The following is a 72,089-nucleotide window of genomic DNA, read 5'->3' as shown; positions in this document are numbered from 1 at the left end:
CGTAACATTCCGTGTTCCTAAAAAACGGTTCATGCACCAAGGATTCAACAAATATTCACTGCTGAGTTGTTAGCATGTGAATTACCAATCTTTAATAAACCATTGAAGACATATTGTCACCTTAAAGCATTTACTCTGATTTCACAGCGTTTTCATAACACCAGTTTCGAAACTGAGGCAGATTTTTCAGTAAAACTCTCCTGGAGAGGGTTCTAACCAATAGATATGTAATTTGCATAGCTTCCCTCACCGAGAAAGACCGTGTTCCGAACAGGCTACATACATCAAGGATTTGAGAAACATTTTTAATGAGTTATGTACATGTGTATTACAGATCTTTCATCCACCATACAAGGCATATTGACACATAGAAACATTAACTCTGAGCTCACAGCTTTTTCCTAATAGCAGTTTCGAAAATCAGGCAGTTTTCAAAGGAAAAAACTGTTGGAGCGTGTTCTACCCAATAGGTACGTAAATTACATAGATTCCCCCACTGTGAAATTACATGTTTCGAACACATTACATGCAGAAAAGATTCGACAAAAATAAACTATAGAGTTGTTTGCATGAGGATGACAGGACTTTCATCACAATACAAGGCATATTGATGCTTAGAAGCATTTTCTCTGATTTCACAGAGCTTTCCAAACGCCAGTTTCGAAAATGAGGCAGATTTCACGGCAAAAACCTCTTGGAGCAGGTTCTAACCTATAGACATGTAATTAACATGGATTCGCTCTCCGTGAAATTCCGTGTTCTGAACACGATACATGCATCTCGGACTCGACAAATATTCACTACATTGTGGTTAGCATGTGGATTACAGCACTTTCATCCACCATACAAAGCTTACTGACACTTTGAAGAATTTTCTCAGATTTCACAGGTTAGTTTTAATGCCAGATAAGAAAATGAGGCAGATTTGGCAAAAAAATGCTCTTGGAGCGAGTTATACACAAAAGATATGTAATTTACCTAGTTTTACTCACCGTGACATTCCGTGTTCTGAACACGTTACATGCATCACGGATTCGACAAACATTCACTACAGAGTTGGTAGCATAAGGATTACCGAACATTCACCCACCATAAATGCCATATTGACATTTTGAAGCACTTTCCCATATTTCAAAATGTTTTCCTAATGCCAGGTTTGAAAATGAGGCAGATTAACAAAAAATTCTCTTGGAGCAAGTACTTCCCATAGAAATGTAATTTACATAGCTTCCCTCACAGTGACATTCCAATTTCCGAACACTCTACATACTTCACGGATTTGACAAACATTTTTAATGAGTTATGTACATGTGTATTACAGAACTTTCATCCACCATACAAGGCATATTTAAACCTAGAAACGTTAACTCTGAATTTGCAGCCTTTTCCTAACGCCAGTTTCGAAAATCAGGCCGTTTTCTCCAGAAAAAATTTTTGGAGCGATTTCTTCCCAATAGACATGAAAGTTACATAGTTTCCATCTCTGGAAATTTCCGTCATACGATCACGCTACATGCATAGGCTTTCTACAATTATTCACATCAGGTTTGTTTGCATGTGGCTTTATGAACTTCCATCACAATACAATGCATATTGACACTTTGAAGCATTTTCTCTGATTTTGAAGGAATTTCCAAATGCCAGTTTCAAAAATGAGGCAGATTTCGCAGAAAAAACTCTTGGAGTGAGTTCTACCCAAGAGACATGTATTTTACCAACATACGCTCACCGTGATATTCTACGTTCTGAACACTCTCCATGTATCTCGGATTCGACAAATATTCTCTACAGAGTTGTTAGTATGCGGATTGCCGAACTTTCATCCACCATACAAGGCATATTTACACCTACAATTGATTAATCTGAGTTCGCAGCTTATTCCTAACTCCAGTTTCAAAAATCAGGCTGTTATCTCAGGAAAAAACTCTTGGAGCAATTTCTAACCTAGGGAAATGTAATTTACATAAATTTCCTCGCCGTGACATTCCGTGTTCCAAACGTTCTACATGCATAACGGATTCGAAAAATATTCATTACAGATTTGTTAGCATGTGGATTACCGAACTTACATCACAAAACATTGAATATTGATACTTAGAAGTATTTTCTCAGATTTTGCAGCGTTTTCCAAGCGCCAGTTTCAAAAATGAAGCAGTTATTACAGAAAAATTCTATTGAAGTGAGTTCTACCAAATAGACAAGTAGTTTACATTGTTTCAATCACCGTGAAATTGCACGTTCCAAACATGGTACATGCATCATGGATTAGGAAAAAGATTCTTTATTATGTTGTGAAAAAGTGGATTATCAAACTTTCTTCCTACATAAAGGCATCTTTATACCTACAAATATTTTCTAACATTTTGCAGCTTTATCCAAATATCACATTTGAGTATCAAGCAATTTTCACCGAAATATTTTATTCTAGCTAGTTCTACCCAATAGAATTCTAATTTACATAGTTTCTTTACCGTGAATTTCTGTCTTCGGAACGCGCTACAAGAATCACAGTTTGAAAAATATTACTACACACTTGTTAACATATGGATTACCGGACTTTCATCCACCAATCAAGTCATATTGGCACTTAGAAGCATTTTCTCATATTTCGAAGATTTTTCCTAACACCAGATTTGAAAATGAGGCAGATTTTGCAGAAAAATTCTCTTGGAGCGAGTTCTACCCAATAGACATTTAATTTACATAGATGTGCTCATCATAACATTTTGTGATCTGAACACGTTTCATGTATCTCGGTTTCGACAAATATTCACTACAGAGATGTTAGCATTTGGATTACCAATCTTACATCCACCATACAAGGCATATTTACACCTACAAGTATTTACTCTCAATTCAAAGTTTTGTCCAAACGTCAAATTCGAAAATCATGCAATTTGTTCAGAAAAATTCTATTCAAGCTAGTTCTACCCAATAGAATTTTAATTTACGTAGTTTCATTACCGTAAATTTCCATGTTCCAAACACGCTAAATAAGTCACGGATTCGAAAAGTATTCCCTTCATAGTTGGTTACGTGGATTACCAGACTTAAATTCCCCGTTCGAGGCATATTCACACTTAGAAGCATTTTCTCAGATTTCTCAGGTTTTTCCTAAAGCCAGTTTGGAAAATGAGGCTGATTTCACAGAAAATGTTCTTGGAGCCAGTTCTACCCAAAAGATATGTAATTTAGCTAGTTCACTCACCGTAACATTCCGTGTTCTGAACATGTTACATGCATCAAGGCTTCGACAATCATCCTTTAATGAGTGTGAGCATGTGGATTATCAAATTTTCATCCACCTTACAAGACATGTTTTCACCTAGAAACATTTACTCACATTTCGCAGAATTTTCCTAACGTCAGTTTCGAAAATCAGGCAGTTTTCGCAGAAAAATCCTCTTGTTGCATGTTCCATCCAATAGACATCTCATTTTCATAGATACCATCACCGTAACATTCCGTGTTCCTAAAAAACGGTTCATGCACCAAGGATTCAACAAATATTCACTGCTGAGTTGTTAGCATGTGAATTACCAATCTTTAATAAACCATTGAAGACATATTGTGACCTTAAAGCATTTACTCTGATTTCACAGCGTTTTCATAACACCAGTTTCGAAACTGAGGCAGATTTTTCAGTAAAACTCTCCTGGAGAGGGTTCTAACCAATAGATATGTAATTTGCATAGCTTCCCTCACCGAGAAAGACCGTGTTCCGAACAGGCTACATACATCAAGGATTTGAGAAACATTTTTAATGAGTTATGTACATGTGTATTACAGATCTTTCATCCACCATACAAGGCATATTGACACGTAGAAACATTAACTCTGAGTTCGCAGCATTTTCCTAATAGCAGTTTCGAAAATCAGGCAGTTTTCAAAGGAGAAACTGTTGGAGCGTGTTCTACCCAATAGGTACGTAAATTACATAGATTCCCCCACTGTGAAATTACATGTTTCGAACACATTACATGCAGAAAAGATTCGACAAAAATAAACTATAGAGTTGTTTGCATGAGGATGACAGGACTTTCATCACAATACAAGGCATATTGATGCTTAGAAGCATTTTCTCTGATTTCACAGAGCTTTCCAAACGCCAGTTTCGAAAATGAGGCAGATTTCACGGCAAAAACCTCTTGGAGCAGGTTCTAACCTATAGACATGTAATTAACATGGATTCGCTCTCCGTGAAATTCCGTGTTCTGAACACGATACATGCATCTCGGACTCGACAAATATTCACTACATTGTGGTTAGCATGTGGATTACAGCACTTTCATCCACCATACAAAGCTTACTGACACTTTGAAGAATTTTCTCAGATTTCACAGGTTAGTTTTAATGCCAGATAAGAAAATGAGGCAGATTTGGCAAAAAAATGCTCTTGGAGCGAGTTATACACAAAAGATATGTAATTTACCTAGTTTTACTCACCGTGACATTCCGTGTTCTGAACACGTTACATGCATCACGGATTCGACAAACATTCACTACAGAGTTGGTAGCATAAGGATTACCGAACATTCACCCACCATAAATGCCATATTGACATTTTGAAGCACTTTCCCATATTTCAAAATGTTTTCCTAATGCCAGGTTTGAAAATGAGGCAGATTAAAAAAAATTCTCTTGGAGCAAGTACTTCCCATAGAAATGTAATTTACATAGCTTCCCTCACAGTGACATTCCAATTTCTGAACACTCTACATAATTCACGGATTTGACAAACATTTTTAATGAGTTATGTACATGTGTATTACAGAACTTTCATCCACCATACAAGGCATATTTAAACCTAGAAACGTTAACTCTGAATTTGCAGCCTTTTCCTAATGCCAGTTTTGAAAATCAGGCCGTTTTCTCCAGAAAAAAATTTTTGGAGCGATTTCTTCCCAATAGACATGAAATTTACATAGATTCCATCTCCGGAAATTTCCGTCATACGATCACGCTACATGCATAGGCTTTCTACAATTATTCACATCAGGTTTGTTTGCATGTGGCTTTATGAACTTCCATCACAATACAATGCATATTGACACTTTGAAGCATTTTCTCTGATTTTGAAGGAATTTCCAAATGCCAGTTTCGAAAATGAGGCAGATTTCGCAGAAAAAACTCTTGGAGTGAGTTCTACCCAAGAGACATGTATTTTACCAACATACGCTCACCGTGATATTCTACGTTCTGAACACTCTCCATGTATCTCGGATTCGACAAATATTCTCTACAGAGTTGTTAGTATGCGGATTGCCGAACTTTCATCCACCATACAAGGCATATTTACACCTACAATTGATTAATCTGAGTTCGCAGCTTATTCCTAACGCCAGTTTCAAAAATCAGGCTGTTATCTCAGGAAAAAACTCTTGGAGCGATTTCTAACCTAGGGAAATGTAATTTACATAAATTTCCTCGCCGTGACATTCCGTGTTCCAAACGTTCTACATGCATAACGGATTCGAAAAATATTCATTACAGATTTGTTAGCATGTGGATTACCGAACTTACATCACAGAACATTGAATATTGATACTTAGAAGTATTTTCTCAGATTTTGCAGCGTTTTCCAAGCGCCAGTTTCAAAAATGAAGCAGTTATTACAGAAAAATTCTATTGAAGTGAGTTCTACAAAATAGACAAGAAGTTACATTGTTTCAATCACCGTGAAATTGCACGTTCCAAACATGGTACATGCATCACGGATTAGGAAAAAGATTCTTTAATATGTTGTGAAAAAGTGGATTACCAAACTTTCTTCCTACATAAAGGCATCTTTGCATCTACAAATATTTTCTCACATTTTGCAGCTTTATCCAAATATCACATTTGAGTATCAAGCAATTTTCGCCGAAATATTCTATTCTAGCTAGTTCTACCCAATAGAATTCTAATTTACATAGTTTCTTTACCGTGAATTTCTGTCTTCCGAACGCGCTACAAGAATCACAGTTTGAAAAATATTACTACACACTTGTTAACATATGGATTACCGGACTTTCATCCACCAATCAAGTCATATTGGCACTTAGAAGCATTTTCTCATATTTCGAAGATTTTTCCTAACACCAGATTTGAAAATGAGGCAGATTTTGCAGAAAAATTCTCTTGGAGCGAGTTCTACCCAATAGACATTTAATTTACATAGATGTGCTCATCATGACATTTTGTGATCTGAACACATTTCATGTATCTCGGTTTCGACAAATATTCACTACAGAGATGTTAGCATTTGGATTACCAATCTTACATCCACCATACAAGGCATATTTACACCTACAAGTATTTACTCTCAATTCAAAGTTTTGTCCAAACGTCAAATTCGAAAATCATGCAATTTGTTCAGAAAAATTCTATTCAAGCTAGTTCTACCCAATAGAATTTTAATTTACATACTTTCATTACCGTAAATTTCCATGTTCCAAACACGCTAAATAAGTCACGGATTCGAAAAGTATTCCCGTCATAGTTGGTTACGTGGATTACCAGACTTAAATTCCCCGTTCAAGGCATATTCACACTTAGAAGCATTTTCTCAGATTTCTCAGGTTTTTCCTAAAGCCAGTTTGGAAAATGAGGCTGATTTCACAGAAAATGTTCTTGGAGCCAGTTCTACCCAAAAGATATGTAATTTAACTAGTTCACTCACCGTGACATTCCGTGTTCTGAACATGTTACATGCATCAAGGATTCGACAATCATCCTTTAATGAGTGTGAGCATGTGGATTATCAAATTTTCATCCACCTTACAAGACATGTTTTCACCTAGAAACATTTACTCACATTTCGCAGAATTTTCCTAACGTCAGTTTCGAAAATCAGGCATTTTTCGCAGAAAAATCCTCTTGTTGCATGTTCCATCCAATAGACATCTCATTTTCATAGATACCATCACCGTAACATTCCGTGTTCCTAAAAAACGGTTCATGCACCAAGGATTCAACAAATATTCACTGCTGAGTTGTTAGCATGTGAATTACCAATCTTTAATAAACCATTGAAGACATATTGTCACCTTAAAGCATTTACTCTGATTTCACAGCGTTTTCATAACACCAGTTTCGAAACTGAGGCAGATTTTTCAGTAAAACTCTCCTGGAGAGGGTTCTAACCAATAGATATGTAATTTGCATAGCTTCCCTCACCGAGAAAGACCGTGTTCCGAACAGGCTACATACATCAAGGATTTGAGAAACATTTTTAATGAGTTATGTACATGTGTATTACAGATCTTTCATCCACCATACAAGGCATATTGACACATAGAAACATTAAATCTGAGCTCACAGCTTTTTCCTAATAGCAGTTTCGAAAATCAGGCAGTTTTCAAAGGAAAAAACTGTTGGAGCGTGTTCTACCCAATAGGTACGTAAATTACATAGATTCCCCCACTGTGATATTACATGTTTCAAACACATTACATGCAGAAAAGATTCGACAAAAATAAACTATAGAGTTGTTTGCATGAGGATGACAGGACTTTCATCACAATACAAGGCATATTGATGCTTAGAAGCATTTTCTCTGATTTCACAGAGCTTTCCAAACGCCAGTTTCGAAAATGAGGCAGATTTCACGGCAAAAACCTCTTGGAGCAGGTTCTAACCTATAGACATGTAATTAACATGGATTCGCTCTCCGTGAAATTCCGTGTTCTGAACACGATACATGCATCTCGGACTCGACAAATATTCACTACATTGTGGTTAGCATGTGGATTACAGCACTTTCATCCACCATACAAAGCTTACTGACACTTTGAAGAATTTTCTCAGATTTCACAGGTTAGTTTTAATGCCAGATAAGAAAATGAGGCAGATTTGGCAAAAAAATGCTCTTGGAGCGAGTTATACACAAAAGATATGTAATTTACCTAGTTTTACTCACCGTGACATTCCGTGTTCTGAACACGTTACATGCATCACGGATTCGACAAACATTCACTACAGAGTTGGTAGCATAAGGATTACCGAACATTCACCCACCATAAATGCCATATTGACATTTTGAAGCACTTTCCCATATTTCAAAAGGTTTTCCTAATGCCAGGTTTGAAAATGAGGCAGATTAACAAAAAATTCTCTTGTAGCAAGTACTTCCCATAGAAATGTAATTTACATAGCTACCCTCACAGTGACATTCCAATTTCCGAACACTCTACATACTTCACGGATTTGACAAACATTTTTAATGAGTTATGTACATGTGTATTACAGAACTTTCATCCACCATACAAGGCATATTTAAACCTAGAAACGTTAACTCTGAATTTGCAGCTTTTTCCTAACGCCAGTTTCGAAAATCAGGCCGTTTTCTCCAGAAAAAATTTTTGGAGCGATTTCTTCCCAATAGACATGAAATTTACATAGATTCCATCTCCGGAAATTTCCGTCATACGATCACGCTACATGCATAGGCTTTCTGCAATTATTCACATCAGGTTTGTTTGCATGTGGCTTTATGAACTTCCATCACAATACAATGCATATTGACACTTTGAAGCATTTTCTCTGATTTTGAAGGAATTTCCAAATGCCTGTTTCGAAAATGAGGCAGATTTCGCAGAAAAAACTCTTGGAGTGAGTTCTACCCAAGAGACATGTATTTTACCAACATACGCTCACCGTGATATTCTACGTTCTGAACACTCTCCATGTATCTCGGATTCGACAAATATTCTCTACAGAGTCGTTAGTATGCGGATTGCCGAACTTTCATCCACCATACAAGGCATATTTACACCTACAATTGATTAATCTGAGTTCGCAGCTTATTCCTAACGCCAGTTTCAAAAATCAGGCTGTTATCTCAGGAAAAAACTCTTGGAGCGATTTCTAACCTAGGGAAATGTAATTTACATAAATTTCCTCGCCGTGACATTCCGTGTTCCAAACGTTCTACATGCATAACGGATTCGAAAAATATTCATTACAGATTTGTTAGCATGTGGATTACCGAACTTACATCACAGAACATTGAATATTGATACTTAGAAGTATTTTCTCAGATTTTGCAGCGTTTTCCAAGCGCCAGTTTCAAAAATGAAGCAGTTATTACAGAAAAATTCTATTGAAGTGAGTTCTACAAAATAGACAAGAAGTTACATTGTTTCAATCACCGTGAAATTGCACGTTCCAAACATGGTACATGCATCACGGATTAGGAAAAAGATTCTTTAATATGTTGTGAAAAAGTGGATTACCAAACTTTCTTCCTACATAAAGGCATCTTTGCATCTACAAATATTTTCTCACATTTTGCAGCTTTATCCAAATATCACATTTGAGTATCAAGCAATTTTCGCCGAAATATTCTATTCTAGCTAGTTCTACCCAATAGAATTCTAATTTACATAGTTTCTTTACCGTGAATTTCTGTCTTCCGAACGCGCTACAAGAATCACAGTTTGAAAAATATTACTACACACTTGTTAACATATGGATTACCGGACTTTCATCCACCAATCAAGTCATATTGGCACTTAGAAGCATTTTCTCATATTTCGAAGATTTTTCCTAACACCAGATTTGAAAATGAGGCAGATTTTGCAGAAAAATTCTCTTGGAGCGAGTTCTACCCAATAGACATTTAATTTACATAGATGTGCTCATCATGACATTTTGTGATCTGAACACATTTCATGTATCTCGGTTTCGACAAATATTCACTACAGAGATGTTAGCATTTGGATTACCAATCTTACATCCACCATACAAGGCATATTTACACCTACAAGTATTTACTCTCAATTCAAAGTTTTGTCCAAACGTCAAATTCGAAAATCATGCAATTTGTTCAGAAAAATTCTATTCAAGCTAGTTCTACCCAATAGAATTTTAATTTACATACTTTCATTACCGTAAATTTCCATGTTCCAAACACGCTAAATAAGTCACGGATTCGAAAAGTATTCCCGTCATAGTTGGTTACGTGGATTACCAGACTTAAATTCCCCGTTCAAGGCATATTCACACTTAGAAGCATTTTCTCAGATTTCTCAGGTTTTTCCTAAAGCCAGTTTGGAAAATGAGGCTGATTTCACAGAAAATGTTCTTGGAGCCAGTTCTACCCAAAAGATATGTAATTTAACTAGTTCACTCACCGTGACATTCCGTGTTCTGAACATGTTACATGCATCAAGGATTCGACAATCATCCTTTAATGAGTGTGAGCATGTGGATTATCAAATTTTCATCCACCTTACAAGACATGTTTTCACCTAGAAACATTTACTCACATTTCGCAGAATTTTCCTAACGTCAGTTTCGAAAATCAGGCATTTTTCGCAGAAAAATCCTCTTGTTGCATGTTCCATCCAATAGACATCTCATTTTCATAGATACCATCACCGTAACATTCCGTGTTCCTAAAAAACGGTTCATGCACCAAGGATTCAACAAATATTCACTGCTGAGTTGTTAGCATGTGAATTACCAATCTTTAATAAACCATTGAAGACATATTGTGACCTTAAAGCATTTACTCTGATTTCACAGCGTTTTCATAACACCAGTTTCGAAACTGAGGCAGATTTTTCAGTAAAACTCTCCTGGAGAGGGTTCTAACCAATAGATATGTAATTTGCATAGCTTCCCTCACCGAGAAAGACCGTGTTCCGAACAGGCTACATACATCAAGGATTTGAGAAACATTTTTAATGAGTTATGTACATGTGTATTACAGATCTTTCATCCACCATACAAGGCATATTGACACATAGAAACATTAAATCTGAGCTCACAGCTTTTTCCTAATAGCAGTTTCGAAAATCAGGCAGTTTTCAAAGGAAAAAACTGTTGGAGCGTGTTCTACCCAATAGGTACGTAAATTACATAGATTCCCCCACTGTGAAATTACATGTTTCAAACACATTACATGCAGAAAAGATTCGACAAAAATAAACTATAGAGTTGTTTGCATGAGGATGACAGGACTTTCATCACAATACAAGGCATATTGATGCTTAGAAGCATTTTCTCTGATTTCACAGAGCTTTCCAAACGCCAGTTTCGAAAATGAGGCAGATTTCACGGCAAAAACCTCTTGGAGCAGGTTCTAACCTATAGACATGTAATTAACATGGATTCGCTCTCCGTGAAATTCCGTGTTCTGAACACGATACATGCATCTCGGACTCGACAAATATTCACTACATTGTGGTTAGCATGTGGATTACAGCACTTTCATCCACCATACAAAGCTTACTGACACTTTGAAGAATTTTCTCAGATTTCACAGGTTAGTTTTAATGCCAGATAAGAAAATGAGGCAGATTTGGCAAAAAAATGCTCTTGGAGCGAGTTATACACAAAAGATATGTAATTTACCTAGTTTTACTCACCGTGACATTCCGTGTTCTGAACACGTTACATGCATCACGGATTCGACAAACATTCACTACAGAGTTGGTAGCATAAGGATTACCGAACATTCACCCACCATAAATGCCATATTGACATTTTGAAGCACTTTCCCATATTTCAAAAGGTTTTCCTAATGCCAGGTTTGAAAATGAGGCAGATTAACAAAAAATTCTCTTGGAGCAAGTACTTCCCATAGAAATGTAATTTACATAGCTTCCCTCACAGTGACATTCCAATTTCCGAACACTCTACATACTTCACGGATTTGACAAACATTTTTAATGAGTTATGTACATGTGTATTACAGAACTTTCATCCACCATACAAGGCATATTTAAACCTAGAAACGTTAACTCTGAATTTGCAGCTTTTTCCTAACGCCAGTTTCGAAAATCAGGCCGTTTTCTCCAGAAAAAATTTTTGGAGCGATTTCTTCCCAATAGACATGAAATTTACATAGATTCCATCTCCGGAAATTTCCGTCATACGATCACGCTACATGCATAGGCTTTCTGCAATTATTCACATCAGGTTTGTTTGCATGTGGCTTTATGAACTTCCATCACAATACAATGCATATTGACACTTTGAAGCATTTTCTCTGATTTTGAAGGAATTTCCAAATGCCAGTTTCGAAAATGAGGCAGATTTCGCAGAAAAAACTCTTGGAGTGAGTTCTACCCAAGAGACATGTATTTTACCAACATACGCTCACCGTGATATTCTACGTTCTGAACACTCTCCATGTATCTCGGATTCGACAAATATTCTCTACAGAGTTGTTAGTATGCGGATTGCCGAACTTTCATCCACCATACAAGGCATATTTACACCTACAATTGATTAATCTGAGTTCGCAGCTTATTCCTAACGCCAGATTCAAAAATCAGGCTGTTATCTCAGGAAAAAACTCTTGGAGCGATTTCTAACCTAGGGAAATGTAATTTAAATAAATTTCCTCGCCGTGACATTCCGTGTTCCAAACGTTCTACATGCATAACGGATTCGAAAAATATTCACTACAGATTTGTTAGCATGTGGATTACCGAACTTACATCACAAAACTTTGAATATTGATACTTAGAAGTATTTTCTCAGATTTTGCAGCGTTTTCCAAGCGCCAGTTTCAAAAATGAAGCAGTTATTACAGAAAAATTCTATTGAAGTGAGTTCTACCAAATAGACAAGTAGTTTACATTTTTTCAATCACCGTGAAATTGCACGTTCCAAACATGGTACATGCATCACGGATTAGGAAAAAGATTCTTTATTATGTTGTGAAAAAGTGGATTATCAAACTTTCTTCCTACATAAAGGCATCTTTATACCTACAAATATTTTCTCACATTTTGCAGCTTTATCCAAATATCACATTTGAGTATCAAGCAATTTTTGCCGAAATATTCTATTCTAGCTAGTTCTACCCAATAGAATTCTAATTTACATAGTTTCTTTACCGTGAATTTCTGTCTTCCGAACGCGCTACAAGAATCACAGTTTGAAAAATATTACTACACACTTGTTAACATATGGATTACCGGACTTTCATCCACCAATCAAGTCATATTGGCACTTAGAAGCATTTTCTCATATTTCGAAGATTTTTCCTAACACCAGATTTGAAAATGAGGCAGATTTTGCAGAAAAATTCTCTTGGAGCGAGTTCTACCCAATAGACATTTAATTTACATAGATGTGCTCATCATGACATTTTGTGATCTGAACACATTTCATGTATCTCGGTTTCGACAAATATTCACTACAGAGATGTTAGCATTTGGATTACCAATCTTACATCCACCATACAAGGCATATTTACACCTACAAGTATTTACTCTCAATTCAAAGTTTTGTCCAAACGTCAAATTCGAAAATCATGCAATTTGTTCAGAAAAATTCTATTCAAGCTAGTTCTACCCAATAGAATTTTAATTTACGTAGTTTCATTACCGTAAATTTCCATGTTCCAAACACGCTAAATAAGTCACGGATTCGAAAAATATTCCCGTCATAGTTGGTTACGTGGATTACCAGACTTAAATTCCCCGTTCAAGGCACATTCACACTTAGAAGCATTTTCTCAGATTTCTCAGGTTTTTCCTAAAGCCAGTTTGGAAAATGAGGCTGATTTCACAGAAAATGTTCTTGGGGCCAGTTCTACCCAAAAGATATGTAATTTAACTAGTTCACTCACCGTGACATTCCGTGTTCTGAACATGTTACATGCATCAAGGATTCGACAATCATCCTTTAATGAGTGTGAGCATGTGGATTATCAAATTTTCATCCACCTTACAAGACATGTTTTCACCTAGAAACATTTACTCACATTTCGCAGAATTTTCCTAACGTCAGTTTCGAAAATCAGGCAGTTTTCGCAGAAAAATCCTCTTGTTGCATGTTCCATCCAATAGACATCTCATTTTCATAGATACCATCACCGTAACATTCCGTGTTCCTAAAAAACGGTCCATGCACCAAGGATTCAACAAATATTCACTGCTGAGTTGTTAGCATGTGAATTACCAATCTTTAATAAACCATTGAAGACATATTGTCACCTTAAAGCATTTACTCTGATTTCACAGCGTTTTCATAACACCAGTTTCGAAACTGAGGCAGATTTTTCAGTAAAACTCTCCTGGAGAGGGTTCTAACCAATAGATATGTAATTTGCATAGCTTCCCTCACCGAGAAAGACCGTGTTCCGAACAGGCTACATACATCAAGGATTTGAGAAACATTTTTAATGAGTTATGTACATGTGTATTACAGATCTTTCATCCACCATACAAGGCATATTGACACATAGAAACATTAACTCTGAGCTCACAGCTTTTTCCTAATAGCAGTTTCGAAAATCAGGCAGTTTTCAAAGGAAAAAACTGTTGGAGCGTGTTCTACCCAATAGGTACGTAAATTACATAGATTCCCCCACTGTGAAATTACATGTTTCGAACACATTACATGCAGAAAAGATTCGACAAAAATAAACTATAGAGTTGTTTGCATGAGGATGACAGGACTTTCATCACAATACAAGGCATATTGATGCTTAGAAGCATTTTCTCTGATTTCACAGAGCTTTCCAAACGCCAGTTTCGAAAATGAGGCAGATTTCACGGCAAAAACCTCTTGGAGCAGGTTCTAACCTATAGACATGTAATTAACATGGATTCGCTCTCCGTGAAATTCCGTGTTCTGAACACGATACATGCATCTCGGACTCGACAAATATTCACTACATTGTGGTTAGCATGTGGATTACAGCACTTTCATCCACCATACAAAGCTTACTGACACTTTGAAGAATTTTCTCAGATTTCACAGGTTAGTTTTAATGCCAGATAAGAAAATGAGGCAGATTTGGCAAAAAAATGCTCTTGGAGCGAGTTATACACAAAAGATATGTAATTTACCTAGTTTTACTCACCGTGACATTCCGTGTTCTGAACACGTTACATGCATCACGGATTCGACAAACATTCACTACAGAGTTGGTAGCATAAGGATTACCGAACATTCACCCACCATAAATGCCATATTGACATTTTGAAGCACTTTCCCATATTTCAAAAGGTTTTCCTAATGCCAGGTTTGAAAATGAGGCAGATTAACAAAAAATTCTCTTGGAGCAAGTACTTCCCATAGAAATGTAATTTACATAGCTTCCCTCACAGTGACATTCCAATTTCCGAACACTCTACATACTTCACGGATTTGACAAACATTTTTAATGAGTTATGTACATGTGTATTACAGAACTTTCATCCACCATACAAGGCATATTTAAACCTAGAAACGTTAACTCTGAATTTGCAGCTTTTTCCTAACGCCAGTTTCGAAAATCAGGCCGTTTTCTCCAGAAAAAATTTTTGGAGCGATTTCTTCCCAATAGACATGAAATTTACATAGATTCCATCTCCGGAAATTTCCGTCATACGATCACGCTACATGCATAGGCTTTCTGCAATTATTCACATCAGGTTTGTTTGCATGTGGCTTTATGAACTTCCATCACAATACAATGCATATTGACACTTTGAAGCATTTTCTCTGATTTTGAAGGAATTTCCAAATGCCAGTTTCGAAAATGAGGCAGATTTCGCAGAAAAAACTCTTGGAGTGAGTTCTACCCAAGAGACATGTATTTTACCAACATACGCTCACCGTGATATTCTACGTTCTGAACACTCTCCATGTATCTCGGATTCGACAAATATTCTCTACAGAGTTGTTAGTATGCGGATTGCCGAACTTTCATCCACCATACAAGGCATATTTACACCTACAATTGATTAATCTGAGTTCGCAGCTTATTCCTAACGCCAGATTCAAAAATCAGGCTGTTATCTCAGGAAAAAACTCTTGGAGCGATTTCTAACCTAGGGAAATGTAATTTAAATAAATTTCCTCGCCGTGACATTCCGTGTTCCAAACGTTCTACATGCATAACGGATTCGAAAAATATTCACTACAGATTTGTTAGCATGTGGATTACCGAACTTACATCACAAAACTTTGAATATTGATACTTAGAAGTATTTTCTCAGATTTTGCAGCGTTTTCCAAGCGCCAGTTTCAAAAATGAAGCAGTTATTACAGAAAAATTCTATTGAAGTGAGTTCTACCAAATAGACAAGTAGTTTACATTTTTTCAATCACCGTGAAATTGCACGTTCCAAACATGGTACATGCATCACGGATTAGGAAAAAGATTCTTTATTATGTTGTGAAAAAGTGGATTATCAAACTTTCTTCCTACATAAAGGCATCTTTATACCTACAAATATTTTCTCACATTTTGCAGCTTTATCCAAATATCACATTTGAGTATCAAGCAATTTTTGCCGAAATATTCTATTCTAGCTAGTTCTACCCAATAGAATTCTAATTTACATAGTTTCTTTACCGTGAATTTCTGTCTTCCGAACGCGCTACAAGAATCACAGTTTGAAAAATATTACTACACACTTGTTAACATATGGATTACCGGACTTTCATCCACCAATCAAGTCATATTGGCACTTAGAAGCATTTTCTCATATTTCGAAGATTTTTCCTAACACCAGATTTGAAAATGAGGCAGATTTTGCAGAAAAATTCTCTTGGAGCGAGTTCTACCCAATAGACATTTAATTTACATAGATGTGCTCATCATGACATTTTGTGATCTGAACACATTTCATGTATCTCGGTTTCGACAAATATTCACTACAGAGATGTTAGCATTTGGATTACCAATCTTACATCCACCATACAAGGCATATTTACACCTACAAGTATTTACTCTCAATTCAAAGTTTTGTCCAAACGTCAAATTCGAAAATCATGCAATTTGTTCAGAAAAATTCTATTCAAGCTAGTTCTACCCAATAGAATTTTAATTTACGTAGTTTCATTACCGTAAATTTCCATGTTCCAAACACGCTAAATAAGTCACGGATTCGAAAAATATTCCCGTCATAGTTGGTTACGTGGATTACCAGACTTAAATTCCCCGTTCAAGGCACATTCACACTTAGAAGCATTTTCTCAGATTTCTCAGGTTTTTCCTAAAGCCAGTTTGGAAAATGAGGCTGATTTCACAGAAAATGTTCTTGGGGCCAGTTCTACCCAAAAGATATGTAATTTAACTAGTTCACTCACCGTGACATTCCGTGTTCTGAACATGTTACATGCATCAAGGATTCGACAATCATCCTTTAATGAGTGTGAGCATGTGGATTATCAAATTTTCATCCACCTTACAAGACATGTTTTCACCTAGAAACATTTACTCACATTTCGCAGAATTTTCCTAACGTCAGTTTCGAAAATCAGGCAGTTTTCGCAGAAAAATCCTCTTGTTGCATGTTCCATCCAATAGACATCTCATTTTCATAGATACCATCACCGTAACATTCCGTGTTCCTAAAAAACGGTCCATGCACCAAGGATTCAACAAATATTCACTGCTGAGTTGTTAGCATGTGAATTACCAATCTTTAATAAACCATTGAAGACATATTGTCACCTTAAAGCATTTACTCTGATTTCACAGCGTTTTCATAACACCAGTTTCGAAACTGAGGCAGATTTTTCAGTAAAACTCTCCTGGAGAGGGTTCTAACCAATAGATATGTAATTTGCATAGCTTCCCTCACCGAGAAAGACCGTGTTCCGAACAGGCTACATACATCAAGGATTTGAGAAACATTTTTAATGAGTTATGTACATGTGTATTACAGATCTTTCATCCACCATACAAGGCATATTGACACATAGAAACATTAACTCTGAGCTCACAGCTTTTTCCTAATAGCAGTTTCGAAAATCAGGCAGTTTTCAAAGGAAAAAACTGTTGGAGCGTGTTCTACCCAATAGGTACGTAAATTACATAGATTCCCCCACTGTGAAATTACATGTTTCGAACACATTACATGCAGAAAAGATTCGACAAAAATAAACTATAGAGTTGTTTGCATGAGGATGACAGGACTTTCATCACAATACAAGGCATATTGATGCTTAGAAGCATTTTCTCTGATTTCACAGAGCTTTCCAAACGCCAGTTTCGAAAATGAGGCAGATTTCACGGCAAAAACCTCTTGGAGCAGGTTCTAACCTATAGACATGTAATTAACATGGATTCGCTCTCCGTGAAATTCCGTGTTCTGAACACGATACATGCATCTCGGACTCGACAAATATTCACTACATTGTGGTTAGCATGTGGATTACAGCACTTTCATCCACCATACAAAGCTTACTGACACTTTGAAGAATTTTCTCAGATTTCACAGGTTAGTTTTAATGCCAGATAAGAAAATGAGGCAGATTTGGCAAAAAAATGCTCTTGGAGCGAGTTATACACAAAAGATATGTAATTTACCTAGTTTTACTCACCGTGACATTCCGTGTTCTGAACACGTTACATGCATCACGGATTCGACAAACATTCACTACAGAGTTGGTAGCATAAGGATTACCGAACATTCACCCACCATAAATGCCATATTGACATTTTGAAGCACTTTCCCATATTTCAAAATGTTTTCCTAATGCCAGGTTTGAAAATGAGGCAGATTAACAAAAAATTCTCTTGGAGCAAGTACTTCCCATAGAAATGTAATTTACATAGCTTCCCTCACAGTGACATTCCAATTTCCGAACACTCTACATACTTCACGGATTTGACAAACATTTTTAATGAGTTATGTACATGTGTATTACAGAACTTTCATCCACCATACAAGGCATATTTAAACCTAGAAACGTTAACTCTGAATTTGCAGCCTTTTCCTAATGCCAGTTTCGAAAATCAGGCCGTTTTCTCCAGAAAAAATTTTTGGAGCGATTTCTTCCCAATAGACATGAAATTTACATAGATTCCATCTCCGGAAATTTCCGTCATACGATCACGCTACATGCATAGGCTTTCTACAATTATTCACATCAGGTTTGTTTGCATGTGGCTTTATGATCTTCCATCACAATACAATGCATATTGACACTTTGAAGCATTTTCTCTGATTTTGAAGGAATTTCCAAATGCCAGTTTCGAAAATGAGGCAGATTTCGCAGAAAAAACTCTTGGAGTGAGTTCTACCCAAGAGACATGTATTTTACCAACATACGCTCACCGTGATATTCTACGTTCTGAACACTCTCCATGTATCTCGGATTCGACAAATATTCTCTACAGAGTTGTTAGTATGCGGATTGCCGAACTTTCATCCACCATACAAGGCATATTTACACCTACAATTGATTAATCTGAGTTCGCAGCTTATTCCTAACGCCAGTTTCAAAAATCAGGCTGTTATCTCAGGAAAAAACTCTTGGAGCGATTTCTAACCTAGGGAAATGTAATTTACATAAATTTCCTCGCCGTGACATTCCGTGTTCCAAACGTTCTACATGCATAACGGATTCGAAAAATATTCATTACAGATTTGTTAGCATGTGGATTACCGAACTTACATCACAAAACATTGAATATTGATACTTAGAAGTATTTTCTCAGATTTTGCAGCGTTTTCCAAGCGCCAGTTTCAAAAATGAAGCAGTTATTACAGAAAAATTCTATTGAAGTGAGTTCTACAAAATAGACAAGTAGTTACATTGTTTCAATCACCGTGAAATTGCACGTTCCAAACATGGTACATGCATCACGGATTAGGAAAAAGATTCTTTAATATGTTGTGAAAAAGTGGATTACCAAACTTTCTTCCTACATAAAGGCATCTTTGCATCTACAAATATTTTCTCACATTTTGCAGCTTTATCCAAATATCACATTTGAGTATCAAGCAATTTTCACCGAAATATTCTATTCTAGCTAGTTCTACCCAATAGAATTCTAATTTACATAGTTTCTTTACCGTGAATTTCTTTCTTCCAAACGCGCTACAAGAATCACAGTTTGAAAAATATTACTACACACTTGTTAACATATGGATTACCGGACTTTCATCCACCAATCAAGTCATATTGGCACTTAGAAGCATTTTCTCATATTTCGAAGATTTTTCCTAACACCAGATTTGAAAATGAGGCAGATTTTGCAGAAAAATTCTCTTGGAGCGAGTTCTACCCAATAGACATTTAATTTACATAGATGTGCTCATCATGACATTTTGTGATCTGAACACATTTCATGTATCTCGGTTTCGACAAATATTCACTACAGAGATGTTAGCATTTGGATTACCAATCTTACATCCACCATACAAGGCATATTTACACCTACAAGTATTTACTCTCAATTCAAAGTTTTGTCCAAACGTCAAATTCGAAAATCATGCAATTTGTTCAGAAAAATTCTATTCAAGCTAGTTCTACCCAATAGAATTTTAATTTACGTAGTTTCATTACCGTAAATTTCCATGTTCCAAACACGCTAAATAAGTCACGGATTCGAAAAGTATTCCCTTCATAGTTGGTTACGTGGATTACCAGACTTAAATTCCCCGTTCAAGGCATATTCACACTTAGAAGCATTTTCTCAGATTTCTCAGGTTTTTCCTAAAGCCAGTTTGGAAAATGAGGCTGATTTCACAGAAAATGTTCTTGGAGCCAGTTCTACCCAAAAGATATGTAATTTAACTAGTTCACTCACCGTGACATTCCGTGTTCTGAACATGTTACATGCATCAAGGATTCGACAATCATCCTTTAATGAGTGTGAGCATGTGGATTATCAAATTTTCATCCACCTTACAAGACATGTTTTCACCTAGAAACATTTACTCACATTTCGCAGAATTTTCCTAACGTCAGTTTCGAAAATCAGGCAGTTTTCGCAGAAAAATCCTCTTGTTGCATGTTCCATCCAATAGACATCTCATTTTCATAGATACCATCACCGTAACATTCCGTGTTCCTAAAAAACGGTTCATGCACCAAGGATTCAACAAATATTCACTGCTGAGTTGTTAGCATGTGAATTACCAATCTTTAATAAACCATTGAAGACATATTGTCACCTTAAAGCATTTACTCTGATTTCACAGCGTTTTCATAACACCAGTTTCGAAACTGAGGCAGATTTTTCAGTAAAACTCTCCTGGAGAGGGTTCTAACCAATAGATATGTAATTTGCATAGCTTCCCTCACCGAGAAAGACCGTGTTCCGAACAGGCTACATACATCAAGGATTTGAGAAACATTTTTAATGAGTTATGTACATGTGTATTACAGATCTTTCATCCACCATACAAGGCATATTGACACATAGAAACATTAACTCTGAGCTCACAGCTTTTTCCTAATAGCAGTTTCGAAAATCAGGCAGTTTTCAAAGGAAAAAACTTTTGGAGCGTGTTCTACCCAATAGGTACGTAAATTACATAGATTCCCCCACTGTGAAATTACATGTTTCAAACACATTACATGCAGAAAAGATTCGACAAAAATAATCTATAGAGTTGTTTGCATGAGGATGACAGGACTTTCATCACAATACAAGGCATATTGATGCTTAGAAGCATTTTCTCTGATTTCACAGAGCTTTCCAAACGCCAGTTTCGAAAATGAGGCAGATTTCACGGCAAAAACCTCTTGGAGCAGGTTCTAACCTATAGACATGTAATTAACATGGATTCGCTCTCCGTGAAATTCCGTGTTCTGAACACGATACATGCATCTCGGACTCGACAAATATTCACTACATTGTGGTTAGCATGTGGATTACAGCACTTTCATCCACCATACAAAGCTTACTGACACTTTGAAGAATTTTCTCAGATTTCACAGGTTAGTTTTAATGCCAGATAAGAAAATGAGGCAGATTTGGCAAAAAAATGCTCTTGGAGCGAGTTATACACAAAAGATATGTAATTTACCTAGTTTTACTCTCCGTGACATTCCGTGTTCTGAACACGTTACATGCATCACGGATTCGACAAACATTCACTACAGAGTTGGTAGCATAAGGATTACCGAACATTCACCCACCATAAATGCCATATTGACATTTTGAAGCACTTTCCCATATTTCAAAATGTTTTCCTAATGCCAGGTTTGAAAATGAGGCAGATTAACAAAAAATTCTCTTGGAGCAAGTACTTCCCATAGAAATGTAATTTACATAGCTTCCCTCACAGTGACATTCCAATTTCCGAACACTCTACATACTTCACGGATTTGACAAACATTTTTAATGAGTTATGTACATGTGTATTACAGAACTTTCATCCACCATACAAGGCATATTTAAACCTAGAAACGTTAACTCTGAATTTGCAGCCTTTTCCTAATGCCAGTTTCGAAAATCAGGCCGTTTTCTCCAGAAAAAATTTTTGGAGCGATTTCTTCCCAATAGACATGAAATTTACATAGATTCCATCTCCGGAAATTTCCGTCATACGATCACGCTACATGCATAGGATTTCTACAATTATTCACATCAGGTTTGTTTGCATGTGGCTTTATGAACTTCCATCACAATACAATGCATATTGACACTTTGAAGCATTTTCTCTGATTTTGAAGGAATTTCCAAATGCCAGTTTCGAAAATGAGGCAGATTTCGCAGAAAAAACTCTTGGAGTGAGTTCTACCCAAGAGACATGTATTTTACCAACATACACTCACCGTGATATTCTACGTTCTGAACACTCTCCATGTATCTCGGATTCGACAAATATTCTCTACAGAGTTGTTAGTATGCGGATTGCCGAACTTTCATCCACCATACAAGGCATATTTACACCTACAATTGATTAATCTGAGTTCGCAGCTTATTCCTAACGCCAGTTTCAAAAATCAGGCTGTTATCTCAGGAAAAAACTCTTGGAGCGATTTCTAACCTAGGGAAATGTAATTTACATAAATTTCCTCGCCGTGACATTCCGTGTTCCAAACGTTCTACATGCATAACGGATTCGAAAAATATTCATTACAGATTTGTTAGCATGTGGATTACCGAACTTACATCACAAAACATTGAATATTGATACTTAGAAGTATTTTCTCAGATTTTGCAGCGTTTTCCAAGCGCCAGTTTCAAAAATGAAGCAGTTATTACAGAAAAATTCTATTGAAGTGAGTTCTACCAAATAGACAACTAGTTTACATTGTTTCAATCACCGTGAAATTGCACGTTCCAAACATGGTACATGCATCACGGATTAGGAAAAAGATTCTTTATTATGTTGTGAAAAAGTGGATTATCAAACTTTCTTCCTACATAAAGGCATCTTTATACCTACAAATATTTTCTAACATTTTGCAGCTTTATCCAAATATCACATTTGAGTATCAAGCAATTTTCGCCGAAATATTCTATTCTAGCTAGTTCTACCCAATAGAATTCTAATTTACATAGTTTCTTTACCGTGAATTTCTGTCTTCCAAACGCGCTACAAGAATCACAGTTTGAAAAATATTACTACACACTTGTTAACATATGGATTACCAGACTTTCATCCACCAATCAAGTCATATTGGCACTTAGAAGCATTTTCTCATATTTCGAAGATTTTTCCTAACACCAGATTTGAAAATGAGGCAGATTTTGCAGAAAAATTCTCTTGGAGCGAGTTCTACCCAATAGACATTTAATTTACATAGATGTGCTCATCATGACATTTTGTGATCTGAACACATTTCATGTATCTCGGTTTCGACAAATATTCACTACAGAGATGTTAGCATTTGGATTACCAATCTTACATCCACCATACAAGGCATATTTACACCTACAAGTATTTACTCTCAATTCAAAGTTTTGTCCAAACGTCAAATTCGAAAATCATGCAATTTGTTCAGAAAAATTCTATTCAAGCTAGTTCTACCCAATAGAATTTTAATTTACGTAGTTTCATTACCGTAAATTTCCATGTTCCAAACACGCTAAATAAGTCACGGATTCGAAAAGTATTCCCTTCATAGTTGGTTACGTGGATTACCAGACTTAAATTCCCCGTTCAAGGCATATTCACACTTAGAAGCATTTTCTCAGATTTCTCAGGTTTTTCCTAAAGCCAGTTTGGAAAATGAGGCTGATTTCACAGAAAATGTTCTTGGAGCCAGTTCTACCCAAAAGATATGTAATTTAACTAGTTCACTCACCGTGACATTCTGTGTTCTGAACATGTTACATGCATCAAGGATTCGACAATCATCCTTTAGTGAGTGTAAGCATGTGGATTATCAAATTTTCATCCACCTTACAAGACATGTTTTCACCTAGAAACATTTACTCACATTTCGCAGAATTTTCCTAACGTCAGTTTCGAAAATCAGGCAGTTTTCGCAGAAAAATCCACTTGTTGCATGTTCCATCCAATAGACATCACCCATTTTCATAGATACCATCACCGTAACATTCCGTGTTCCTAAAAAACGGTTCATGCACCAAGGATTCAACAAATATTCACTGCTGAGTTGTTAGCATGTGAATTACCAATCTTTAATAAACCATTGAAGACATATTGTCACCTTAAAGCATTTACTCTGATTTCACAGCGTTTTCATAACACCAGTTTCGAAACTGAGGCAGATTTTTCAGTAAAACTCTCCTGGAGAGGGTTCTAACCAATAGATATGTAATTTGCATAGCTTCCCTCACCGAGAAAGACCGTGTTCCGAACAGGCTACATACATCAAGGATTTGAGAAACATTTTTAATGAGTTATGTACATGTGTATTACAGATCTTTCATCCACCATACAAGGCATATTGACACATAGAAACATTAACTCTGAGCTCACAGCTTTTTCCTAATAGCAGTTTCGAAAATCAGGCAGTTTTCAAAGGAAAAAACTGTTGGAGCGTGTTCTACCCAATAGGTACGTAAATTACATAGATTCCCCCACTGTGAAATTACATGTTTCGAACACATTACATGCAGAAAAGCTTCGACAAAAATAAACTATAGAGTTGTTTGCATGAGGATGACAGGACTTTCATCACAATACACGGCATATTGATGCTTAGAAGCATTTTCTCTGATTTCACAGAGCTTTCCAAACGCCAGTTTCGAAAATGAGGCAGATTTCACGGCAAAAACCTCTTGGAGCAGGTTCTAACCTATAGACATGTAATTAACATGGATTCGCTCTCCGTGAAATTCCATGTTCTGAACACGATACATGCATCTCGGACTCGACAAATATTCACTACATTGTGGTTAGCATGTGGATTACAGCACTTTCATCCACCATACAAAGCTTACTGACACTTTGAAGAATTTTCTCAGATTTCACAGGTTAGTTTTAATGCCAGATAAGAAAATGAGGCAGATTTGGCAAAAAAATGCTCTTGGAGCGAGTTATACACAAAAGATATGTAATTTACCTAGTTTTACTCACCGTGACATTCCGTGTTCTGAACACGTTACATGCATCACGGATTCGACAAACATTCACTACAGAGTTGGTAGCATAAGGATTACCGAACATTCACCCACCATAAATGCCATATTGACATTTTGAAGCACTTTCCCATATTTCAAAATGTTTTCCTAATGCCAGGTTTGAAAATGAGGCAGATTAACAAAAAATTCTCTTGGAGCAAGTACTTCCCATAGAAATGTAATTTACATAGCTTCCCTCACAGTGACATTCCAATTTCCGAACACTCTACATACTTCACGGATTTGACAAACATTTTTAATGAGTTATGTACATGTGTATTACAGAACTTTCATCCACCATACAAGGCATATTTAAACCTAGAAACGTTAACTCTGAATTTGCAGCCTTTTCCTAATGCCAGTTTCGAAAATCAGGCCGTTTTCTCCAGAAAAAATTTTTGGAGCATTTTCTTCCCAATAGACATGAAATTTACATAGATTCCATCTCCGGAAATTTCCGTCATACGATCACGCTACATGCATAGGATTTCTACAATTATTCACATCAGGTTTGTTTGCATGTGGCTTTATGAACTTCCATCACAATACAATGCATATTGACACTTTGAAGCATTTTCTCTGATTTTGAAGGAATTTCCAAATGCCAGTTTCGAAAATGAGGCAGATTTCGCAGAAAAAACTCTTGGAGTGAGTTCTACCCAAGAGACATGTATTTTACCAACATACGCTCACCGTGATATTCTACGTTCTGAACACTCTCCATGTATCTCGGATTCGACAAATATTCTCAACAGAGTTGTTAGTATGCGGATTGCCGAACTTTCATCCACCATACAAGGCATATTTACACCTACAATTGATTAATCTGAGTTCGCAGCTTATTCCTAACGCCAGTTTCAAAAATCAGGCTGTTATCTCAGGAAAAAACTCTTGGAGCGATTTCTAACCTAGGGAAATGTAATTTACATAAATTTCCTCGCCGTGACATTCCGTGTTCCAAACGTTCTACATGCATAACGGATTCGAAAAAAATTCACTACAGATTTGTTAGCATGTGGATTACCGAACTTACATCACAAAACATTGAATATTGATACTTAGAAGTATTTTCTCAGATTTTGCAGCGTTTTCCAAGCGCCAGTTTCAAAAATGAAGCAGTTATTACAGAAAAATTCTATTGAAGTGAGTTCTACAAAATAGACAAGTAGTTACATTGTTTCAATCACCGTGAAATTGCACGTTCCAAACATGGTACATGCATCACGGATTAGGAAAAAGATTCTTTAATATGTTGTGAAAAAGTGGATTACCAAACTTTCTTCCTACATAAAGGCATCTTTACACCTACAAATATTTTCTCACATTTTGCAGCTTTATCCAAATATCACATTTGAGTATCAAGCAATTTTCGCCGAAATATTCTATTCTAGCTAGTTCTACCCAATAGAATTCTAATTTACATAGTTTCTTTACCGTGAATTTCTGTCTTCCGAACGCGCTACAAGAATCACAGTTTGAAAAATATTACTACACACTTGTTAACATATGGATTACCGGACTTTCATCCACCAATCAAGTCATATTGGCACTTAGAAGCATTTTCTCATATTTCGAAGATTTTTCCTAACACCAGATTTGAAAATGAGGCAGATTTTGCAGAAAAATTCTCTTGGAGCGAGTTCTACCCAATAGACATTTAATTTACATAGATGTGCTCATCATGACATTTTGTGATCTGAACACATTTCATGTATCTCGGTTTTGACAAATATTCACTACAGAGATGTTAGCATTTGGATTACCAATCTTACATCCACCATACAAGGCATATTTACACCTACAAGTATTTACTCTCAATTCAAAGTTTTGTCCAAACGTCAAATTAGAAAATCATGCAATTTGTTCAGAAAAATTCTATTCAAGCTAGTTCTACCCAATAGAATTTTAATTTACGTAGTTTCATTACCGTAAATTTCCATGTTCCAAACACGCTAAATAAGTCACGGATTTGAAAAGTATTCCCTTCATAGTTGGTTACGTGGATTACCAGACTTAAATTCCCCGTTCAAGGCATATTCACACTTAGAAGCATTTTCTCAGATTTCTCAGGTTTTTCCTAAAGCCAGTTTGGAAAATGAGGCTGATTTCACAGAAAATGTTCTTGGAGCCAGTTCTACCCAAAAGATATGTAATTTAACTAGTTCACTCACCGTGACATTCCGTGTTCTGAACATGTTACATGCATCAAGGATTCGACAATCATCCTTTAATGAGTGTGAGCATGTGGATTATCAAATTTTCATCCACCTTACAAGACATGTTTTCACCTAGAAACATTTACTCACATTTCGCAGAATTTTCCTAACGTCAGTTTCGAAAATCAGGCAGTTTTCGCAGAAAAATCCTCTTGTTGCATGTTCCATCCAATAGACATCTCATTTTCATAGATACCATCACCGTAACATTCCGTGTTCCTAAAAAACAGTTCATGCACCAAGGATTCAACAAATATTCACTGCTGAGTTGTTAGCATGTGAATTACCAATCTTTAATAAACCATTGAAGACATATTGTCACCTTAAAGCATTTACTCTGATTTCACAGCGTTTTCATAACACCAGTTTCGAAACTGAGGCAGATTTTTCAGTAAAACTCTCCTGGAGAGGGTTCTAACCAATAGATATGTAATTTGCATAGCTTCCCTCACCGAGAAAGACCGTGTTCCGAACAGGCTACATACATCAAGGATTTGAGAAACATTTTTAATGAGTTATGTACATGTGTATTACAGATCTTTCATCCACCATACAAGGCATATTGACACATAGAAACATTAACTCTGAGCTCACAGCTTTTTCCTAATAGCAGTTTCGAAAATCAGGCAGTTTTCAAAGGAAAAAACTGTTGGAGCGTGTTCTACCCAATAGGTACGTAAATTACATAGATTCCCCCACTGTGAAATTACATGTTTCGAACACATTACATGCAGAAAAGATTCGACAAAAATAAACTATAGAGTTGTTTGCATGAGGATGACAGGACTTTCATCACAATACAAGGCATATTGATGCTTAGAAGCATTTTCTCTGATTTCACAGAGCTTTCCAAACGCCAGTTTCGAAAATGAGGCAGATTTCACGGCAAAAACCTCTTGGAGCAGGTTCTAACCTATAGACATGTAATTAACATGGATTCGCTCTCCGTGAAATTCCGTGTTCTGAACACGATACATGCATCTCGGACTCGACAAATATTCACTACATTGTGGTTAGCATGTGGATTACAGCACTTTCATCCACCATACAAAGCTTACTGACACTTTGAAGAATTTTCTCAGATTTCACAGGTTAGTTTTAATGCCAGATAAGAAAATGAGGCAGATTTGGCAAAAAAATGCTCTTGGAGCGAGTTATACACAAAAGATATGTAATTTACCTAGTTTTACTCACCGTGACATTCCGTGTTCTGAACACGTTACATGCATCACGGATTCGACAAACATTCACTACAGAGTTGGTAGCATAAGGATTACCGAACATTCACCCACCATAAATGCCATATTGACATTTTGAAGCACTTTCCCATATTTCAAAATGTTTTCCTAATGCCAGGTTTGAAAATGAGGCAGATTAACAAAAAATTCTCTTGGAGCAAGTAGTTCCCATAGAAATGTAATTTACATAGCTTCCCTCACAGTGACATTCCAATTTCCGAACACTCTACATACTTCACGGATTTGACAAACATTTTTAATGAGTTATGTACATGTGTATTACAGAACTTTCATCCACCATACAAGGCATATTTAAACCTAGAAACGTTAACTCTGAATTTGCAGCCTTTTCCTAATGCCAGTTTCGAAAATCAGGCCGTTTTCTCCAGAAAAAATTTTAGGAGCGATTTCTTCCCAATAGACATGAAATTTACATAGATTCCATCTCCGGAAATTTCCATCATACGATCACGCTACATGCATAGGCTTTCTACAATTATTCACATCAGGTTTGTTTGCATGTGGCTTTATGAACTTCCATCACAATACAATGCATATTGACACTTTGAAGCATTTTCTCTGATTTTGATGGAATTTCCAAATGCCAGTTTCGAAAATGAGGCAGATTTCGCAGAAAAAACTCTTGGAGTGAGTTCTACCCAAGAGACATGTATTTTACCAACATACGCTCACCGTGATATTCTATGTTCTGAACACTCCCCATGTATCTCGGATTCGACAAATATTCTCTACAGAGTTGTTAGTATGCGGATTGCCGAACTTTCATCCACCATACAAGGCATATTTACACCTACAATTGATTAATGTGAGTTCACAGCTTATTCCTAACGCCAGTTTCAAAAATCAGGCTGTTATCTCAGGAAAAAACTCTTGGAGCGATTTCTAACCTAGGGAAATGTAATTTACATAAATTTCCTCGCCGTGACATTCCGTGTTCCAAACGTTCTACATGCATAACGGATTTGAAAAATATTCACTACAGATTTGTTAGCATGTGGATTACCGAACTTACATCACAAAACATTGAATATTGATACTTAGAAGTATTTTCTCAGATTTTGCAGCGTTTTCCAAGCGCCAGTTTCAAAAATGAAGCAGTTTTCACAGAAAAATTCTATTGAAGTGAGTTCTACAAAATAGACAAATAGTTACATTTTTTCAATAACCGTGAAATTGCACGTTCCAAACATGGTACATGCATCACGGATTAGGAAAAAGATTCTTTATTATGTTGTGAAAAAGTGGATTACCAAACTTTCTTCCTACATAAAGGCATCTTTATACCTACAAATATTTTCTCACATTTTGCAGCTTTATCCAAATATCACATTTGAGTATCAAGCAATTTTCGCCAAAATATTCTATTCTAGCTAGTTCTACCCAATAGAATTCTAATTTACATAGTTTCTTTACCGTGAATTTCTGTCTTCCGAACGCGCTACAAGAATCACAGTTTGAAAAATATTACTACACACTTGTTAACATATGGATTACCGGACTTTCATCCACCAATCAAGTCATATTGGCACTTAGAAGCATTTTCTCATATTTCGAAGATTTTTCCTAACACCAGATTTGAAAATGAGGCAGATTTTGCAGAAAAATTCTCTTGGAGCGAGTTCTACCCAATAGACATTTAATTTACATTGATGTGCTCATCATGACATTTTGTGATCTGAACACATTTCATGTATCTCGGTTTCGACAAATATTCACTACAGAGATGTTAGCATTTGGATTACCAATCTTACATCCACCATACAAGGCATATTTACACCTACAAGTATTTACTCTCAATTCAAAATTTTGTCCAAACGTCAAATTCGAAAATCATGCAATTTGTTCAGAAAAATTCTATTCAAGCTAGTTCTACCCAATAGAATTTTAATTTATGTAGTTTCATTACCGTAAATTTCCATGTTCCAAACACGCTAAATAAGTCACGGATTCGAAAAGTATTCCCTTCATAGTTGGTTACGTGGATTACCAGACTTAAATTCCCCGTTCAAGGCATATTCACACTTAGAAGCATTTTCTCAGATTTCTCAGGTTTTTCCTAAAGCCAGTTTGGAAAATGAGGCTGATTTCACAGAAAATGTTCTTGGAGCCAGTTCTACCCAAAAGATATGTAATTTAACTAGTTCACTCACCGTGACATTCCGTGTTCTGAACATGTTACATGCATCAAGGATTCGACAATCATCCTTTAATGAGTGTGAGCATGTGGATTATCAAATTTTCATCCACCTTACAAGACATGTTTTCACCTAGAAACATTTACTCACATTTCGCAGAATTTTCCTAACGTCAGTTTCGAAAATCAGGCAGTTTTCGCAGAAAAATCCTCTTGTTGCATGTTCCATCCAATAGACATCTCATTTTCATAGATACCATCACCGTAACATTCCGTGTTCCTAAAAAACGGTTCATGCACCAAGGATTCAACAAATATTCACTGCTGAGTTGTTAGCATGTGAATTACCAATCTTTAATAAACCATTGAAGACATATTGTGACCTTAAAGCATTTACTCTGATTTCACAGCGTTTTCATAACACCAGTTTCGAAACTGAGGCAGATTTTTCAGTAAAACTCTCCTGGAGAGGGTTCTAACCAATAGATATGTAATTTGCATAGCTTCCCTCACCGAGAAAGACCGTGTTCCGAACAGGCTACATACATCAAGGATTTGAGAAACATTTTTAATGAGTTATGTACATGTGTATTACAGATCTTTCATCCACCATACAAGGCATATTGACACATAGAAACATTAACTCTGAGTTCGCAGCATTTTCCTAATAGCAGTTTCGAAAATCAGGCAGTTTTCAAAGGAAAAAACTGTTGGAGCGTGTTCTACCCAATAGGTACGTAAATTACATAGATTCCCCCACTGTGAAATTACATGTTTCGAACACATTACATGCAGAAAAGATTCGACAAAAATAAACTATAGAGTTGTTTGCATGAGGATGACAGGACTTTCATCACAATACAAGGCATATTGATGCTTAGAAGCATTTTCTCTGATTTCACAGAGCTTTCCAAACGCCAGTTTCGAAAATGAGGCAGATTTCATGGGAAAAACCTCTTGGAGCAGGTTCTAACCTATAGACATGTAATTAACATGGATTCGCTCTCCGTGAAATTCCGTGTTCTGAACACGATACATGCATCTCGGACTCGACAAATATTCACTACATTGTGGTTAGCATGTGGATTACAGCACTTTCATCCACCATACAAAGCTTACTGACACTTTGAAGAATTTTCTCAGATTTCACAGGTTAGTTTTAATGCCAGATAAGAAAATGAGGCAGATTTGGCAAAAAAATGCTCTTGGAGCGAGTTATACACAAAAGATATGTAATTTACCTAGTTTTACTCACCGTGACATTCCGTGTTCTGAACACGTTACATGCATCACGGATTCGACAAACATTCACTACAGAGTTGGTAGCATAAGGATTACCGAACATTCACCCACCATAAATGCCATATTGACATTTTGAAGCACTTTCCCATATTTCAAAATGTTTTCCTAATGCCAGGTTTGAAAATGAGGCAGATTAACAAAAAATTCTCTTGGAGCAAGTACTTCCCATAGAAATGTAATTTACATAGCTTCCCTCACAGTGACATTCCAATTTCCGAACACTCTACATACTTCACGGATTTGACAAACATTTTTAATGAGTTATGTACATGTGTATTACAGAACTTTCATCCACCATACAAGGCATATTTAAACCTAGAAACATTAACTCTGAATTTGCAGCCTTTTCCTAATGCCAGTTTCGAAAATCAGGCCGTTTTCTCCAGAAAAAATTTTTGGAGCGATTTCTTCCCAATAGACATGAAATTTACATAGATTCCATCTCCGGAAATTTCCATCATGCGATCACGCTACATGCATAGGTTTTCTACAATTATTCACATCAGGTTTGTTTGCATGTGGCTTTATTAACTTCCATCACAATACAATGCATATTGACACTTTGAAGCATTTTCTCTGATTTTGAAGGAATTTCCAAATGCCAGTTTCGAAAATGAGGCAGAGTTCGCAGAAAAAACTCTTGGAGTGAGTTCTACCCAAGAGACATGTATTTTACCGACATACGCTCACCGTGATATTCTATGTTCTGAACACTCTCCATGTATCTCGGATTCGACAAATATTCTCTACAGAGTTGTTAGTATGCGGATTGCCGAACTTTCATCCACCATACAAGGCATATTTACACCTACAATTGATTAATCTGAGTTCGCAGCTTATTCCTAACGCCAGTTTCAAAAATCAGGCTGTTATCTCAGGAAAAATCTCTTGGAGCGATTTCTAACCTAGGGAAATGTAATTTACATAAATTTCCTCGCCGTGACATTCCGTGTTCCAAACGTTCTACATGCATAATGGATTCGAAAATTATTCACTACAGATTTGTTAGCATGTGGATTACCGAACTTTCATCACAAAACATTGAATATTGATACTTAGAAGTATTTTCTCAGATTTTGCAGCATTTTCCAAGCGCCAGTTTCAAAAATGAAGCAGTTATTACAGAAAAATTCTATTGAAGTGAGTTCTACAAAATAGACAAATAGTTACATTTTTTCAATAACCGTGAAATTGCACGTTCCAAACATGGTACATGCATCACGGATTAGGAAAAAGATTCTTTATTATGTTGTGAAAAAGTGGATTACCAAACTTTCTTCCTACATAAAGGCATCTTTATACCTACAAATATTTTCTCACATTTTGCAGCTTTATCCAAATATCACATTTGAGTATCAAGCAATTTTCGCCAAAATATTCTATTCTAGCTAGTTCTACCCAATAGAATTCTAATTTACATAGTCTCTTTACCGTGAATTTCTGTCTTCCGAACGCGCTACAAGAATCACAGTTTGAAAAATATTACTACACACTTGTTAACATATGGATTACCGGACTTTCATCCACCAATCAAGTCATATTGGCACTTAGAAGCATTTTCTCATATTTCGAAAATTTTTCCTAACACCAGATTTGAAAATGAGGCAGATTTTGCAGAAAAATTCTCTTGGAGCGAGTTCTACCCAATAGACATTTAATTTACATTGATGTGCTCATCATGACATTTTGTGATCTGAACACATTTCATGTATCTCGGTTTCGACAAATATTCACTACAGAGATGTTAGCATTTGGATTACCAATCTTACATCCACCATACAAGGCATATTTACACCTACAAGTATTTACTCTCATTTCAATTTTTGTCCAAATGTCAAATTCGAAAATCATGCAATTTGTTCAGAAAAATTCTATTCAAGCTAGTTCTACCCAATAGAATTTTAATTTATGTAGTTTCATTACCGTAAATTTCCATGTTCCAAACACGCTAAATAAGTCACGGATTCGAAAAGTATTCCCTTCATAGTTGGTTACGTGGATTACCAGACTTAAATTCCCCGTTCAAGGCATATTCACACTTAGAAGCATTTTCTCAGATTTCTCAGGTTTTTCCTAAAGCCAGTTTGGAAAATGAGGCTGATTTCACAGAAAATGTTCTTGGAGCCAGTTCTACCCAAAAGATATGTAATTTAACTAGTTCACTCACCGTGACATTCCGTGTTCTGAACATGTTACATGCATCAAGGATTCGACAATCATCCTTTAATGAGTGTGAGCATGTGGATTATCAAATTTTCATCCACCTTACAAGACATGTTTTCACCTAGAAACATTTACTCACATTTCGCAGAATTTTCCTAACGTCAGTTTCGAAAATCAGGCAGTTTTCGCAGAAAAATCCTCTTGTTGCATGTTCCATCCAATAGACATCTCATTTTCATAGATACCATCACCGTAACATTCCGTGTTCCTAAAAAACGGTTCATGCACCAAGGATTCAACAAATATTCACTGCTGAGTTGTTAGCATGTGAATTACCAATCTTTAATAAACCATTGAAGACATATTGTCACCTTAAAGCATTTACTCTGATTTCACAGCGTTTTCATAACACCAGTTTCGAAACTGAGGCAGATTTTTCAGTAAAACTCTCCTGGAGAGGGTTCTAACCAATAGATATGTAATTTGCATAGCTTCCCTCACCGAGAAAGACCGTGTTCCGAACAGGCTACATACATCAAGGATTTGAGAAACATTTTTAATGAGTTATGTACATGTGTATTACAGATCTTTCATCCACCATACAAGGCATATTGACACATAGAAACATTAACTCTGAGTTCGCAGCTTTTTCCTAATAGCAGTTTCGAAAATCAGGCAGTTTTCAAAGGAAAAAACTGTTGGAGCGTGTTCTACCCAATAGGTACGTAAATTACATAGATTCCCCCACTGTGAAATTACATGTTTCGAACACATTACATGCAGAAAAGATTCGACAAAAATAAACTATAGAGTTGTTTGCATGAGGATGACAGGACTTTCATCACAATACAAGGCATATTGATGCTTAGAAGCATTTTCTCTGATTTCACAGAGCTTTCCAAACGCCAGTTTCGAAAATGAGGCAGATTTCACGGCAAAAACCTCTTGGAGCAGGTTCTAACCTATAGACATGTAATTAACATGGATTCGCTCTCCGTGAAATTCCGTGTTCTGAACACGATACATGCATCTCGGACTCGACAAATATTCACTACATTGTGGTTAGCATGTGGATTACAGCACTTTCATCCACCATACAAAGCTTACTGACACTTTGAAGTATTTTCTCAGATTTCACAGGTTAGTTTTAATGCCAGATAAGAAAATGAGGCAGATTTGGCAAAAAAATGCTCTTGGAGCGAGTTATACACAAAAGATATGTAATTTACCTAGTTTTACTCACCGTGACATTCCGTGTTCTGAACACGTTACATGCATCACGGATTCGACAAACATTCACTACAGAGTTGGTAGCATAAGGATTAGCGAACATTCACCCACCATAAATGCCATATTGACATTTTGAAGCACTTTCCCATATTTCAAAATGTTTTCCTAATGCCAGGTTTGAAAATGAGGCAGATTAACAAAAAATTCTCTTGGAGCAAGTACTTCGCATAGAAATGTAATTTACATAGCTTCCCTCACAGTGACATTCCAATTTCCGAACACTCTACATACTTCACGGATTTGACAAACATTTTTAATGAGTTATGTACATGTGTATTACAGAACTTTCATCCACCATACAAGGCATATATAAACCTAGAAACATTAACTCTGAATTTGCAGCCTTTTCCTAATGCCAGTTTCGAAAATCAGGCCGTTTTCTCCAGAAAAAATTTTTGGAGCGATTTCTTCCCAATAGACATGAAATTTACATAGTTTCATCTCCGGAAATTTCCATCATGCGATCACGCTACATGCATAGGCTTTCTACAATTATTCACATCAGGTTTGTTTGCATGTGGCTTTATGAACTTCCATCACAATACAATGCATATTGACACTTTGAAGCATTTTCTCTGATTTTGAAGGAATTTCCAAATGCCAGTTTCGAAAATGAGGCAGAGTTCGCAGAAAAAACTCTTGGAGTGAGTTCTACCCAAGAGACATGTATTTTACCGACATACGCTCACCGTGATATCCTATGTTCTGAACACTCTCCATGTATCTCGGATTCGACAAATATTCTCTACAGAGTTGTTAGTATGCAGATTGCCGAACTTTCATCCACCATACAAGGCATATTTACACCTACAATTGATTAATGTGAGTTCGCAGCTTATTCCTAACGCCAGTTTCAAAAATCAGGCGGTTATCTCAGGAAAAAACTCTTGGAGCGATTTCTAACCTAGGGAAATGTAATTTACATAAATTTCCTCGCCGTGATATTCCGTGTTCCAAACGTTCTACATGCATAACGGATTCGAAAAATATTCACTACAGATATGTTAGCATGTGGATTACCGAACTTTCATCACAAAACATTGAATATTGATACTTAGAAGTATTTTCTCAGATTTTGCAGCGTTTTCCAAGCGCCAGTTTCAAAAATGAAGCAGTTATTACAGAAAAATTCTATTGAAGTGAGTTCTACAAAATAGACAAATAGTTACATTTTTTCAATAACCGTGAAATTGCACGTTCCAAACATGGTACATGCATCACGGATTAGGAAAAAGATTCTTTAATATGCTGTGAAAAAGTGGATTACCAAACTTTCTTCCTACATAAAGGCATCTTTATACCTACAAATATTTTCTCACATTTTGCAGCTTTATCCAAATATCACATTTGAGTATCAAGCAATTTTTGCCGAAATATTCTATTCTAGCTAGTTCTACCCAATAGAATTCTAATTTACATAGATTCTTTACCGTGAATTTCTGTCTTCCGAACGCGCTACAAGAATCACAGTTTGAAAAATATTACTACACACTTGTTAACATATGGATTACCGGACTTTCATCCACCAATCAATTCATATTGGCACTTAGAAGCATTTTCTCATATTTCGAGTATTTTTCCTAACACCAGATTTCAAAATGAGGCAGATTTTGCAGAAAAATTCTCTTGGAGCGAGTTCTACCCAATAGACATTTAATTTACATTGATGTGCTCATCATGACATTTTGTGATCTGAACACATTTCATGTATCTCGGTTTCGAAAAATATTCACTACACAGATGTTAGCATTTGGATTACCAATCTTACATCCACCATACAAGGCATATTTACACCTACAAGTATTTACTCTCATTTCAAAGTTTTGTCCAAACGTCAAATTCGAAAATCATGCAATTTGTTCAGAAAAATTCTATTCAAGCTAGTTCTACCCAATAGAATTTTAATTTATGTAGTTTCATTACCGTAAATTTCCATGTTCCAAACACGCTAAATAAGTCACGGATTCGAAAAGTATTCCCTTCATAGTTGGTTACGTGGATTACCAGACTTAAATTCCCCGTTCAAGGCATATTCACACTTAGAAGCATTTTCTCAGATTTCTCAGGTTTTTCCTAAAGCCAGTTTGGAAAATGAGGCTGATTTCACAGAAAATGTTCTTGGAGCCAGTTCTACCCAAAAGATATGTAATTTAACTAGTTCACTCACCGTGACATTCCGTGTTCTGAACATGTTACATGCATCAAGGATTCGACAATCATCCTTTAATGAGTGTGAGCATGTGGATTATCAAATTTTCATCCACCTTACAAGACATGTTTTCACCTAGAAACATTTACTCACATTTCGCAGAATTTTCCTAACGTCAGTTTCGAAAATCAGGCAGTTTTCGCAGAAAAATCCTCTTGTTGCATGTTCCATCCAATAGACATCTCATTTTCATAGATACCATCACCGTAACATTCCGTGTTCCTAAAAAACGGTTCATGCACCAAGGATTCAACAAATATTCACTGCTGAGTTGTTAGCATGTGAATTACCAATCTTTAATAAACCATTGAAGACATATTGTGACCTTAAAGCATTTACTCTGATTTCACAGCGTTTTCATAACACCAGTTTCGAAACTGAGGCAGATTTTTCAGTAAAACTCTCCTGGAGAGGGTTCTAACCAATAGATATGTAATTTGCATAGCTTCCCTCACCGAGAAAGACCGTGTTCCGAACAGGCTACATACATCAAGGATTTGAGAAACATTTTTAATGAGTTATGTACATGTGTATTACAGATCTTTCATCCACCATACAAGGCATATTGACACATAGAAACATTAACTCTGAGCTCACAGCTTTTTCCTAATAGCAGTTTCGAAAATCAGGCAGTTTTCAAAGGAAAAAACTGTTGGAGCGTGTTCTACCCAATAGGTACGTAAATTACATAGATTCCCCCACTGTGAAATTACATGTTTCGAACACATTACATGCAGAAAAGATTCGACAAAAATAAACTATAGAGTTGTTTGCATGAGGATGACAGGACTTTCATCACAATACAAGGCATATTGATGCTTAGAAGCATTTTCTCTGATTTCACAGAGCTTTCCAAACGCCAGTTTCGAAAATGAGGCAGATTTCATGGGAAAAACCTCTTGGAGCAGGTTCTAACCTATAGACATGTAATTAACATGGATTCGCTCTCCGTGAAATTCCGTGTTCTGAACACGATACATGCATCTCGGACTCGACAAATATTCACTACATTGTGGTTAGCATGTGGATTACAGCACTTTCATCCACCATACAAAGCTTACTGACACTTTGAAGTATTTTCTCAGATTTCACAGGTTAGTTTTAATGCCAGATAAGAAAATGAGGCAGATTTGGCAAAAAAAATGCTCTTGGAGCGAGTTATACACAAAAGATATGTAATTTACCTAGTTTTACTCACCGTGACATTCCGTGTTCTGAACACGTTACATGCATCACGGATTCGACAAACATTCACTACAGAGTTGGTAGCATAAGGATTACCGAACATTCACCCACCATAAATGCCATATTGACATTTTGAAGCACTTTCCCATATTTCAAAATGTTTTCCTAATGCCAGGTTTGAAAATGAGGCAGATTAACAAAAAATTCTCTTGGAGCAAGTACTTCCCATAGAAATGTAATTTACATAGCTTCCCTCACAGTGACATTCCAATTTCCGAACACTCTACATACTTCACGGATTTGACAAACATTTTTAATGAGTTATGTACATGTGTATTACAGAACTTTCATCCACCATACAAGGCATATATAAACCTAGAAACATTAACTCTGAATTTGCAGCCTTTTCCTAATGCCAGTTTCGAAAATCAGGCCGTTTTCTCCAGAAAAAATTTTTGGAGCGATTTCTTCCCAATAGACATGAAATTAACATAGTTTCATCTCCGGAAATTTCCATCATGCGATCACGCTACATGCATAGGCTTTCTACAATTATTCACATCAGGTTTGTTTGCATGTGGCTTTATGAACTTCCATCACAATACAATGCATATTGACACTTTGAAGCATTTTCTCTGATTTTGAAGGAATTTCCAAATGCCAGTTTCGAAAATGAGGCAGAGTTCGCAGAAAAAACTCTTGGAGTGAGTTCTACCCAAGAGACATGTATTTTACCGACATACGCTCACCGTGATATCCTATGTTCTGAACACTCTCCATGTATCTCGGATTCGACAAATATTCTCTACAGAGTTGTTAGTATGCAGATTGCCGAACTTTCATCCACCATACAAGGCATATTTACACCTACAATTGATTAATGTGAGTTCGCAGCTTATTCCTAACGCCAGTTTCAAAAATCAGGCGGTTATCTTAGGAAAAATCTCTTGGAGCGATTTCTAACCTAGGGAAATGTAATTTACATAAATTTCCTCGCCGTGATATTCCGTGTTCCAAACGTTCTACATGCATAACGGATTCGAAAAATATTCACTACAGATATGTTAGCATGTGGATTACCGAACTTTCATCACAAAACATTGAATATTGATACTGAGAAGTATTTTCTCAGATTTTGCAGCGTTTTCCAAGCACCAGTTTCAAAAATGAAGCAGTTATTACAGAAAAATTCTATTGAAGTGAGTTCTACAAAATAGACAAATAGTTACATTTTTTCAATAACCGTGAAATTGCACGTTCCAAACATGGTACATGCATCACGGATTAGGAAAAAGATTCTTTAATATGCTGTGAAAAAGTGGATTACCAAACTTTCTTCCTACATAAAGGCATCTTTATACCTACAAATATTTTCTCACATTTTGCAGCTTTATCCAAATATCACATTTGAGTATCAAGCAATTTTTGCCGAAATATTCTATTCTAGCTAGTTCTACCCAATAGAATTCTAATTTACATAGATTCTTTACCGTGAATTTCTGTCTTCCGAACGCGCTACAAGAATCACAGTTTGAAAAATATTACTACACACTTGTTAACATATGGATTACCGGACTTTCATCCACCAATCAATTCATATTGGCACTTAGAAGCATTTTCTCATATTTCGAGTATTTTTCCTAACACCAGATTTCAAAATGAGGCAGATTTTGCAGAAAAATTCTCTTGGAGCGAGTTCTACCCAATAGACATTTAATTTACATTGATGTGCTCATCATGACATTTTGTGATCTGAACACATTTCATGTATCTCGGTTTCGAAAAATATTCACTACACAGATGTTAGCATTTGGATTACCAATCTTACATCCACCATACAAGGCATATTTACACCTACAAGTATTTACTCTCATTTCAAAGTTTTGTCCAAACGTCAAATTCGAAAATCATGCAATTTGTTCAGAAAAATTCTATTCAAGCTAGTTCTACCCAATAGAATTTTAATTTATGTAGTTTCATTACCGTAAATTTCCATGTTCCAAACACGCTAAATAAGTCACGGATTCGAAAAGTATTCCCTTCATAGTTGGTTACGTGGATTACCAGACTTTAATTCCCCGTTCAAGGCATATTCACACTTAGAAGCATTTTCTCAGATTTCTCAGGTTTTTCCTAAAGCCAGTTTGGAAAATGAGGCTGATTTCACAGAAAATGTTCTTGGAGCCAGTTCTACCCAAAAGATATGTAATTTAACTAGTTCACTCACCGTGACATTCCGTGTTCTGAACATGTTACATGCATCAAGGATTCGACAATCATCCTTTAATGAGTGTGAGCATGTGGATTATCAAATTTTCATCCACCTTACAAGACATGTTTTCACCTAGAAACATTTACTCACATTTCGCAGAATTTTCCTAACGTCAGTTTCGAAAATCAGGCAGTTTTCGCAGAAAAATCCTCTTGTTGCATGTTCCATCCAATAGACATCTCATTTTCATAGATACCATCACCGTAACATTCCGTGTTCCTAAAAAACGGTTCATGCACCAAGGATTCAACAAATATTCACTGCTGAGTTGTTAGCATGTGAATTACCAATCTTTAATAAACCATTGAAGACATATTGTGACCTTAAAGCATTTACTCTGATTTCACAGCGTTTTCATAACACCAGTTTCGAAACTGAGGCAGATTTTTCAGTAAAACTCTCCTGGAGAGGGTTCTAACCAATAGATATGTAATTTGCATAGCTTCCCTCACCGAGAAAGACCGTGTTCCGAACAGGCTACATACATCAAGGATTTGAGAAACATTTTTAATGAGTTATGTACATGTGTATTACAGATCTTTCATCCACCATACAAGGCATATTGACACATAGAAACATTAACTCTGAGCTCACAGCTTTTTCCTAATAGCAGTTTCGAAAATCAGGCAGTTTTCAAAGGAAAAAACTGTTGGAGCGTGTTCTACCCAATAGGTACGTAAATTACATAGATTCCCCCACTGTGAAATTACATGTTTCGAACACATTACATGCAGAAAAGATTCGACAAAAATAAACTATAGAGTTGTTTGCATGAGGATGACAGGACTTTCATCACAATACAAGGCATATTGATGCTTAGAAGCATTTTCTCTGATTTCACAGAGCTTTCCAAACGCCAGTTTCGAAAATGAGGCAGATTTCACGGCAAAAACCTCTTGGAGCAGGTTCTAACCTATAGACATGTAATTAACATGGATTCGCTCTCCGTGAAATTCCGTGTTCTGAACACGATACATGCATCTCGGACTCGACAAATATTCACTACATTGTGGTTAGCATGTGGATTACAGCACTTTCATCCACCATACAAAGCTTACTGACACTTTGAAGTATTTTCTCAGATTTCACAGGTTAGTTTTAATGCCAGATAAGAAAATGAGGCAGATTTGGCAAAAAAAATGCTCTTGGAGCGAGTTATACACAAAAGATATGTAATTTACCTAGTTTTACTCACCGTGACATTCCGTGTTCTGAACACGTTACATGCATCACGGATTCGACAAACATTCACTACAGAGTTGGTAGCATAAGGATTACCGAACATTCACCCACCATAAATGCCATATTGACATTTTGAAGCACTTTCCCATATTTCAAAATGTTTTCCTAATGCCAGGTTTGAAAATGAGGCAGATTAACAAAAAATTCTCTTGGAGCAAGTACTTCCCATAGAAATGTAATTTACATAGCTTCCCTCACAGTGACATTCCAATTTCCGAACACTCTACATACTTCACGGATTTGACAAACATTTTTAATGAGTTATGTACATGTGTATTACAGAACTTTCATCCACCATACAAGGCATATTTAAACCTAGAAACATTAACTCTGAATTTGCAGCCTTTTCCTAATGCCAGTTTCGAAAATCAGGCCGTTTTCTCCAGAAAAAATTTTTGGAGCGATTTCTTCCCAATAGACATGAAATTTACATAGATTCCATCTCCGGAAATTTCCATCATGCGATCACGCTACATGCATAGGTTTTCTACAATTATTCACATCAGGTTTGTTTGCATGTGGCTTTATGAACTTCCATCACAATACAATGCATATTGACACTTTGAAGCATTTTCTCTGATTTTGAAGGAATTTCCAAATGCCAGTTTCGAAAATGAGGCAGAGTTCGCAGAAAAAACTCTTGGAGTGAGTTCTACCCAAGAGACATGTATTTTACCGACATACGCTAACCGTGATATCCTATGTTCTGAACACTCTCCGTGTATCTTGGATTCGACAAATATTCTCTACAGAGTTGTTAGTATGCAGATTGCCGAACTTTCATCCACCATACAAGGCATATTTACACCTACAATTGATTAATGTGAGTTCGCAGCTTATTCCTAATGCCAGTTTCAAAAATCAGGATGTTATCTCAGGAAAAAACTCTTGGAGCGATTTCTAACCTAGGGAAATGTAATTTACATAAATTTCCTCGCCGTGACATTCCGTGTTCCAAACGTTCTACATGCATAACGGATTCGAAAAATATTCACTACAGATTTGTTATTATGTGGATTACCGAATTTTCATTACAAAACATTGAATATTGATACTTAGAAGTATTTTCTCAGATTTTGCAGCGTTTTCCATGTGCCAGTTTCAAAAATGAAGCAGTTATTACAGAAAAATTCTATTGAAGTGAGTTCTACAAAATAGACAAGTAGTTACATTGTTTCAATCACCGTGAAATTGCACGTTCCAAACATGGTACATGCATCACGGATTAGAAAAAGATTCTTTAATATGTTGTTAAAATTGGATTACCAAACTTTCTTCCTACATAAAGGCATCTTTACACCTACAAATATTTTCTCACATTTTGCAGCTTTATCCAAATATCACATTTGAGTATCAAGCAATTTTCGCCGAAATATTCTATTCTAGCTAGTTCTACCCAATAGAATTCTAATTTACATAGATTCTTTACCGTGAATTTCTGTCTTCCAAACGCGCTACAAGAATCACAGTTTGAAAAATATTACTACACACTTGTTAACATATGGATTACCGGACTTTCATCCACCAATCAAGTCATATTGGCACTTAGAAGCATTTTCTCATATTTCGAAGATTTTTCCTAACACCAGATTTGAAAATGAGGCAGATTTTGCAGAAAAATTCTCTTGGAGCGAGTTCTACCCAATAGACATTTAATTTACATAGATGTGCTCATCATGACATTTTGTGATCTGAACACATTTCATGTATCTCGGTTTCGACAAATATTCACTACAGAGATGTTAGCATTTGGATTACAAATCTTACATCCACCATACAAGGCATATTTACACCTACAAGTATTTACTCTCAATTCAAAGTTTTGTCCAAACGTCAAATTCGAAAATCATGCAATTTGTTCAGAAAAATTCTATTCAAGCTAGTTCTACCCAATAGAATTTTAATTTACGTAGTTTCATTACCGTAAATTTCCATGTTCCAAACACGCTAAATAAGTCACGGATTCGAAAAGTATTCCCTTCATAGTTGGTTACGTGGATTACCAGACTTTAATTCCCCGTTCAAGGCATATTCACACTTAGAAGCATTTTCTCAGATTTCTCAGGTTTTTCCTAAAGCCAGTTTGGAAAATGAGGCTGATTTCACAGAAAATGTTCTTGGAGCCAGTTCTACCCAAAAGATATGTAATTTAACTAGTTCACTCACCGTGACATTCCGTGTTCTGAACATGTTACATGCATCAAGGATTCGACAATCATCCTTTAATGAGTGTGAGCATGTGGATTATCAAATTTTCATCCACCTTACAAGACATGTTTTCACCTAGAAACATTTACTCACATTTCGCAGAATTTTCCTAACGTCAGTTTCGAAAATCAGGCAGTTTTCGCAGAAAAATCCTCTTGTTGCATGTTCCATCCAATAGACATCTCATTTTCATAGATACCATCACCGTAACATTCCGTGTTCCTAAAAAACGGTTCATGCACCAAGGATTCAACAAATATTCACTGCTGAGTTGTTAGCATGTGAATTACCAATCTTTAATAAACCATTGAAGACATATTGTGACCTTAAAGCATTTACTCTGATTTCACAGCGTTTTCATAACACCAGTTTCGAAACTGAGGCAGATTTTTCAGTAAAACTCTCCTGGAGAGGGTTCTAACCAATAGATATGTAATTTGCATAGCTTCCCTCACCGAGAAAGACCGTGTTCCGAACAGGCTACATACATCAAGGATTTGAGAAACATTTTTAATGAGTTATGTACATGTGTATTACAGATCTTTCATCCACCATACAAGGCATATTGACACATAGAAACATTAACTCTGAGCTCACAGCTTTTTCCTAATAGCAGTTTCGAAAATCAGGCAGTTTTCAAAGGAAAAAACTGTTGGAGCGTGTTCTACCCAATAGGTACGTAAATTACATAGATTCCCCCACTGTGAAATTACATGTTTCGAACACATTACATGCAGAAAAGATTCGACAAAAATAAACTATAGAGTTGTTTGCATGAGGATGACAGGACTTTCATCACAATACAAGGCATATTGATGCTTAGAAGCATTTTCTCTGATTTCACAGAGCTTTCCAAACGCCAGTTTCGAAAATGAGGCAGATTTCACGGCAAAAACCTCTTGGAGCAGGTTCTAACCTATAGACATGTAATTAACATGGATTCGCTCTCCGTGAAATTCCGTGTTCTGAACACGATACATGCATCTCGGACTCGACAAATATTCACTACATTGTGGTTAGCATGTGGATTACAGCACTTTCATCCACCATACAAAGCTTACTGACACTTTGAAGTATTTTCTCAGATTTCACAGGTTAGTTTTAATGCCAGATAAGAAAATGAGGCAGATTTGGCAAAAAAAATGCTCTTGGAGCGAGTTATACACAAAAGATATGTAATTTACCTAGTTTTACTCACCGTGACATTCCGTGTTCTGAACACGTTACATGCATCACGGATTCGACAAACATTCACTACAGAGTTGGTAGCATAAGGATTACCGAACATTCACCCACCATAAATGCCATATTGACATTTTGAAGCACTTTCCCATATTTCAAAATGTTTTCCTAATGCCAGGTTTGAAAATGAGGCAGATTAACAAAAAATTCTCTTGGAGCAAGTACTTCCCATAGAAATGTAATTTACATAGCTTCCCTCACAGTGACATTCCAATTTCCGAACACTCTACATACTTCACGGATTTGACAAACATTTTTAATGAGTTATGTACATGTGTATTACAGAACTTTCATCCACCATACAAGGCATATTTAAACCTAGAAACATTAACTCTGAATTTGCAGCCTTTTCCTAATGCCAGTTTCGAAAATCAGGCCGTTTTCTCCAGAAAAAATTTTTGGAGCGATTTCTTCCCAATAGACATGAAATTTACATAGATTCCATCTCCGGAAATTTCCATCATGCGATCACGCTACATGCATAGGTTTTCTACAATTATTCACATCAGGTTTGTTTGCATGTGGCTTTATGAACTTCCATCACAATACAATGCATATTGACACTTTGAAGCATTTTCTCTGATTTTGAAGGAATTTCCAAATGCCAGTTTCGAAAATGAGGCAGAGTTCGCAGAAAAAACTCTTGGAGTGAGTTCTACCCAAGAGACATGTATTTTACCGACATACGCTAACCGTGATATCCTATGTTCTGAACACTCTCCGTGTATCTTGGATTCGACAAATATTCTCTACAGAGTTGTTAGTATGCAGATTGCCGAACTTTCATCCACCATACAAGGCATATTTACACCTACAATTGATTAATGTGAGTTCGCAGCTTATTCCTAATGCCAGTTTCAAAAATCAGGATGTTATCTCAGGAAAAAACTCTTGGAGCGATTTCTAACCTAGGGAAATGTAATTTACATAAATTTCCTCGCCGTGACATTCCGTGTTCCAAACGTTCTACATGCATAACGGATTCGAAAAATATTCACTACAGATTTGTTATTATGTGGATTACCGAATTTTCATTACAAAACATTGAATATTGATACTTAGAAGTATTTTCTCAGATTTTGCAGCGTTTTCCATGTGCCAGTTTCAAAAATGAAGCAGTTATTACAGAAAAATTCTATTGAAGTGAGTTCTACAAAATAGACAAGTAGTTACATTGTTTCAATCACCGTGAAATTGCACGTTCCAAACATGGTACATGCATCACGGATTAGAAAAAGATTCTTTAATATGTTGTTAAAATTGGATTACCAAACTTTCTTCCTACATAAAGGCATCTTTACACCTACAAATATTTTCTCACATTTTGCAGCTTTATCCAAATATCACATTTGAGTATCAAGCAATTTTCGCCGAAATATTCTATTCTAGCTAGTTCTACCCAATAGAATTCTAATTTACATAGATTCTTTACCGTGAATTTCTGTCTTCCAAACGCGCTACAAGAATCACAGTTTGAAAAATATTACTACACACTTGTTAACATATGGATTACCGGACTTTCATCCACCAATCAAGTCATATTGGCACTTAGAAGCATTTTCTCATATTTCGAAGATTTTTCCTAACACCAGATTTGAAAATGAGGCAGATTTTGCAGAAAAATTCTCTTGGAGCGAGTTCTACCCAATAGACATTTAATTTACATAGATGTGCTCATCATGACATTTTGTGATCTGAACACATTTCATGTATCTCGGTTTCGACAAATATTCACTACAGAGATGTTAGCATTTGGATTACAAATCTTACATCCACCATACAAGGCATATTTACACCTACAAGTATTTACTCTCAATTCAAAGTTTTGTCCAAACGTCAAATTCGAAAATCATGCAATTTGTTCAGAAAAATTCTATTCAAGCTAGTTCTACCCAATAGAATTTTAATTTACGTAGTTTCATTACCGTAAATTTCCATGTTCCAAACACGCTAAATAAGTCACGGATTCGAAAAGTATTCCCTTCATAGTTGGTTACGTGGATTACCAGACTTTAATTCCCCGTTCAAGGCATATTCACACTTAGAAGCATTTTCTCAGATTTCTCAGGTTTTTCCTAAAGCCAGTTTGGAAAATGAGGCTGATTTCACAGAAAATGTTCTTGGAGCCAGTTCTACCCAAAAGATATGTAATTTAACTAGTTCACTCACCGTGACATTCCGTGTTCTGAACATGTTACATGCATCAAGGATTCGACAATCATCCTTTAATGAGTGTGAGCATGTGGATTATCAAATTTTCATCCACCTTACAAGACATGTTTTCACCTAGAAACATTTACTCACATTTCGCAGAATTTTCCTAACGTCAGTTTCGAAAATCAGGCAGTTTTCGCAGAAAAATCCTCTTGTTGCATGTTCCATCCAATAGACATCTCATTTTCATAGATACCATCACCGTAACATTCCGTGTTCCTAAAAAACGGTTCATGCACCAAGGATTCAACAAATATTCACTGCTGAGTTGTTAGCATGTGAATTACCAATCTTTAATAAACCATTGAAGACATATTGTGACCTTAAAGCATTTACTCTGATTTCACAGCGTTTTCATAACACCAGTTTCGAAACTGAGGCAGATTTTTCAGTAAAACTCTCCTGGAGAGGGTTCTAACCAATAGATATGTAATTTGCATAGCTTCCCTCACCGAGAAAGACCGTGTTCCGAACAGGCTACATACATCAAGGATTTGAGAAACATTTTTAATGAGTTATGTACATGTGTATTACAGATCTTTCATCCACCATACAAGGCATATTGACACATAGAAACATTAACTCTGAGCTCACAGCTTTTTCCTAATAGCAGTTTCGAAAATCAGGCAGTTTTCAAAGGAAAAAACTGTTGGAGCGTGTTCTACCCAATAGGTACGTAAATTACATAGATTCCCCCACTGTGAAATTACATGTTTCGAACACATTACATGCAGAAAAGATTCGACAAAAATAAACTATAGAGTTGTTTGCATGAGGATGACAGGACTTTCATCACAATACAAGGCATATTGATGCTTAGAAGCATTTTCTCTGATTTCACAGAGCTTTCCAAACGCCAGTTTCGAAAATGAGGCAGATTTCACGGCAAAAACCTCTTGGAGCAGGTTCTAACCTATAGACATGTAATTAACATGGATTCGCTCTCCGTGAAATTCCGTGTTCTGAACACGATACATGCATCTCGGACTCGACAAATATTCACTACATTGTGGTTAGCATGTGGATTACAGCACTTTCATCCACCATACAAAGCTTACTGACACTTTGAAGTATTTTCTCAGATTTCACAGGTTAGTTTTAATGCCAGATAAGAAAATGAGGCAGATTTGGCAAAAAAAATGCTCTTGGAGCGAGTTATACACAAAAGATATGTAATTTACCTAGTTTTACTCACCGTGACATTCCGTGTTCTGAACACGTTACATGCATCACGGATTCGACAAACATTCACTACAGAGTTGGTAGCATAAGGATTACCGAACATTCACCCACCATAAATGCCATATTGACATTTTGAAGCACTTTCCCATATTTCAAAATGTTTTCCTAATGCCAGGTTTGAAAATGAGGCAGATTAACAAAAAATTCTCTTGGAGCAAGTACTTCCCATAGAAATGTAATTTACATAGCTTCCCTCACAGTGACATTCCAATTTCCGAACACTCTACATACTTCACGGATTTGACAAACATTTTTAATGAGTTATGTACATGTGTATTACAGAACTTTCATCCACCATACAAGGCATATATAAACCTAGAAACATTAACTCTGAATTTGCAGCCTTTTCCTAATGCCAGTTTCGAAAATCAGGCCGTTTTCTCCAGAAAAAATTTTTGGAGCGATTTCTTCCCAATAGACATGAAATTTACATAGTTTCATCTCCGGAAATTTCCATCATGCGATCACGCTACATGCATAGGCTTTCTACAATTATTCACATCAGGTTTGTTTGCATGTGGCTTTATGAACTTCCATCACAATACAATGCATATTGACACTTTGAAGCATTTTCTCTGATTTTGAAGGAATTTCCAAATGCCAGTTTCGAAAATGAGGCAGAGTTCGCAGAAAAAACTCTTGGAGTGAGTTCTACCCAAGAGACATGTATTTTACCGACATACGCTCACCGTGATATCCTATGTTCTGAACACTCTCCATGTATCTCGGATTCGACAAATATTCTCTACAGAGTTGTTAGTATGCAGATTGCCGAACTTTCATCCACCATACAAGGCATATTTTCACCTACAATTGATTAATCTGAGTTCGCAGCTTATTCCTAACGCCAGTTTCAAAAATCAGGCGGTTATCTCAGGAAAAATCTCTTGGAGCGATTTCTAACCTAGGGAAATGTAATTTACATAAATTTCCTCGCCGTGATATTCCGTGTTCCAAACGTTCTACATGCATAACGGATTCGAAAAATATTCACTACAGATATGTTAGCATGTGGATTACCGAACTTTCATCACAAAACATTGAATATTGATACTTAGAAGTATTTTCTCAGATTTTGCAGCGTTTTCCAAGCGCCAGTTTCAAAAATGAAGCAGTTATTACAGAAAAATTCTATTGAAGTGAGTTCTACAAAATAGACAAATAGTTACATTTTTTCAATAACCGTGAAATTGCACGTTCCAAACATGGTACATGCATCACGGATTAGGAAAAAGATTCTTTAATATGCTGTGAAAAAGTGGATTACCAAACTTTCTTCCTACATAAAGGCATCTTTATACCTACAAATATTTTCTCACATTTTGCAGCTTTATCCAAATATCACATTTGAGTATCAAGCAATTTTTGCCGAAATATTCTATTCTAGCTAGTTCTACCCAATAGAATTCTAATTTACATAGATTCTTTACCGTGAATTTCTGTCTTCCGAACGCGCTACAAGAATCACAGTTTGAAAAATATTACTACACACTTGTTAACATATGGATTACCGGACTTTCATCCACCAATCAATTCATATTGGCACTTAGAAGCATTTTCTCATATTTCGAGTATTTTTCCTAACACCAGATTTGAAAATGAGGCAGATTTTGCAGAAAAATTCTCTTGGAGCGAGTTCTACCCAATAGACATTTAATTTACATTGATGTGCTCATCATGACATTTTGTGATCTGAACACATTTCATGTATCTCGGTTTCGAAAAATATTCACTACACAGATGTTAGCATTTGGATTACCAATCTTACATCCACCATACAAGGCATATTTACACCTACAAGTATTTACTCTCATTTCAAAGTTTTGTCCAAACGTCAAATTCGAAAATCATGCAATTTGTTCAGAAAAATTCTATTCAAGCTAGTTCTACCCAATAGAATTTTAATTTATGTAGTTTCATTACCGTAAATTTCCATGTTCCAAACACGCTAAATAAGTCACGGATTCGAAAAGTATTCCCTTCATAGTTGGTTACGTGGATTACCAGACTTAAATTCCCCGTTCAAGGCATATTCACACTTAGAAGCATTTTCTCAGATTTCTCAGGTTTTTCCTAAAGCCAGTTTGGAAAATGAGGCTGATTTCACAGAAAATGTTCTTGGAGCCAGTTCTACCCAAAAGATATGTAATTTAACTAGTTCACTCACCGTGACATTCCGTGTTCTGAACATGTTACATGCATCAAGGATTCGACAATCATCCTTTAATGAGTGTGAGCATGTGGATTATCAAATTTTCATCCACCTTACAAGACATGTTTTCACCTAGAAACATTTACTCACATTTCGCAGAATTTTCCTAACGTCAGTTTCGAAAATCAGGCAGTTTTCGCAGAAAAATCCTCTTGTTGCATGTTCCATCCAATAGACATCTCATTTTCATAGATACCATCACCGTAACATTCCGTGTTCCTAAAAAACGGTTCATGCACCAAGGATTCAACAAATATTCACTGCTGAGTTGTTAGCATGTGAATTACCAATCTTTAATAAACCATTGAAGACATATTGTGACCTTAAAGCATTTACTCTGATTTCACAGCGTTTTCATAACACCAGTTTCGAAACTGAGGCAGATTTTTCAGTAAAACTCTCCTGGAGAGGGTTCTAACCAATAGATATGTAATTTGCATAGCTTCCCTCACCGAGAAAGACCGTGTTCCGAACAGGCTACATACATCAAGGATTTGAGAAACATTTTTAATGAGTTATGTACATGTGTATTACAGATCTTTCATCCACCATACAAGGCATATTGACACATAGAAACATTAACTCTGAGCTCACAGCTTTTTCCTAATAGCAGTTTCGAAAATCAGGCAGTTTTCAAAGGAAAAAACTGTTGGAGCGTGTTCTACCCAATAGGTACGTAAATTACATAGATTCCCCCACTGTGAAATTACATGTTTCGAACACATTACATGCAGAAAAGATTCGACAAAAATAAACTATAGAGTTGTTTGCATGAGGATGACAGGACTTTCATCACAATACAAGGCATATTGATGCTTAGAAGCATTTTCTCTGATTTCACAGAGCTTTCCAAACGCCAGTTTCGAAAATGAGGCAGATTTCATGGGAAAAACCTCTTGGAGCAGGTTCTAACCTATAGACATGTAATTAACATGGATTCGCTCTCCGTGAAATTCCGTGTTCTGAACACGATACATGCATCTCGGACTCGACAAATATTCACTACATTGTGGTTAGCATGTGGATTACAGCACTTTCATCCACCATACAAAGCTTACTGACACTTTGAAGTATTTTCTCAGATTTCACAGGTTAGTTTTAATGCCAGATAAGAAAATGAGGCAGATTTGGCAAAAAAAATGCTCTTGGAGCGAGTTATACACAAAAGATATGTAATTTACCTAGTTTTACTCACCGTGACATTCCGTGTTCTGAACACGTTACATGCATCACGGATTCGACAAACATTCACTACAGAGTTGGTAGCATAAGGATTACCGAACATTCACCCACCATAAATGCCATATTGACATTTTGAAGCACTTTCCCATATTTCAAAATGTTTTCCTAATGCCAGGTTTGAAAATGAGGCAGATTAACAAAAAATTCTCTTGGAGCAAGTACTTCCCATAGAAATGTAATTTACATAGCTTCCCTCACAGTGACATTCCAATTTCCGAACACTCTACATACTTCACGGATTTGACAAACATTTTTAATGAGTTATGTACATGTGTATTACAGAACTTTCATCCACCATACAAGGCATATTTAAACCTAGAAACGTTAACTCTGAATTTGCAGCCTTTTCCTAATGCCAGTTTCGAAAATCAGGCCGTTTTCTCCAGAAAAAATTTTTGGAGCGATTTCTTCCCAATAGACATGAAATTTACATAGATTCCATCTCCGGAAATTTCCATCATGCGATCACGCTACATGCATAGGTTTTCTACAATTATTCACATCAGGTTTGTTTGCATGTGGCTTTATGAACTTCCATCACAATACAATGCATATTGACACTTTGAAGCATTTTCTCTGATTTTGAAGGAATTTCCAAATGCCAGTTTCGAAAATGAGGCAGAGTTCGCAGAAAAAACTCTTGGAGTGAGTTCTACCCAAGAGACATGTATTTTACCGACATACGCTAACCGTGATATCCTATGTTCTGAACACTCTCCATGTATCTTGGATTCGACAAATATTCTCTACAGAGTTGTTAGTATGCAGATTGCCGAACTTTCATCCACCATACAAGGCATATTTACACCTACAATTGATTAATGTGAGTTCGCAGCTTATTCCTAATGCCAGTTTCAAAAATCAGGATGTTATCTCAGGAAAAAACTCTTGGAGCGATTTCTAACCTAGGGAAATGTAATTTACATAAATTTCCTCGCCGTGACATTCCGTGTTCCAAACGTTCTACATGCATAACGGATTCGAAAAATATTCACTACAGATTTGTTAGTATGTGGATTACCGAATTTTCATTACAAAACATTGAATATTGATACTTAGAAGTATTTTCTCAGATTTTGCAGCGTTTTCCATGTGCCAGTTTCAAAAATGAAGCAGTTATTACAGAAAAATTCTATTGAAGTGAGTTCTACAAAATAGACAAGTAGTTACATTGTTTCAATCACCGTGAAATTGCACGTTCCAAACATGGTACATGCATCACGGATTAGAAAAAGATTCTTTAATATGTTGTTAAAATTGGATTACCAAACTTTCTTCCTACATAAAGGCATCTTTACACCTACAAATATTTTCTCACATTTTGCAGCTTTATCCAAATATCACATTTGAGTATCAAGCAATTTTCGCCGAAATATTCTATTCTAGCTAGTTCTACCCAATAGAATTCTAATTTACATAGATTCTTTACAGTGAATTTCTGTCTTCCAAACGCGCTACAAGAATCACAGTTTGAAAAATATTACTACACACTTGTTAACATATGGATTACCGGACTTTCATCCACCAATCAAGTCATATTGGCACTTAGAAGCATTTTCTCATATTTCGAAGATTTTTCCTAACACCAGATTTGAAAATGAGGCAGATTTTGCAGAAAAATTCTCTTGGAGCGAGTTCTACCCAATAGACATTTAATTTACATAGATGTGCTCATCATGACATTTTGTGATCTGAACACATTTCATGTATCTCGGTTTCGACAAATATTCACTACAGAGATGTTAGCATTTGGATTACAAATCTTACATCCACCATACAAGGCATATTTACACCTACAAGTATTTACTCTCAATTCAAAGTTTTGTCCAAACGTCAAATTCGAAAATCATGCAATTTGTTCAGAAAAATTCTATTCAAGCTAGTTCTACCCAATAGAATTTTAATTTACGTACTTTCATTACCGTAAATTTCCATGTTCCAAACACGCTAAATAAGTCACGGATTCGAAAAGTATTCCCTTCATAGTTGGTTACGTGGATTACCAGACTTTAATTCCCCGTTCAAGGCATATTCACACTTAGAAGCATTTTCTCAGATTTCTCAGGTTTTTCCTAAAGCCAGTTTGGAAAATGAGGCTGATTTCACAGAAAATGTTCTTGGAGCCAGTTCTACCCAAAAGATATGTAATTTAACTAGTTCACTCACCGTGACATTCCGTGTTCTGAACATGTTACATGCATCAAGGATTCGACAATCATGCTTTAATGAGTGTGAGCATGTGGATTATCAAATTTTCATCCACCTTACAAGACATGTTTTCACCTAGAAACATTTACTCACATTTCGCAGAATTTTCCTAACGTCAGTTTCAAAAATCAGGCAGTTTTCGCAGAAAAATCCTCTTGTTGCATGTTCCATCCAATAGACATCTCATTTTCATAGATACCATCACCGTAACATTCCGTGTTCCTAAAAAACGGTTCATGCACCAAGGATTCAACAAATATTCACTGCTGAGTTGTTAGCATGTGAATTACCAATCTTTAATAAACCATTGAAGACATATTGTCACCTTAAAGCATTTACTCTGATTTCACAGCGTTTTCATAACACCAGTTTCGAAACTGAGGCAGATTTTTCAGTAAAACTCTCCTGGAGAGGGTTCTAACCAATAGATATGTAATTTGCATAGCTTCCCTCACCGAGAAAGACCGTGTTCCGAACAGGCTACATACATCAAGGATTTGAGAAACATTTTTAATGAGTTATGTACATGTGTATTACAGATCTTTCATCCACCATACAAGGCATATTGACACATAGAAACATTAACTCTGAGCTCACAGCTTTTTCCTAATAGCAGTTTCGAAAATCAGGCAGTTTTCAAAGGAAAAAACTGTTGGAGCGTGTTCTACCCAATAGGTACGTAAATTACATAGATTCCCCCACTGTGAAATTACATGTTTCGAACACATTACATGCAGAAAAGATTCGACAAAAATAAACTATAGAGTTGTTTGCATGAGGATGACAGGACTTTCATCACAATACAAGGCATATTGATGCTTAGAAGCATTTTCTCTGATTTCACAGAGCTTTCCAAACGCCAGTTTCGAAAATGAGGCAGATTTCACGGCAAAAACCTCTTGGAGCAGGTTCTAACCTACAGACATGTAATTAACATGGATTCGCTCTCCGTGAAATTCCGTGTTCTGAACACGATACATGCATCTCGGAATCGACAAATATTCACTACATTGTGGTTAGCATGTGGATTACAGCACTTTCATCCACCATACAAAGCTTACTGACACTTTGAAGTATTTTCTCAGATTTCACAGGTTAGTTTTAATGCCAGATAAGAAAATGAGGCAGATTTGGCAAAAAAATGCTCTTGGAGCGAGTTATACACAAAAGATATGTAATTTACCTAGTTTTACTCACCGTGACATTCCGTGTTCTGAACACGTTACATGCATCACGGATTCGACAAACATTCACTACAGAGTTGGTAGCATAAGGATTACCGAACATTCACCCACCATAAATGCCATATTGACATTTTGAAGCACTTTCCCATATTTCAAAATGTTTTCCTAATGCCAGGTTTGAAAATGAGGCAGATTAACAAAAAATTCTCTTGGAGCAAGTACTTCCCATAGAAATGTAATTTACATAGCTTCCCTCACAGTGACATTCCAATTTCCGAACACTCTACATACTTCACGGATTTGACAAACATTTTTAATGAGTTATGTACATGTGTATTACAGAACGTTCATCCACCATACAAGGCATATTTAAACCTAGAAACATTAACTCTGAATTTGCAGCCTTTTCCTAATGCCAGTTTCGAATATCAGGCCGTTTTCTCCAGAAAAAATTTTTGGAGCGATTTCTTCCCAATAGACATGAAATTTACATAGATTCCATCTCCGGAAATTTCCATCATGCGATCACGCTACATGCATAGGTTTTCTACAATTATTCACATCAGGTTTGTTTGCATGTGGCTTTATGAACTTCCATCACAATACAATGCATATTGACACTTTGAAGCATTTTCTCTGATTTTGAAGGAATTTCCAAATGCCAGTTTCGAAAATGAGGCAGAGTTCGCAGAAAAAACTCTTGGAGTGAGTTCTACCCAAGAGACATGTATTTTACCGACATACGCTAACCGTGATATCCTATGTTCTGAACACTCTCCATGTATCTTGGATTCGACAAATATTCTCTACAGAGTTGTTAGTATGCAGATTGCCGAACTTTCATCCACCATACAAGGCATATTTACACCTACAATTGATTAATGTGAGTTCGCAGCTTATTCCTAATGCCAGTTTCAAAAATCAGGATGTTATCTCAGGAAAAAACTCTTGGAGCGATTTCTAACCTAGGGAAATGTAATTTACATAAATTTCCTCGCCGTGACATTCCGTGTTCCAAACGTTCTACATGCATAACGGATTCGAAAAATATTCACTACAGATTTGTTAGTATGTGGATTACCGAATTTTCATTACAAAACATTGAATATTGATACTTAGAAGTATTTTCTCAGATTTTGCAGCGTTTTCCAAGCGCCAGTTTCAAAAATGAAGCAGTTATTACAGAAAAATTCTATTGAAGTGAGTTCTACAAAATAGACAAGTAGTTACATTGTTTCAATCACCGTGAAATTGCACGTTCCAAACATGGTACATGCATCACGGATTAGAAAAAGATTCTTTAATATGTTGTTAAAATTGGATTACCAAACTTTCTTCCTACATAAAGGCATCTTTACACCTACAAATATTTTCTCACATTTTGCAGCTTTATCCAAATATCACATTTGAGTATCAAGCAATTTTCGCCGAAATATTCTATTCTAGCTAGTTCTACCCAATAGAATTCTAATTTACATAGATTCTTTACCGTGAATTTCTGTCTTCCAAACGCGCTACAAGAATCACAGTTTGAAAAATATTACTACACACTTGTTAACATATGGATTACCGGACTTTCATCCACCAATCAAGTCATATTGGCACTTAGAAGCATTTTCTCATATTTCGAAGATTTTTCCTAACACCAGATTTGAAAATGAGGCAGATTTTGCAGAAAAATTCTCTTGGAGCGAGTTCTACCCAATAGACATTTAATTTACATAGATGTGCTCATCATGACATTTTGTGATCTGAACACATTTCATGTATCTCGGTTTCGACAAATATTCACTACAGAGATGTTAGCATTTGGATTACCAATCTTACATCCACCATACAAGGCATATTTACACCTACAAGTATTTACTCTCAATTCAAAGTTTTGTCCAAACATCAAATTCGAAAATCATGCAATTTGTTCAGAAAAATTCTATTCAAGCTAGTTCTACCCAATAGAATTTTAATTTACGTAGTTTCATTACCATAAATTTCCATGTTCCAAACACGCTAAATAAGTCACGGATTCGAAAAGTATTCCCTTCATAGTTGGTTACGTGGATTACCAGACTTAAATTCCCCGTTCAAGGCATATTCACACTTAGAAGCATTTTCTCAGATTTCTCAGGTTTTTCCTAAAGCCAGTTTGGAAAATGAGGCTGATTTCACAGAAAATGTTCTTGGAGCCAGTTCTACCCAAAAGATATGTAATTTAACTAGTTCACTCACCGTGACATTCCGTGTTCTGAACATGTTACATGCATCAAGGATTCGACAATCATGCTTTAATGAGTGTGAGCATGTGGATTATCAAATTTTCATCCACCTTACAAGACATGTTTCCACCTAGAAATATTTACTCACATTTCGCAGAATTTTCCTAACGTCAGTTTCGAAAATCAGGCAGTTTTCGCAGAAAAATCCTCTTGTTGCATGTTCCATCCAATAGACATCTCATTTTCATAGATACCATCACTGTAACATTCCGTGTTCCTAAAAAACGGTTCATGCACCAAGGATTCAACAAATATTCACTGCTGAGTTGTTAGCATGTGAATTACCAATCTTTAATAAACCATTGAAGACATATTGTCACCTTAAAGCATTTACTCTGATTTCACAGCGTTTTCATAACACCAGTTTCGAAACTGAGGCAGATTTTTCAGTAAAACTCTCCTGGAGAGGGTTCTAACCAATAGATATGTAATTTGCATAGCTTCCCTCACCGAGAAAGACCGTGTTCCGAACAGGCTACATACATCAAGGATTTGAGAAACATTTTAATGAGTTATGTACATGTGTATTACAGATCTTTCATCCACCATACAAGGCATATTGACACATAGAAACATTAACTCTGAGTTCGCAGCTTTTTCCTAATAGCAGTTTCGAAAATCAGGCAGTTTTCAAAGGAAAAAACTGTTGGAGCGTGTTCTACCCAATAGGTTCGTAAATTACATAGATTCCCCCACTGTGAAATTACATGTTTCGAACACATTACATGCAGAAAAGATTCGACAAAAATAAACTATAGAGTTGTTTGCATGAGGATGACAGGACTTTCATCACAATACAAGGCATATTGATGCTTAGAAGCATTTTCTCTGATTTCACAGAGCTTTCCAAACGCCAGTTTCGAAAATGAGGCAGATTTCACGGCAAAAACCTCTTGGAGTAGGTTCTAACCTTTAGACATGTAATTAACATGGATTCGCTCTCCGTGAAATTCCGTGTTCTGAACACGATACATGCATCTCGGACTCGACAAATATTCACTACATTGTGGTTAGCATGTGGATTACAGCACTTTCATCCACCATACAAAGCATACTGACACTTTGAAGGATTTTCTCAGATTTCACAGGTTAGTTTTAATGCCAGATAAAAAAATGAGGCAGATTTGGCAAAAAAATGCTCTTGGAGCGAGTTATACACAAAAGATATGTAATTTACCTAGTTTTACTCACCGTGACATTCCGTGTTCTGAACACGTTACATGCATCACGGATTCGACAAACATTCACTACAGAGTTGGTAGCATAAGGATTACCGAACATTCACCCACCATAAATGCTATATTGACATTTTGAAGCACTTTCCCGTATTTCAAAATGTTTTCCTAATGCCAGGTTTGAAAATGAGGCAGATTAACAAAAAATTCTCTTGGAGCAAGTACTTCCCATAGAAATGTAATTTACATAGCTTCCCTCACAGTGACATTCAAATTTCCGAACACTCTACATACTTCACGGATTTGACAAACATTTTTAATGAGTTATGTACATGCGTATTACAGAACTTTCATCCACCATACAAGGCATATTTAAACCTAGAAACGTTAACTCTGAATTTGCAGCCTTTTCCTAATGCCAGTTTCGAAAATCAGGCCGTTTTCTCCAGAAAAAATTTTTGGAGCGATTCCTTCCCAATAGACATGAAATTTACATAGATTCCATCTCCAGAAATTTCCGTCATACGATCACGCTACATGCATAGGCTTTCTACAATTATTCACATCAGGTTTGTTTGCATGTGGCTTTATGAACTTCCATCACAATACAATGCATATTGTCACTTTGAAGCATTTTCTCTGATTTTGAAGGAATTTCCAAATGCCAGTTTCGAAAATGAGGCAGATTTCGCAGAAAAAACTCTTGGAGTGAGTTCTACCCAAGAGACATGTATTTTACCTTCATACGCTCACCGTGATATTCTACGTTCTGAACACTCTCCATGTATCTCGGATTCGACAAATATTCTCTACAGAGTTGTTAGTATGCGGATTGCCGAACTTTCATCCACCATACAAGGCATATTTACACCTACAATTGATTAATCTGAGTTCGCAGCTTATTCCTAACGCCAGTTTCAAAAATCAGGCTGTTATCTCAGGAAAAACCTCTTGGAGCGATTTTTAACCTAGGGAAATGTAATTTACATAAATTTCCTCGCCGTGACATTCCGTGTTCCAAACGTTCTACATGCATAACGGATTCGAAAAATATTCATTACAGATTTGTTAGCATGTGGATTACCGAACTTACATCACAAAACATTGAATATTGATACTTAGAAGTATTTTCTCAGATTTTGCAGCGTTTTCCAAGCGCCAGTTTCAAAAATGAAGCAGTTATTACAGAAAAATTCTATTGAAGTGAGTTCTACCAAATAGACAAGTAGTTTACATTGTTTCAATCACCGTGAAATTGCACGTTCCAAACATGTTACATGCATCACGGATTAGGAAAACGATTCTTTATTATGTTGTGAAAAATTGAATTATCAAACTTTCTTCCTACATAAAGGCATCTTTATACCTACAAATATTTTCTAACATTTTGCAGCTTTATCCAAATATCACATTTGAGTATCAAGCAATTTTCGCCGAAATATTCTATTCTAGCTAGTTCTACCCAATAGAATTCTAATTTACATAGTTTCTTTACCGTGAATTTCTGTCTTCCGAACGCGCTACAAGAATCACAGTTTGAAAAATATTACTACACACTTGTTAACATATGGATTACCGGACTTTCATCCACCAATCAAGTCATATTGGCACTTAGAAGCATTTTCTCATATTTCGAAGATTTTTCCTAACACCAGATTTGAAAATGAGGCAGATTTTGCAGAAAAATTCTCTTGGAGCGAGTTCTACCCAATAGACATTTAATTTACATAGATGTGCTCATCATGACATTTTGTGATCTGAACACATTTCATGTATCTCGGTTTCGACAAATATTCACTACAGAGATGTTAGCATTTGGATTACCAATCTTACATCCACCATACAAGGCATATTTACACCTACAAGTATTTACTCTCAATTCAAAGTTTTGTCCAAACGTCAAACTCGAAAATCATGCAATTTGTTCAGAAAAATTCTATTCAAGCTAGTTCTACCCAATAGAATTTTAATTTACGTAGTTTCATTACCGTAAATTTCCATGTTCCAAACACGCTAAATAAGTCACGGATTCGAAAAGTATTCCCTTCATAGTTGGTTACGTGGATTACCAGACTTAAATTCCCCGTTCAAGGCATATTCACACTTAGAAGCATTTTCTCAGATTTCTCAGGTTTTTCCTAAAGCCAGTTTGGAAAATGAGGCTGATTTCACAGAAAATGTTCTTGGAGCCAGTTCTACCCAAAAGATATGTAATTTAACTAGTTCACTCACCGTGACATTCCGTGTTCTGAACATGTTACATGCATCAAGGATTCGACAATCATCCTTTAATGAGTGTGAGCATGTGGATTATCAAATTTTCATCCACCTTACAAGACATGTTTTCACCTAGAAACATTTACTCACATTTCGCAGAATTTTCCTAACGTCAGTTTCGAAAATCAGGCAGTTTTCGCAGAAAAATCCTCTTGTTGCATGTTCCATCCAATAGACATCTCATTTTCATAGATACCATCACCGTAACATTCCGTGTTCCTAAAAAACGGTTCATGCACCAAGGATTCAACAAATATTCACTGCTGAGTTGTTAGCATGTGAATTACCAATCTTTAATAAACCATTGAAGACATATTGTCACCTTAAAGCATTTACTCTGATTTCACAGCGTTTTCATAACACCAGTTTCGAAACTGAGGCAGATTTTTCAGTAAAACTCTCCTGGAGAGGGTTCTAACCAATAGATATGTAATTTGCATAGCTTCCCTCACCGAGAAAGACCGTGTTCCGAACAGGCTACATACATCAAGGATTTGAGAAACATTTTTAATGAGTTATGTACATGTGTATTACAGATCTTTCATCCACCATACAAGGCATATTGACACATAGAAACATTAACTCTGAGCTCACAGCTTTTTCCTAATAGCAGTTTCGAAAATCAGGCAGTTTTCAAAGGAAAAAACTGTTGGAGCGTGTTCTACCCAATAGGTACGTAAATTACATAGATTCCCCCACTGTGAAATTACATGTTTCGAACACATTACATGCAGAAAAGATTCGACAAAAATAAACTATAGAGTTGTTTGCATGAGAATGACAGGACTTTCATCACAATACAAGGCATATTGATGCTTAGAAGCATTTTCTCTGATTTCACAGAGCTTTCCAAATGCCAGTTTCGAAAATGAGGCAGATTACACGGCAAAAACCTCTTGGAGCAGGTTCTAACCTATAGACATGTAATTAACATGGATTCGCTCTCTGTGAAATTCCGTGTTCTGAACACGATACATGCATCTCGGACTCGACAAATATTCACTACATTGTGGTTAGCATGTGGATTACAGCACTTTCATCCACCATACAAAGCTTACTGACACTTTGAAGAATTTTCTCAGATTTCACAGGTTAGTTTTAATGCCAGATAAGAAAATGAGGCAGATTTGGCAAAAAAATGCTCTTGGAGCGAGTTATACACAAAAGATATGTAATTTACCTAGTTTTACTCACCGTGACATTCCGTGTTCTGAACACGTTACATGCATCACGGATTCGACAAACATTCACTACAGAGTTGGTAGCATAAGGATTACCGAACATTCACCCACCATAAATGCCATATTGACATTTTGAAGCACTTTCCCATATTTCAAAATGTTTTCCTAATGCCAGGTTTGAAAATGAGGCAGATTAACAAAAAATTCTCTTGGAGCAAGTACTTCCCATAGAAATGTAATTTACATAGCTTCCCTCACAGTGACATTCCAATTTCCGAACACTCTACATACTTCACGGATTTGACAAACATTTTTAATGAGTTATGTACATGTGTATTACAGAACTTTCATCCACCATACAAGGTATATTTAAACCTAGAAACTTTAACTCTGAATTTGCAGCCTTTTCCTAATGCCAGTTTCGAAAATCAGGCCGTTTTCTCCAGAAAAAATTTTTGGAGCGATTTCTTCCCAATAGACATGAAATTTACATAGATTCCATCTCCGGAAATTTCCATCATACCATCACGCTACATGCATAGGCTTTCTACAATTATTCACATCAGGTTTGTTTGCATGTGGCTTTATGAACTTCCATCACAATACAATGCATATTGACACTTTGAAGCATTTTCTCTGATTTTGAAGGAATTTCCAAATGCCAGTTTCGAAAATGAGGCAGATTTCGCAGAAAAAACTCTTGGAGTGAGTTCTACCCAAGAGACATGTATTTTACCAACATACGCTCACCGTGATATTCTACGTTCTGAACACTCTCCATGTATCTCGGATTCGACAAATATTCTCTACAGAGTTGTTAGTATGCGGATTGCCGAACTTTCATCCACCATACAAGGCATATTTACACCTACAATTGATTAATCTGAGTTCGCAGCTTATTCCTAATGCCAGTTTCAAAAATCAGGCTGTTATCTCAGGAAAAAACTCTTGGAGCGATTTCTAACCTAGGGAAATGTAATTTACATAAATTTCCTCGCCGTGACATTCCGTGTTCCAAACGTTCTACATGCATAACGGATTCGAAAAATATTCATTACAGATTTGTTATCATGTGGATTACCGAACTTACATCACAAAACATTGAATATTGATACTTAGAAGTATTTTCTCAGATTTTGCAGCGTTTTCCAAGCGCCAGTTTCATAAATGAAGCAGTTATTACAGAAAAATTCTATTGAAGTGAGTTCTACCAAATAGAAAACTAGTATACATTGTTTCAATCACCGTGAAATTGCACGTTCCTAACATGGTACATGCATCACGGATTAGGAAAAAGATTCTTTATTATGTTGTGAAAAAGTGGATTATCAAACTTTCTTCCTACATAAAGGCATCTTTATACATACAAATATTTTCTAACATTTTGCAGCTTTATCCAAATATCACATTTGAGTATCAAGCAATTTTCGCCGAAATATTCTATTCTAACTAGTTCTACCCAATAGAATTCTAATTTACATAGTTTCTTTACCGTGAATTTCTGTCTTCCGAACGCGCTACAAGAATCACAGTTTGAAAAATATTACTACACACTTGTTAACATATGGATTACCCGACTTTCATCCACCAATCAAGTCATATTGGCACTTAGAAGCATTTTCTCATATTTCGAAGATTTTTCCTAACACCAGATTTGAAAATGAGGCAGATTTTGCAGAAAAATTCTCTTGGAGCGAGTTCTACCCAATAGACATTTAATTTACATAGATGTGCTCATCATGACATTTTGTGATCTGAACACATTTCATGTATCTCGGTTTCGACAAATATTCTCTACAGAGATGTTAGCATTTGGATTACCAATCTTACATCCACCATACAAGGCATATTTACACCTACAAGTATTTACTCTCAATTCAAAGTTTTGTCCAAACGTCAAATTCGAAAATCATGCAATTTGTTCAGAAAAATTCTATTCAAGCTAGTTCTACCCAATAGAATTTTAATTTACGTAGTTTCATTACCGTAAATTTCCATGTTCCAAACACGCTAAATAAGTCACGGATTCGAAAAGTATTCCCTTCATAGTTGGTTACGTGGATTACCAGACTTAAATTCCCCGTTCAAGGCATATTCACACTTAGAAGCATTTTCTCAGATTTCTCAGGTTTTTCCTAAAGCCAGTTTGGAAAATGAGGCTGATTTCACAGAAAATGTTCTTGGAGCCAGTTCTACCCAAAAGATATGTAATTTAACTAGTTCACTCACCGTGACATTCCGTGTTCTGAACATGTTACATGCATCAAGGATTCGACAATCATCCTTTAATGAGTGTGAGCATGTGGATTATCAAATTTTCATCCACCTTACAAGACATGTTTTCACCTAGAAACATTTACTCACATTTCGCAGAATTTTCCTAACGTCAGTTTCGAAAATCAGGCAGTTTTCGCAGAAAAATCCTCTTGTTGCATGTTCCATCCAATAGACATCTCATTTTCATAGATACCATCACCGTAACATTCCGTGTTCCTAAAAAACGGTTCATGCACCAAGGATTCAACAAATATTCACTGCTGAGTTGTTAGCATGTGAATTACCAATCTTTAATAAACCATTGAAGACATATTGTCACCTTAAAGCATTTACTCTGATTTCACAGCGTTTTCATAACACCAGTTTCGAAACTGAGGCAGATTTTTCAGTAAAACTCTCCTGGAGAGGGTTCTAACCAATAGATATGTAATTTGCATAGCTTCCCTCACCGAGAAAGACCGTGTTCCGAACAGGCTACATACATCAAGGATTTGAGAAACATTTTTAATGAGTTATGTACATGTGTATTACAGATCTTTCATCCACCATACAAGGCATATTGACACATAGAAACATTAACTCTGAGCTCGCAGCTTTTTCCTAATAGCAGTTTCGAAAATCAGGCAGTTTTCAAAGGAAAAAACTGTTGGAGCGTGTTCTACCCAATAGGTACGTAAATTACATAGATTCCCCCACTGTGAAATTACATGTTTCGAACACATTACATGCAGAAAAGATTCGACAAAAATAAACTATAGAGTTGTTTGCATGAGGATGACAGGACTTTCATCACAATACAAGGCATATTGATGCTTAGAAGCATTTTCTCTGATTTCACAGAGCTTTCCAAACGCCAGTTTCGAAAATGAGGCAGATTTCACGGCAAAAACCTCTTGGAGCAGGTTCTAACCTATAGACATGTAATTAACATGGATTCGCTCTCCGTGAAATTCCGTGTTCTGAACACGATACATGCATCTCGGACTCGACAAATATTCACTACATTGTGGTTAGCATGTGGATTACAGCACTTTCATCCACCATACAAAGCTTAATGACACTTTGAAGTATTTTCTCAGATTTCACAGGTTAGTTTTAATGCCAGATAAGAAAATGAGGCAGATTTGGCAAAAAAATGCTCTTGGAGCGAGTTATACACAAAAGATATGTAATTTACCTAGTTTTACTCACCGTGACATTCCGTGTTCTGAACACGTTACATGCATCACGGATTCGACAAACATTCACTACAGAGTTGGTAGCATAAGGATTACCGAACATTCACCCACCATAAATGCCATATTGACATTTTGAAGCACTTTCCCATATTTCAAAATGTTTTCCTAATGCCAGGTTTGAAAATGAGGCAGATTAACAAAAAATTCTCTTGGAGCAAGTACTTCCCATAGAAATGTAATTTACATAGCTTCCCTCACAGTGACATTCCAATTTCCGAACACTCTACATACTTCACGGATTTGACAAACATTTTTAATGAGTTATGTACATGTGTATTACAGAACTTTCATCCACCATACAAGGCATATTTAAACCTAGAAACGTTAACTCTGAATTTGCAGCCTTTTCCTAATGCCAGTTTCGAAAATCAGGCCGTTTTCTCCAGAAAAAATTTTTGGAGCGATTTCTTCCCAATAGACATGAAATTTACATAGATTCCATCTCCGGAAATTTCCGTCATACGATCACGCTACATGCATAGGATTTCTACAATTATTCACATCAGGTTTGTTTGCATGTGACTTTATGAACTTCCATCACAATACAATGCATATTGACACTTTGAAGCATTTTCTCTGATTTTGAAAGAATTTCCAAATGCCAGTTTCGAAAATGAGGCAGATTTCGCAGAAAAAACTCTTGGAGTGAGTTCTACCCAAGAGACATGTATTTTACCGACATACGCTCACCGTGATATTCTACGTTCTGAACACTCTCCATGTATTACGGATTCGACAAATATTCTCTACAGAGTTGTTAGTATGCGGATTGCCGAACTTTCATCCACCATACAAGGCATATTTACACCTACAATTGATTAATCTGAGTTCGCAGCTTATTCCTAACGCCAGTTTCAAAAATCAGGCTGTTATCTCAGGAAAAAACTCTTGGAGCGATTTCTAACCTAGGGAAATGTAATTTACATAAATTTCCTCGCCGTGACATTCCGTGTTCCAAACGTTCTACATGCATAACGGATTCGAAAAATATTCACTACAGATTTGTTAGCATGTGGATTACCGAACTTACATCACAAAACATTGAATATTGATACTTAGAAGTATTTTCTCAGATTTTGCAGCGTTTTCCAAGCGCCAGTTTCAAAAATGAAGCAGTTATTACAGAAAAATTCTATTGAAGTGAGTTCTACAAAATAGACAACTAGTATACATTGTTTCAATCACCGTGAAATTGCACGTTCCAAACATGGTACATGCATCACGGATTAGGAAAAAGATTCTTTATTATGTTGTGAAAAAGTGGATTACCAAACATTCTTCCTACATAAAGGCATCTTTACACCTACAAATATTTTCTAACATTTTGCAGCTTTATCCAAATATCACATTTGAGTATCAAGCAATTTTCGCCGAAATATTCTATTCTAGCTAGTTCTACCCAATAGAATTCTAATTTACATAGTTTCTTTACCGTGAATTTCTGTCTTCCGAACACGCTACAAGAATCACAGTTTGAAAAATATTACTACACACTTGTTAACATATGGATTACCGGACTTTCATCCACCAATCAAGTCATATTGGCACTTAGAAGCATTTTCTCATATTTCGAAGATTTTTCCTAACACCAGATTTGAAAATGAGGCAGATTTTGCAGAAAAATTCTCTTGGAGCGAGTTCTACCCAATAGACATTTAATTTACATAGATGTGCTCATCATGACATTTTGTGATCTGAACACATTTCATGTATCTCGGTTTTGACAAATATTCACTACAGAGATGTTAGCATTTGGATTACCAATCTTACATCCACCATACAAGGCATATTTACACCTACAAGTATTTACTCTCAATTCAAAGTTTTGTCCAAACGTCAAATTCGAAAATCATGCAATTTGTTCAGAAAAATTCTATTCAAGCTAGTTCTACCCAATAGAATTTTAATTTACGTAGTTTCATTACCGTAAATTTCCATGTTCCAAACACGCTAAATAAGTCACGGATTCGAAAAGTATTCCCTTCATAGTTGGTTACGTGGATTACCAGACTTAAATTCCCCGTTCAAGGCATATTCACACTTAGAAGCATTTTCTCAGATTTCTCAGGTTTTTCCTAAAGCCAGTTTGGAAAATGAGGCTGATTTCACAGAAAATGTTCTTGGAGCCAGTTCTACCCAAAAGATATGTAATTTAACTAGTTCACTCACCGTGACATTCCGTGTTCTGAACATGTTACATGCATCAAGGATTCGACAATCATCCTTTAATGAGTGTGAGCATGTGGATTATCAAATTTTCATCCACCTTACAAGACATGTTTTCACCTAGAAACATTTACTCACATTTCGCAGAATTTTCCTAACGTCAGTTTCGAAAATCAGGCAGTTTTCGCAGAAAAAACCTCTTGTTGCATGTTCCATCCAATAGACATCTCATTTTCATAGATACCATCACCGTAACATTCCGTGTTCCTAAAAAACGGTTCATGCACCAAGGATTCAACAAATATTCACTGCTGAGTTGTTAGCATGTGAATTACCAATCTTTAATAAACCATTGAAGACATATTGTCACCTTAAAGCATTTACTCTGATTTCACAGCGTTTTCATAACACCAGTTTCGAAACTGAGGCAGATTTTTCAGTAAAACTCTCCTGGAGAAGGTTCTAACCAATAGATATGTAATTTGCATAGCTTCCCTCACCGAGAAAGACCGTGTTCCGAACAGGCTACATACATCAAGGATTTGAGAAACATTTTTAATGAGTTATGTACATGTGTATTACAGATCTTTCATCCACCATACAAGGCATATTGACACATAGAAACATTAACTCTGAGCTCACAGCTTTTTCCTAATAGCAGTTTCGAAAATCAGGCAGTTTTCAAAGGAAAAAACTGTTGGAGCGTGTTCTACCCAATAGGTACGTAAATTACATAGATTCCCCCACTGTGAAATTACATGTTTCGAACACATTACATGCAGAAAAGATTCGACAAAAATAAACTATAGAGTTGTTTGCATGAGGATGACAGGACTTTCATCACAATACAAGGCATATTGATGCTTAGAAGCATTTTCTCTGATTTCACAGAGCTTTCCAAACGCCAGTTTCGAAAATGAGGCAGATTTCACGGCAAAAACCTCTTGGAGCAGGTTCTAACCTATAGACATGTAATTAACATGGATTCGCTCTCCGTGAAATTCCGTGTTCTGAACACGATACATGCATCTCGGACTCGACAAATATTCACTACATTGTGGTTAGCATGTGGATTACAGCACTTTCATCCACCATACAAAGCTTACTGACACTTTGAAGAATTTTCTCAGATTTCACAGGTTAGTTTTAATGCCAGATAAGAAAATGAGGCAGATTTGGCAAAAAAATGCTCTTGGAGCGAGTTATACACAAAAGATATGTAATTTACCTAGTTTTACTCACCGTGACATTCCGTGTTCTGAACACGTTACATGCATCACGGATTCGACAAACATTCACTACAGAGTTGGTAGCATAAGGATTACCGAACATTCACCCACCATAAATGCCATATTGACATTTTGAAGCACTTTCCCATATTTCAAAATGTTTTCCTAATGCCAGGTTTGAAAATGAGGCAGATTAACAAAAAATTCTCTTGGAGCAAGTACTTCCCATAGAAATGTAATTTACATAGCTTCCCTCACAGTGACATTCCAATTTCCGAACACTCTACATACTTCACGGATTTGACAAACATTTTTAATGAGTTATGTACATGTGTATTACAGAACTTTCATCCACCATACAAGGCATATTTAAACCTAGAAACGTTAACTCTGAATTTGCAGCTTTTTCCTAATGCCAGTTTAGAAAATCAGGCCGTTTTCTCCAGAAAAAATTTTTGGAGCGATTTCTTCCCAATAGACATGAAATTTACATAGATTCCATCTCCGGAAATTTCCATCATACGATCACGCTACATGCATAGGCTTTCTACAATTATTCACATCAGGTTTGTTTGCATGTGGCTTTATGAACTTCCATCACAATACAATGCATATTGACACTTTGAAGCATTTTCTCTGATTTTGAAGGAATTTCCAAATGCCAGTTTCGAAAATGAGGCAGAGTTCGCAGAAAAAAATCTTGGAGTGAGTTCTACCCAAGAGACATGTATTTTACCAACATACGCTCACCGTGATATTCTATGTTCTGAAAACTCCCCATGTATCTCGGATTCGACAAATATTCTCTACAGAGTTGTTAGTATGCGGATTGCCGAACTTTCATCCACCATACAAGGCATATTTACACCTACAATTGATTAATGTGAGTTCACAGCTTATTCCTAACGCCAGTTTCAAAAATCAGGCTGTTATCTCAGGAAAAAACTCTTGGAGCGATTTCTAACCTAGGGAAATGTAATTTACATAAATTTCCTCGCCGTGACATTCCGTGTTCCAAACGTTCTACATGCATAACGGATTTGAAAAATATTCACTACAGATTTGTTAGCATGTGGATTACCGAACTTACATCACAAAATATTGAATATTGATACTTAGAAGTATTTTCTCAGATTTTGCAGCGTTTTCCAAGCGCCAGTTTCAAAAATGAAGCAGTTTTCACAGAAAAAATCTATTGAAGTGAGTTCTACAAAATAGACAAATAGTTACATTTTTTCAATAACCGTGAAATTGCACGTTCCAAACATGGTACATGCATCACGGATTAGGAAAAAGATTCTTTATTATGTTGTGAAAAAGTGGATTACCAAACTTTCTTCCTACATAAAGGCATCTTTATACCTACAAATATTTTCTCACATTTTGCAGCTTTATCCAAATATCACATTTGAGTATCAAGCAATTTTCGCCGAAATATTCTATTCTAGCTAGTTCTACCCAATAGAATTCTAATTTACATAGTTTCTTTACCGTGAATTTCTGTCTTCCGAACGCGCTACAAGAATCACAGTTTGAAAAATATTACTACACACTTGTTAACATATGGATTACCGGACTTTCATCCACCAATCAAGTCATATTGGCACTTAGAAGCATTTTCTCATATTTCGAAGATTTTTCCTAACACCAGATTTGAAAATGAGGCAGATTTTGCAGAAAAATTCTCTTGGAGCGAGTTCTACCCAATAGACATTTAATTTACATTGATGTGCTCATCATGACATTTTGTGATCTGAACACATTTCATGTATCTCGGTTTCAACAAATATTCACTACAGAGATGTTAGCATTTGGATTACCAATCTTACATCCACCATACAAGGCATATTTACACCTACAAGTATTTACTCTCAATTCAAAATTTTGTCCAAACGTCAAATTCGAAAATCATGCAATTTGTTCAGAAAAATTCTATTCAAGCTAGTTCTACCCAATAGAATTTTAATTTATGTAGTTTCATTACCGTAAATTTCCATGTTCCAAACACGCTAAATAAGTCACGGATTCGA

The sequence above is a fragment of the Camelus bactrianus genome, chromosome 6 (genome assembly GCF_048773025.1).
Source record: "Camelus bactrianus isolate YW-2024 breed Bactrian camel chromosome 6, ASM4877302v1, whole genome shotgun sequence".
Taxonomy (NCBI): domain Eukaryota; kingdom Metazoa; phylum Chordata; class Mammalia; order Artiodactyla; family Camelidae; genus Camelus; species Camelus bactrianus.
The sequence above is the reverse complement of the archived record's forward strand: the minus strand, read 5'-3'. Positions refer to the sequence as shown.